Consider the following 72,089-nt stretch of genomic DNA (forward strand, 5'->3'; position numbering starts at 1 on the left):
CAGAAATGTATTCTTGTGTTCCTAGTGATTTAAGTACCAAAAGGGTGTCTTCCGTCACTGTTGTGAATACTCTCCAGTATGACATTTTACCATTCTCTGACAAAATACTTGTGCGTTCAGAACCAGACAAGGTGTAAAATAAAGATAATGCCAAAGCCTTCAAGGAGCCTAATGATTGGAATATCTCTGCAATTGAAATAGTGTGTTCCAAAGGAAGACTCAGTGAGCAACTATTGATACCTGGTAATAATACAAATTCATTTAATTTCTTTTAATTACATTTATAGAGTGCTTTTCACCAAAAGCGCTGAACAAAGTGTTTAAAAAAGAACCGGTACAATCACATGATAATGTAAAAATGAGTAGGAACGGAAGAGGGAAAAGGCAGCAAATTTAGGAGGAAAGGAAACATAACAGATGAGCTTTCAGTTTCAATTGGATGATACGAAGAGATGTAGCAGAATCCAGAGAAAGAGGAAGAGAGTTCCAATGTTTAGGAGCTAGAAGAACAAAGGAACGTAAATGAGAAGAGGCACAGGGGGGTTAGGGGACAGAAGAAGAAATAGATTCTGTGATCTAAGAGAGCAATACGGAACACAGAATGAGACTAGGGAAAAAAGATAATAGGGAGGTAAACCATGGGTACTTTTAAGACCAGTGAATGAAAATGATAAAGAAGATGTGATTCAAAGGAAAGCAGCAAAATGAAGAGTAGGGAAGATGTAATAGAAGAACGAGAAGATAAAGAAAAAAGAAGATGAATCGAGGAGTTATAGATGGGAACGAAGAGGGAAAAGATGGGAGGCAGGAAGACCAAGCAGAAGAAATTAACAGTTGTCAATGCGGGAAAAACACGGGAGATGAGAAGAAGTTTCAAAGCAATAAATTGAAAGCTAGGGGCGAGCATGACAGACATTGAAGAGTGCATAGCAGCAAGAATGAGCAACGGATGATATGTGAATTGAAAAGGAAATCAAAGGATAATAAAGTACACCCAAGTTGCATGCAGATGAAGAAAAAGGTAGAATTGAACATAGGGGCCCTATGCAAATATATAGAGTTTTGTAGCTCCTTTTTTAGCTGCATTGATGGTAAAGCCTTTTCTTTGTGTCTGCCTCTTCTTGTGTACTAAGACAGTATAAAACCTTTCTTGGTCAATTGAACATGCTGAAGTTTTTTTTGACTGAGGTAAGCAGTCAATTCAACTTTGATGTTAACATGTGAATGTACCTTCTTTATAGCAACATTATCTCAGTATGCCAAGTTTACTTCTCAGAAGGATTTCAAAACCTTAGCTCTGCTGTTAACATCAGATTCCTTAAAAAAGGTACTCAGTTGAGGGGCATCTGTTACAACAACCTAGTCCGTGGGATTTTGAAGGAAGGGAAGGTATGCCTACTGGGGTTGCATTCATAATGAAGCATACAATCATGTAGTACCAGGTGTTTTGTCTGAATTTGTGGCAGAGGGCCAGTGTGATGTCATTAATCCAAGATGGCCACAGATACTAATTTCGTTTTTTAGCTGTAACTGCTTTTAGGGTTTTCCTATGAAAAATGTGCTAAGTGTTTTTGTTTGTTAAACATGATTAAAGGAATAGAAAAGTTAATACATGGCATTTTTTAAATATCTTTTACGGTTTCCGATATACAGCCTAGTAAATTATTGCTACTTCATCGCAAACATTCGACTGTATGCAATATGCAACTTTCTTGCTGAAATATACTATTTATTTAAACTACAATAGCTATTTACATTTGAAGAGAGAAATTAAGGTTTTACATGTCATCTTCTGAGTCCCAGAGTTCATTTTCATCCTCTCCAAAATCGTTGTTATCACAGAGCTCTCTGCCGCCACCACACTTACACAGTTTTGTGCACCTTGGTGAATAAGCTCACCATTTGCAATGCACGGAAAAACATTTCTCCATGAGAACCCTCCTATTGCATTCCAAAACTAAAGATGAGTTAACACCTCACCGCTCAAATAAAGCAATTCTGCATGCACAAAGCATAAAAGAGGCCTGGGAGCCAGCTGGAGAAATGAAGCTCCATCTTCATTTCTCCAATCGCCATACAACAATACAAAATGACTGAACTGGCTGCATTGAAATGCCAGTCTAGCTACATAATAACGCTTATGCTTGCTTTACCAAAGAAGCCCAATACAAAATGTCATGCCTCAGTAAGAAATGGCTAGACTGGTTGCATAACAAATGGCAGTCTTGCTTTATGTTAACCCTTATCATGCTTGCTTCACCAAAGATGCCCAATACAAAATGTCCTGCCACAATAAGAAATGTCTAGACTGGCTGAATTTAAATGCATGTCTAGCTACATAATCACACTTATCATGCTTGCTTTATCAACCATGCGCAGTAAAACATGCCATGCCTGCTCCAGATGTGCCATCGCCTTGCAGTCAGACATAATCACAATAATGATGAATGTGATTATGTGTGATTGCAAGGCGCTGGGGGGCAATGGGGTAATGCATGTTGTTTCTACTGCCCATCTATCATAGATGCCAGTATAAAAATGATACGCATGTCCCCTGTGTCCCGAGCTCCTCACACATGCACACAATCCATGTGGTTATATGTGTATGCCAGACACTGGCAGACCAGGCGGCAGGTATGGTATTTTTACTGGACATGCATGTCCAGTAAAAAAATACCATGCCTGTCCCCTGAGCCTCACAGTGCCAAACACACACACACAGTCAAAGTGATTATGTGTGAATGCAAGGTGCTCGGGGGCCAGAGGGGAGGGTATGGTATTTTTTACTAGACATCTATCAAAGATGTCCAGTAAAAATATACCATGCCTGTCCACTGGGCCTCACAGCGCCAAACACACACATACAAAGTGAATATGTATGTATGCAAGATGCTGGGGGTCAGGGAGCAGGCATGGTATTTCTAACTAGAAATCTATCATAGATGTCTGGTAAAAATAAAATAGCATCCCTGTCCCCTGGGCCCCACAGCACCTCAGACGGAGAGCTGATTTTGGCCAGTGGGGAGGGGGTTTGTGCAGCAAATGTATTTTTGAAATGCCTTTGTTGTACAAACCTCCTAACCCCCACTCGCCAAAATCCTCCCGGACCAGCACAAACACACACACATACTTAAACACATACACAAGATACACACAGCAAGCACTTGCTGTCTCATTCACAGTAATGAGCACCCATCATGCACTCACCCATAACTCAAGCATACACACATCCATAAACATATTTAAATAATAAAGAAACATACAAACAGACACATTTACACAACATACACATACAGGACACACAGCAAGCAATCTTTCATTCACACAAACACCCATCATGCACTCACTCATAACACAAGCATACAGGCATCCATACACATATTTAAATAATAAATAAACATACAAACAAACACATTTGCACAACATACACACACAAGATACACACAACAAGCACTCTTTCATTCACACGAGCATCCATCATGCACTTACTCATCATAACACAAGCATACACGCATCCATACACATATTTAAATGCTAAATAAACAAACATACAAACACACACATTTACACAACAAATACACAGAAATTACTCTCTCATTTACACTAGCATCCATCATCATACATTCACCTAACAACACAAGCATGCACGCATCCATACACATAATTTAAATGAAAAAAAAGAACATAAACCAATATACCTTCTGCCGCAGGTCCAGAGGTTCCAGTGCTTCAGCCCTTTGCAAGCATTGAGAGCAATGAGGAAGTTTCCTGGTTCCTGCTCATGTGTGCAAGGGGCCTGAGCATGTGTACATAGGTGCCCCACTCCAGCCTGCTCTGTCTGTATTTGCAAGGATGCGCAGGAGCTCCTCCTTGCACATACAGATGTGCAGTTCCCCAGCCATCATTTCCTATGAGCCATGCGAGGCAGGGGAAGCAAACCCCACAGCATTGCATGGCCGATTGAGCTTGCATGTCTTGGGAAATGTAACTGTGAAAGGGAAACAAAGTTTCCCTTTCACAGTTAAGAGCACTCGCTCAGCTAAAAAAAAAACAGCTGAGGGAGTGCTCGCATTTTACTGGGCTGGTTCCCCCATAATGGGGGACACAGGGACAAGACCCAGTGGGTCGACGCCCCGTTGCCCATTATGGATGAGCCGCCCCTGAACATTACCCACAGCACCAAGTACTTTCATTGCTTTGATTTGATGTCCCAGATCATCATCTGAACCTAAGCACAAAAGGTACTTTTGTTTTGCTTACTACCCAAATGCCTTTCTGAAACCAACTCCACAAATCTGTGTGTTCGCTTTTAAGCTGTTTCATTTCTGCTAAGTACCATGCAGTCATACTTCTGTAGTTTATCAAATTGAGGGCAAAAAAAGAATTTAACAAACTCTTCAAGTGACGCAAGTTGTAAATCCCAGTTGTCAGTTTGGACGGATATGATACATAAAAGTATTGTGTCCACCATATGAATTCACTGAGATTCTTTAGCCTCAAATTCTTCCATGTTGGCCTTCACATTCAAATTTGTCAAAACTGTCACAAAGTAATTATGAACTAATTTTGTTTCTTTGGAATCATCCACTTGTAAACCTGTAAGTAACTTCTTAAGCTCAGGTCCATCCTTTCCATGATTTCAACATGCTCTTCGGAGACTTAATTGATGGCGCATTTGAAAAGTACAAGCCTTAGTGATGTTTATGCTTCAAATGCTTTCCTTGCGCACTTCCCTGATAGAATCATTGACCCAACATTTGCATTATAAAAGCTCAATGCTTGTACCACCCAAGAAAGAACCAATTGCTTGAAGCATCGCCATTATTATATGTAGCTCATTTGGCCTAAGCATCCATTTCTTTGGCAAGTCTTTTTTAGCCATAGCTAATTTTAAAACAGGCTTATAAAGGTCAAGATTCAATGTTGCAACTGTTTTTTATTCTTGGGTGACAACATGTTATTTTCTAAAACTTCTTGATGAATGTGAGCTATGCTTGTGTTCTAGTTGGGGTGGCATCTAAGAGTGGGAGTACACGGCTGACCAAGTCGGAACTGTAATGAGTGGTTCTGAGTCTCAGATTCATCAGTTTCGGGTTCTTCTGTGAGATTACAATGTTCATCCAGCAACTCTTCATTGAAACATTCTTGGAAATCACTAAATGGCAGGACTTCCTGCATTATCCAAAATAGGTTTGTTTGTTTGTTTGTTTGTTTATTTGATATAGCGCGGAACCAAACCCGCAAGGGTAGCTGGGCATCAAGCCTGTTAGAATCTAAAATAACCTTATTCCTCTCTGTATAATCTGTGATTTGACTGCTTGCAGAATTCTATTGTCTACACAATTTGGGAATGTTGAAAGACATGACCTCAGGCAGGGACTGAGGAATCCACTGCAGGGATCGAAGTAATGATGGTCCTGATATTTCAATTGGGCTTAGGACATCTGACTCCTCCTTCTCCTGAAAGACCACCATAACTGTACGGTGCAAAATTCCTTTACCATACAGAGTATCCGCATGAAAGTCAATTTTTATCAGCCGAAAAATAGACAAATCTGCCTCTGACCAACTCTGAGGGAACGTAAGCTCCTCCACACTATCTGTATCTCAAACTGAAGGACTCTGGTGTTATCTGTAGAATCTCCCATGCTATGCCAAAATTGAATGATGAATTGCCTGGGAGTAGCTGTGTCCATTGTCAGCCCAACTGGCACTGGCGAGTGCATTTCATGGGTATGCCATGTGGTAGAAGTGTTTGCGCAGGAAGCTTCTCGTGGTGATAGCATTTCATACATAAACCTCTGTGACAACCTATGAGCCCTGTTCATTATAGTGGTAGCCCTCTTTTATGAACTAATTTTCATATCTATCTGTCCTTGACACCACCATTTGTAGAAAAGAACAACTTCCTTTGGAACAACATCTGCCAAATTCACTTCTTCAAAACGTCCAGTGAATTTCCATTTTTCACAAGTTCTTACTGCTCTCTGTAAAATCTTAACTGCTTCAAGAAGTCTTCTCATATTTTTCTCAATATCCTCAAATTCTTCTTATGCATGAGAGTGAGACTTGTTATGGTTTATTTACCCTTTTAGGATTATGAAAAATAATGCCAATACATTTACAGGCCGATTCATGGAATTAATGTGCGCCGAAAAAACAGCGCACGCGTGCGAAAACGTGCGATTCGCAGTGAAATAGCGAAAATCGCAGTGCAAGTGCGATTATCGCACAGAAAACATTGCACATCAATTCATGGAAGTCCGTGCACGCGCAAAATGTGGGATGTGCGCTGAAAAAGTGTGCGGCGCACGCTGGCGCACGCTGGCGCACAGGTCATCGAACGCCGTGCGATAAGGCCACAGCGAATTCGCACATAGCGCGGCGCACATAACAAAAGTAGGCGTAACACGGGGCGTCACACGCAGAATGGGGAACAACTCGTGAAAATGTGGGCGTCATGGGGGAAGTACAGGAGGCAAGTGCGCAGAACGCCCACACGCTCGTCTGCAACACGTATTCATGGAATCGAATAGGGAAAAACAGCACACGGCCAAAGACGCGCACAGGCCTATACATGTCTGCCACACGAAAGCAGGCAGTAGCGTCCCTGCGCAGGAAAAAAATGTGCGCCAGAGAAGGCCCACATGCGATCGGGCCTGAGGGAGCGTGTGCGTGTATTTCAGAGGTGCGTGAGAAGTTTCACACGCGATCGGGCCTGGGGGAGTGTGTGCGTGTATTCCAGAGGTGCGCGAGAAGTTTCTCACACGTGATTGGCCTGGGCGCATGTATTTCAGAGGTGCGCGAGAAGTTCCACACGCGATTGGCCTGGGCGCGTGTATTTCAGGGGTGCGCGAGAAGTATCACATGCGATTGGCCTGGGCGCGTGTATTCCAGGGGCTCGCTGGTGTTTACACACGCGATCGTGCCTGGGGGAGCGTGTGCGTGTATCTCAGAGGTGCGCAAGAAGTTTCACACGCGATTTGCCTTGGCACGTGTATTTCAGGGGTGCGCGAGAAGTTTCACACGCGATTGGACTGGGCGCGTGTATTTCAGAGGTGCGTGAGAAGTTCCACACGCGATTGGCCTGGGCGCGTGTATTTCAGGGGTGCGCGAGAAGTTTCACACGCGATTGGCCTGGGCGCGTGTATTTCAGGGGTGCGCGAGAAGTATCACACGCGATTGGCCTGGGCGTGTGTATTCCAGGGGCTCGCGGGTGTTTACACACGCGATCGTGCCTGGGGGAGCGTGTGCGTGTATCTCAGAGGTGCGCGAGAAGTTTCACACGCGATTTGCCTGGGCATGTGTATTTCAGGGGTGCGCGAGAAGTTTCACACGCGATTGGCCTGGGCGCGTGTATTTCAGAGGTGCGTGAGAAGTTCCACACTCGATTGGCCTGGGCGCGTGTATTTCAGGGGTGCGCGAGAAGTTCCACACGCGATTGACCTGGGCGCGTGTATTTCAGGGGTGCGCGAGAAGTTTCACACGTGATTGGCCTGGGCGCGTGTATTTCAGAGGTGCGGGAGAAGTTCCACACGCGATGGGCCTGGGCGCGTGTATTTCAGGGGCACGCGAGAAGTTTCACACGCGAATGGCCTGGGCTCGTGTATTTCAGGGGCTCGCGGGTGTTTACACACGCGATCGTGCCTGGGGGAGCGTGTGCGTGTATCTCAGAGGTGCGCAAGAAGTTTCCCACGCGATCAGGCCTGGGGGAGCGTGTGCGTGTATTCCAGAGGTGCGCGAGAAGTTTCTCACACACGATTGGCCTGGGCGCGTGTATTTCAGGGGTGCGTGAGAAGTACCACACACGATTTGCCTTGGCGCGTGTATTTCAGGGGTGCGCGAGAAGTTGCACACGCGATTGGCCTGGGCGCGTGTATTTCAGAGGTGCGCGAGAAGTTCCACACGCGATTGGTCTGGGCGCGTGTATTTCAGGGGTGCGCGAGAAGTTTCACACGCGATTGACCTGGGCACGTGTATTCCAGGGGTGCGCGAGAAGTTCCACACGCGATTGGCCTGGGCGCGTGTATTTCAGAGGTGCGCGAGAAGTTTCACACGCGAATGGCCTGGGCGCGTGTATTTCAGGGGCTCGGGGGTGTTTACACACGCGATCATGCCTGGGGGAGCGTGTGCGTGTATCTCAGAGTTGCGCGAGAAGTTTCACACGCGATCGGGCCTGGGGGGAGCGTGTGCGTGTATTCCAGAGGTGCGCGAGAAGTTCCACACGCGATTGGCCTGTGTATGCGATTCCATTGGACCAAAGGCCCTGACAGCGCAGGCGCGTCTGTGACGTGACACGCGCGGGCGTGTCCCTGTACCCAGGGGAATGTTACAAGACCAAAAACTGCACGTCCGAGTGTCAGCCCGCGTAATTGGAGGATAGTGCCTCAGTGCGTATACGCGGAAGTGACGTTGGACGTGTGGTGCGGTTTAAAAGGTGCGTGTAGTACGTCATTTCCTTGTAAGTGCTTATCGTGGAGAGCGAGTGGGTGAAATCTGTACTTCTTGTCGGTTCACACGCGATTTACTTCACAGCATTTCTAGTCCGTACTCCCTGTTACCTCTGTCAGTATTTTTCTGATTTTCTCTTCGACCTGTTTCCTCAAACAGCGTTGACTTCTCCTTTTGTCCTGTCTCCTCAGACAGTGTACAATTCTTCTTTTGGCGGGGGTGTTGCCACCGCGCACATGCACGTATTTTTCACGCTCATTTCCCAAGCAGACGGTGAGTCGCGCACGTATTTACCAACTGTGCTAGCCCCGTGTGTAGCGTACCCCTTCAGAGGTCATTGTAGGCTGCGTGTGACACGCATACGTTCATTTTTGTGTTTTTGGGTGCCACAGCGTAGTGCAGGTTCCTTTTCCCACGCACGTGGTCTACGAGGGGTCGCGTGCACGTCATTTTCTGTTTTAGGGGTGCCTGTGCGTTGCGTGACCCGTCATCTTTCCCCAGGGGTTCCATACAGCCTTGCTAGAGCACTTCCATCTAGTACCCTACCCCTTTGACCCCCAATTGCCCAGGACAATTGTCCACTGCAACTCCCATACGCACAACTCCATCAGTGCCATGGCTGGGAGGCGAGCAAGTGGTAAGGGTGGCAAAGGTGGCCGAGCCTCAAGAGGCGGGCGTGGTGGGCGCGGTAGGGGACGTGGCCAGGATTTGCAGACTTCCCCTAGCCCCCCACGTGTGGAGGACCAGTCAGGGACACACACCCCCCCCCCATGGTTGAGGGAAACGTGGCTGACACCATCCCTGCTCAGCCCTTGTTGGACCGGCCCGTTGTGGCACCTGACCTAGCACAGGGTGACTCCCAGGCTGACTTCCAGGTCGCCAAGCCTAGGCCACGGGTGGCGGCGCAAGCCAGTGTCACCAGGCCACGTGGTATAGGGGCAGCCATGTCATCTGCTGCCCCGAGTAGGCGGGGTGGGGAGGCTGCAGGGGCAGCTGCAGCTCCGTCCACCCCAGCTCTGACTCTCCCAGCAAGGACAGTGTTGGTCCCGGTACATCAGACTGAGGTTCCCCCTGCCATCATCACACTTCAGCTAATGCCTGCAGAAAGTCATGTGGTCAGTGTGTCATCGCACACTACTACTACACAGTCCACCGGTGCTCCTGCCTCTAGTGTCCAGAGCGGCGTAGGGCACTCCGGATCCCCACCACCCACAAAAAGAAAGAGGAAGAGTGCTCGTCCAGTACAGGCTGAAGACCCCGACACGGCTACACGGTCCGGCACGCCAAGGAAGCCTAGCTTCAATGATGCCGAACTGGATGCACTTGTGCAGTATGTGTCCGAACATGACGCCGAAATGTTGGTCACTTCAGGGTGTAGGATTACACCTGCTCGATGTCAGGCACACTGGCAGTCCATCGCGGACAGCATAAGTGCCCTTGGGTTTATGAGGCGCACAGCTGTTGAGTGCTACAAGCGCTGGAACGACCTTAAGCGTAGGGCAAAGAAAAAGCTGGCCTCAAGTCATGCCGCAACTCTGGTGACTGGAGGTGGGTCTCCACAAGAGGACATAGAACTCACTCTACATGAGCATGTTGCTGGGACCTACGTCACAGAGGAGCAGATCCAAGGTGTGGGAGAACTGCCAGATTATGAGGCATTGTCCGGTGAGTGCACATGCATGTGTGTGTGATCCATGTGTATGTTGTTTGTGGGAGGGGTTCTGGTTGTGTGCCAGGTCAGGGTGTGTGTGCCTGAGTGTTTTGGCCCACCCATGTGCTTCATCCAAAGCATTCGGCGCCTCGGGATTTGTGTATTACAGTATCCCTTCTGGCCACAGTAGGCGTTTTGCACTACATCGCGCCAGTTGCCCTTGAAGTGGCATCTTGCTACAACATTGTTCCGTATTTAGCAGTGTTCATTCAGGCTGATTGTAGGAATTCACCTGGTTCTACTGCGCATCACTCTGCCCTATTGTCACATATATGACATGCCTATGGTACATGCCATCTGTGTGATGGCATGTGTCATGTATGTGTATTGGACATGCCACTCACAGGCCAATGTGTGATGGCACTGCTAGCCAGCATGCAGCTGATGTGTTGCTCTCCCATCTTGGTGTCATCAGTGTCTGACATTTTCCTCCCCTTCCAACTCATGGACAGTGCATGCATGGGAGGGTTATAGTCATGTGGGGCATGTGTAAATCAAGTACTGGTACTGTAGCTTGTCTGGCCTAATAGCGTGCCATGGTGCTAATGCCTGTTTCCATTTTTTGTCTTTCATGTTTTTGCAGAGGATGACGCACCTGATGCTGTTGAGGGAGAGGAGATGGTGCAGGCCCAGGAGGGATCTGGAGCACGACCAGGCACCAGTGGGGGACGTGGTTTGGTGGTGGGGATGAACCCTCTCTTGCTGCAGGCCATACTGTCCAGGGGTGTCCCTGGCTGCACCTCCCCAGAACTCTTTTCAGGTGTTGATTCGGATGAGGCCTATGTGGATTCCCAGGTATGTGTTCATGGAAGGGATACTGTTCTGTCCGACCCACCTGCACCAGGGGTAGAGCCCACTATGGGGATGTCAGTGTTGGTAGGTGCGCCTGTGGTGGTTACGGATGCAGGGCCACACTCCGCAACATCTGATCCTGTTCCTGGGCCAGCAGTTCAGAGGGGAAATGCAGTCCTGCAGCCTCAGGCAGTGCCGACACAGTAAGGCGCAGTTCGCCTTGCCCCAGACAGGTGTGGTGCCCGCCAACGCGGTGGTCGTCCACCACCAGGCAATACCGCATGGGAGCAATCCATTTACGGTATGGCCAACCAACAGGCAGCATCATCACAAATGATTGCTCAAGCCATGGAGAGGGTGGCCACTTCCATTGTCCCCCCAGAAAGGCAGATGGAGCTACTACAGCAGGCAACAGACTCCATTTGCCAATCAGTCAGGGAGGACATGTTGGCGTCCAACAGGGACAGACAGGCGGCCCTGGACAATCTGAGGGAATCAATTTCTATAGATGCCCAGGGACAGAGGGAAGTCCTGAGGGGAGAGGTCCGGCACCTCAGGCAGACTCTTGTGGACCTTGAGGCTTCCACTGTCACCATGACGGAACAGCTGCTGGAGCGCGTCACCCGTACGCTCTCAGCAGAGATGCAGGCAACTCAGGCGGAGGTCCGGGCAACACGTCGGGTGTTGCATGGGGATCTCCGCACCATATCCCTCCAGAACGAGGCCTTCCAGACCCGCATGCTTGCTGCCATGGAGGATCAAACTAGGGCTTTGCGTGGGCTGCCTCCCATAGCACCACCACCTCCTGTGGCAGCAGCAGCAGAGGTTGAGGAGAGCGAATCCAGCAGTGAATCTCCCACTATTTAGCAGCCGTGAAGGCCATGAGCCCATGGAGGTGTTTTTTTTTCGCAACATTCACGCAGGTGGCTGTTGGTGGGCACCCTGTCCTCGGACCTCCTGGGTGGCCTCCCCCACCCCCCCGGCCCACACATGGCCATTTTTGATTTTTGATTTTTGATTTTTTGTTGCAGTGTGTTGCCTTGTGTGGCTCCCGTGGGCATCCACTGTATTCCGGCTGGGCACATGCAGGCTTGTCCTGAATTTGGGTTAGATGCTTGGGTTCGTGAGACACACACCCCTCCTGCTTCCCATTTCCATGGGCTTGCAAAGGGTGTGCCCAAGTGACAGTGAATTACACAGTGACGTTGGACTCCCATGAGCTGTGTGGGCAGTCTGTAGTCAATACTGTGTATACATTCCTAGTGCATATTGTTGTTGTATTGTGCACTGCATGGTGTATTGATGTGTGCTTGTGCATCCATGTCTCCCTCCTAATTTGCAGGTTCATTCCTCATGTATTCACAAGGCCGTCCACTTTGGAGATGGAGCTCATGTTGTGAGCAGTGGACTTCCAGATGTGCGTGGCAACAACACTGTACAGTTGGAGGTGGTGGATGTGCTGGCATTCTCATGTTGTAAGACTACGTATCCTTTGCCTTAGTACTGTCATGTTTATGCTATGTCGATTGTATTGTGGTAAGTATTTGGTCATGTGTGTTGTTGTTTCTACATTTATGTGGGCATATTGTGTGTGGCCAGTTTCCATTAGGGACACTGTACTTTGTGACACGTGTCATGTTTGGGGGATGACTTTGTTTGCTCTCACATGGCATGTCATGCCATGGTGTGTTGGGTGGCGGTGCTGGGGAGGGGTTGGGTGACATCGCACTGTTGTCATGTTGTGTCTTGCAAGGGGGTAATGATTTTAGCAGCATAGAAGTGTGTCTTTTGAACACAGCATTGGTGGTGTTTGTGTAGGTAGGGAAGCACACAATGGAAAACTTCCAGATGTATAATCTCAGGCTGGTATGGTTGTGACAGTTGATTGTCCATTGACACATCATAATTGTCAGTTACAATCATCATTGATTGTCAGCTGGTATGTGCCAGGGCTGTGTGCACTCCACAGGGGTGTGATTTTATGTGAAGTAATTAGCCACGAGCTGCGTACGGGCTGCCTCACCCCGTGCCCTTTCCCCTCCCATGCACAGTGGGCATGCATGTGGTTGGGGATGTGGGGGCACCACCATGTCCACGGCCAGGCCCCGGCGTGTTGCAACGTTGTGCAGGACACATGCTGCCACTATGATCCTGCAGACTACTGGGGGAGCGTATAACAGCAACCCGCCAGAACGGTCAAGGGAGCGGAAGCGTGACTTGAGCACTCCGAATGTGCACTCCACGATGCCCCAGGTTGCAATGTGGGCTGTGTTGTATCTTACCTGGGGTGGTGTGGTGGGGTTCCGAATTGGCGTCATCATGTGGGTGCTGAGAGGGTAGGCACTGTCCCCTGGGGAGGTGGTGATGGGTATCATCAGTGGGGTTGTGACATTACTCAGTATCTGACATGCATCCATGCGCAGTGGCATTTATACTCACCGAGCAGCCATGTATCGCCATGCCGCCCAGCTTCTATGTCCCGGTTTAGGGTAGACATTCTGTAGATGAAACTGTCGTGGGTGGAGCCTGGATAGTTGGCGTATACTGAGGTGATGATTCCCTTGGCATCACATACTACCTGGGCGTTGTTGGAATGCCAGTGCTTGCGGTTTCTATAGATGTGCTCTGTTGCCCTGGGGGGACGTAGAGCCACATGGGTGCAATCAATGGCACCTAGCACTTTGGGGAATTGTGCCACCCTGTAGAAATCCTGGGCAACAGCCTGCCTTTCTGCAGGTGTTCTGGGCAGGTATATGTGCCTGCGGACTGATGGGCGTGCAGTGATGATGGCCAAGACCTGGTGTAGGCAGCGTGACTGCGTGGCCTGTGACACCCCCACCACTATGGCACTTGTCCGCTGAAATGATCCAGTGGCCAGGAAGTGCAGTAAATTGAGGACCTTCTCCAGGGGGCTGAGTGCTTGGGAGCACAGGGTGGTTGATGTGAGGTCATCCTCCCACTCACTGACCAGGTCGAGTATTATGTGAGGTGGAAACCTGTACCTCCCATACACATGGTCATCAGGCATCCCAAAAAGGCTGGTTCTGGGTGTAAAAATTCTGGCCCGGACTATCCTCCTCCTCCTCCTGCGGTATCCCACGGCCACTGCTGCTAGGAACGGGATGTTCATCCTGGCGTCTGAGCTTGTTTGTTGTTTGCGTGCACTTTTATGCTGTGCGGGTGGACGTACGCCTACTTCCTGCTGGCGTACGTGTTTCCGGATTGGCCACGTTTTTTCCATGAATATGTGTTGTAGGCGAGCGTGTAAAACTTCCCGCGCAGCCCTGGAATACCCGCACCCAGCCCAATCGCGTGTGGAACTTCTCATCCACCCCTGAAATACACGTACCCCGCTCCCCCAGGCCCGATCGCGTGTAAAACCACCCGCGAGCCCCTGAAATACACGCACACGCTCCCCCAGGCCCGATCGCGTGTGGAACTTCTCGCGCACCCCTGAAATACACGTACCCCGCTCCCCCAGGCCCGATCGCGTGTAAAACCACCCGCGAGCCCCTGAAATACACGTACCCCGCTCCCCCAGGCCCGATCGCGTGTGGAACTTCTCACGCCCCCCTGAAATACACGTACCCCGCTCCCCCAGGCCCGATCGCGTGTAAAACCACCCGCGAGCCCCTGAAATATACGCACACGCTCCCCCAGGCCCGATCGTGTGTGGAACTTCTCGCGCACCCCTGAAATACACGTACCCCGCTCCCCCAGGCCCGATCGCGTGTAAAACCACCCGCGAGCCCCTGAAATACACGCACCCAGGCCATTCGCGTGTAGAACTTCTCGCGCACCCCTGAAATACACGCGCCCAGGCCAATCGCGTGTGGAACTTCTCGCTCACCCCTGAAATACACGCACCCAGGCCATTCACGTGTAGAACTTCTCGCGCACCCCTGAAATACACGCACACGCTCCCCCAGGCCCGATTGCGTGTGAATCTTCTCACGCACGCGTGTTCCCGACACCCGTAATACGCGTTCCCCACTTTGCGTTTGCTGTTTACCAGTCCGGTAAACTGGTACAGTGTTGGCGCAGCCCTTTGCGATGGTTTTGCGATCTTGATGGCTTTTCCTTGCGCGAGGGCGTTCTTGGGCGCGTAACTGGCGCTGCTGCAGGGTCACTGCACCACTCTGCGCCACGTCTGCTTTTGGAGGTGAGAATCCATGAATACGCTGTGCGCGGAAATTGATTTTATCGCACGCGGCTGGCGCAGACATTCGTACGGGCACGCTGTGCGCCAGCCGCGTGCGACACTTTTGTGAGGAATTACATGAATCGGCGTGTTAAGCTCTTCTTCTATGAAACATTTGATGTGTTTTCCTGTTTACATCTGTCCTTCTTCTAAACCATTGTTATCTGAAATTTTCCTGAAAACCTTTTCAATTTCTCCCATTGTTGGTAGGTTGCCTTTAAGGAGAAAATTACTGAATGAAAATACAAATTCAACATGTGTTGCTTCTTGAGTCAGTGAATTTGGCTGCATCTTTCCGCTTAGTGTAGGCTTGAGTTGTAAGACATTCACTACATGTATGTTCCAACATGGCTTGTGATATTTATTTATTTTATTTATTTATTTATTTTAATTTAATTTTTATAGAGCACTGCATGCCCATGGGCCTCAGAGCGCACAAAAAAACATGACAAGATTAGACAACAAAAAGCATAAGAAAAGTGTCATACCAGATTAGTCAACAAAGAGAATGGCAAGAATTTAGTCTGGACTAAGGATGAAGAGATATATTTTTAATTGCTTTCTTAAATGAAATGAAATTCCTAGCAAGACGCATGGAAGCAGGAAGAGAATTCCAAAGAAGAGGTGCCTGAACGACAAAGCGGGTTCCACCAAAGCAAGGTAGTTTGAATCTTGGTTGGGCAAATGTGGGTATCATAGATGATCAGAGGCTCCTAGTATGGATGTTAAACTTAGCACGATCAGACAGATAAGCTGGACATGAATGAGAGAGACATTTAAAAGCCAATGTCAAGATTTTGTGTGTAATCCTTTGCTTAATGGGAAGCCAATGCAGAGCTTTCCTTGATACAGAAACATGTGCGTGACGAGAGAGACCTAGGTGGTCATTACGACCTTGGCGGTAAGATGTTAACGGCGCTGGTAATGGTGCCGTTAACCCTTTACCCGCGCATTATGAGGTCCTTTAGCGGGGCCCGCTACGGGCGGCTGGTTTTACCAGGCACCCTTAGCGGGAGCTGCTGAAGGACCAGCATGCTAACAACGGGCCCGTTTTTAATGGGCCCGTTGTTAGCATGGTCCCCGTTCCCATTGAGCCCTATGGGGCCTCAAATGGGAATGGGAAAGGGTTCCCTGAATGGGGAAATACTGGGTCCTCCAAGGTTGGAGTGGCCCGGTAATTCCCCATTCAGGGAACCCGGACCCGGTATGCGGTAAGGGGGTAGCCATGACGCTAATAGCGCCATGGCTACCTCCAACCTCGTAATGACCCCCCCAGAGTCGCTCCGACCGTGTTGTTTTGGGTAACTTGCAGAGCTCCAATGTTCAAAGCAGTAGTGCCTGCTAATAACCTGTTACAATAATCAAGTCTTGAGTTGATGAGCTGTGGACAGCAATGCACAGTTTTCAGCAGTAATGGGGCCGAATGTAGAGTATACATTTGGTGATGAGACCACATGTGGAGCGGATTTAAGAAACATGAGGCCTCATAGATAGTTCTTCCTCCAGAACTACTCTTAAGGTTTTAACCTTCTTAGAGACGAAAATAGTGTTGCCCGCATTTTGAAAGTTTGAGTATTCGGGCGCTGGCTTGCTCAGACCTGCTTTAGAAGCAACAATCAAAAGTTCAGTCTTTTTGCAGTTGAGTGCTAAAGAGTTACAAGCCATCCAATCCTGGATGGCATTGTAGATGGTATTTAGAGTACAAAGATGTTGCTCATAATGCCCACTAAGTTGAAGAGCAACCTGGGTGTCCTCGGCGTAGTTGGTAGACCGGACAACCAGGATGTTTAACAGGTCAAGCAGGGGCCGGATGTACATATTAAATAAGAGCGGAGGCAAGCAGGAGCCCTGTGGGACACCACACGTTTGGATGACAGGTGAGGAGTGATCATCTCCAGCAAAAACCTGAACAGTCCAAGGTCCCAAAAAGGAAGCTATCCAATTAGATGCTGAGGACAGTGGGCAACCTCGCCAAACCTGGTCACTAGCAGAGCATGATCTAATAGATCAAAGGCCGTGGAGAGGTACTGCAGCATCAGCAGGGCAGGATGACCTCTGTCCACTATGCCGGCCAAGGTGTCCATGAGGTCAAGCATGGCGGTGTCTGTTCCGTGCTGTGCCCTGTAGCCAGACTGCCACAGGCCCAAGATGTTCCTCAATTTGTTTTTTCATTTGAAGATATACTAGTTTATCTAAGATTTTAAGGATAAATGGCACATTTGTTATGAGCCTGTAGTTGTCAGCTTTCGATGGATATAGATTGGAATTCTTCAGCAAAGGTGTGACTCAGGCGACCTTAAGAGAAGATGAAACTACACCCTCATCGAATGAGAGGTTAATGTGTTTTGTGAGCCAAGGCACCAGACATATGCAGAGTGTTTTCCAGGAGAACAGGTTCTCAGGAGGAATTTTGAATGTTCTTAATGGTTTCTTCATGAGATGCTATTTTTGACATGAAGCCATTGTGGATCTCTTGACACCAGACAGAGTTTTTGACAAGGTCCCTGTTGGTGGGAGGAGAGTCCTGGAATTCAGCAAGAATTTTAAAGAGTTCCCCTACATTAGACTGGGCATATATAATCCTCTTATTATGGTAGGTAGCTTTAACAGAAATTATCAAAGCTTTACAGTTCTGAACAGATTGTTTGTATGCCACAAGGCTTGATTCCTTGGGATTTTTTCACCAAGCTTTCTCTAAGGCTCTTTTGACCTGTTAGCCGTAATGATATCCTCAGAAAACCAAGATATGCAATTTCCCTTGCGGAAGGTTCTCCAGGATCTGTACAATTGTTAAGACTAATCTTCAATGTGTCATTGGTAGACAGTTCTACTGCTCTGCTCAAACGGATGCTTGCTGAATCAGTTGCTATCAAATATAATTGATTTCTTCATTTTCCTTCTTTATTGCAAAAGAAGCATTTCATTCTATCATACATAGGTAGTGTAGCTTCGTTCTACATCTTCCTCTTCCTCATGGCTCTCCATACTGCTCTCCATACAATCTTTAGCTTCAATGCATGTTTTTCTTATGAGTACATTGCTTGTAGCATTCTGAACGCCATAATGCTTTTTCATTTTTCAGTTCTTCAGGTGTTAAGTTACCTAATAGTAGACTTGTGATCAAGTATTAATTATTGTTCCACTCGGCTCCCTTCTTAATACACTCTAAAACCTTTTCAAAGCATTTTGGATTAACCTGGGGAGATTTGTTTCTTTTTTGACATAAGATACGCAAGGAAAAGTGTGTTATGTGTTTTCTTTTTTTGGCTGATAGTGGAAGTTATTTTGGATGACTTTTGATATCTGGAGATATTGACATTTTGCAAGAAATGTTTTTACTGGAAGAAATAATCAAACTTCATGCTTCAACTAATCTTAAATCATTTTCTAATTTTATTGCCAATTACCATGACCTGTAACAAAATAGGAGGAAAAACCTGTTAGAAATTATGAAAATCGAACTGCCAACAGAGACTTTTAAACAATAAGAGATGTCAAATTATTTTAAGTGCCTGCTTTATTTAGTTTTTATGGTGAACGAAAAAGGTCCTGATAGGATCACTCTAAAAGCAGTTATAAATCCAATTCTGATTCATAAATTATAATGGTGGTCACCATGGATTAACAACGTCACACAGGCGCTCTGCCACAAATTCAGACAAAACACATGGTAATAAATGATGATACGCTTAATTTGCAATGCACTCCTGGTATTCATAACTTCCCTTCATTCAAAATCCCACGGAATTACATGTGCCCCTGAACTAACATTTTGACTATCGGAGCTTTGGGCCATTATAGGAGATAATGGGCCTCATTACGACCCAGGCGGTAAGGGTTTTACGGCGGCGTAAACAGCGCCGACCCTTACCGCCTGAGTACGAGGTCCCTTAGCGCCATGGCGGACTTAACACCTGCTTTTAGCAGGTGTTAAAAACCATGGCGCTAAGGGACCATGGAGTTAATTATGCCACCGTAATTTACGGTGGCGTAATTAACGCCTTTCCCACTCCCATTATGCCCTATGGGGCAAAAATGGGAATGGGGAAGGGTAAATGGGGATTGGGGACTTACCGCCCCGCCAAGGTCGGAATGGGGCGGTAAGTCCGCCAACCACCATGGCGTAAACTTAGTTTACGCCATGGTGGTAAAGTCACGGCCCAGGCGGTAACTTACCGCCTGGGTCGTAATGAGGCCCAATGTCTGTCATGTAGCTGGGTAGTTTCTGTAGTGGATGATTCAGTATGGTACCATATACTCCTTATGTTCCATGTTGCACAGAACATCATTAGCTAAAGCTGTTCCATGCCAGAGAACATTATTATAGTTGATCTTCATACACAAGTCGAGTATTGTTAGGCCAACAGCAACCAGAAGTAGAAGTGCATGTATATGTGTGCCTTAACTTTGCTGAAATTAAGGCACCACATGAGGGCTGCAATTTTTTGGGTGCTCATAAATAAGAGTTTGTGATAAAAGTAGCCTTCTGGTTTAAATGTGTATTTCAGCATCCCACTTATACACCATTTGAAAAAATACACTTCTTATGGTATAACTTTCTCCTATGCCAGGGTGGTGTTCATTAGTAATTTAGCAGCTGATACAGAGCCTTCATATTTGAACTGATGTTGGGATTTGCTTCTCCATGTGAAATCACAGCATTGTTAACTGGTTTCAAAGAAACATGCTGTGATTGGTTCTTGGAGACAAGATTGCTGAATGCTACGTCCATGTGAAAAAATGTATTTTCAATAAGTGTTTTCAGGGATGTTCTTGATTTCATATATTTCTCTTTAACACTGTTTGAGTAACAGATTTCGTTCAAGTGTCGTTCAGCATCTATTAGGTTGTGACAATCGTACCTTCCAGAAGGGCCTCTTACAAACAGTTAATACTTTCTATTTGACACAACATTGTGCATATTTGGTGGTGTTTCAAGAGATTTTTCTGCACAAAACATTGTGTGTATTATTATTTGTGATTTACTCTCTCATATGAATGAGCATCTGTTGGATTGATGCGCTCACTCAGGTTCAGTTTCCAATGGCTATTTTCACACAACTGAGCAGAATTATACAGCTTCTAACTTGTATCTTCAATGCAAACAGTGTGCAATGAATGCCTCCCTACAGCAAAAGAAGCAGACATTTTGGTTGTATACTGTTACTTTGGGATCTTTTACAAGGAACCTCAGTTTTGCTCCCTGAGCTCTCACCAGCATCTTCATGTTCTGACAGCTCTTTTTTGTATCTGGATGTAGTCTATCAAGATGACCTCTACACGTGCACTTCTTGGAACAGGACAGATGCCACTGTGCATTAAATTGGTTTATTTCTTCTGCAATTGTTTTTTCAAAGTGTTCTGCAAGGTGTTTATAATCATTGCCTTTGCACTCATTTCGAATTGTAGCAGCATCAAGTAGTTTTTTAGTAGATTTTGTATTTTCAGCTAAAATGAATAAATGAACATCTATAAAACTCAAGCGCTTGCATTTGGATGATGATGATTAATCTACCTGCATTTCCCCTTCCATAACTTCACTCAAATTGTTGTACCTGAAACAGATAATTATAATTAATCATTTATAATAAAAAAAGGAATAACTGAACACTGTACCTGCATATCTACACTAAAAGTATTTTTGAGACACCATTGACTTAAGAGTAAATGTTGTTAGAACAATTTATTTAGGTTTGAAAATATCTTTCAAATGAAACCATTAAAATTAAAATCGGTCCATAAATAACAAATATTGAAGATTTCATGTACTTCATTAATGGCCATCTTGATGAAGTAAATTATTAATCTATAGCTATTTTCTGATAACACAAAACCAGTCCACATTTTCCTCACTAAGACTGCCACAGGGCAGGTTTTTCTTTATATGTTCCTGTACTATATAATGAAAACAGACAATAAGCACATCTAAATCTCATTGCAGCTCTGTTTTCAGAAAGGAGTTCTTGGTCTGACGTAATGACCACATGCATGATAAATATAGTCTCAGTTATCCACTCAAAACTGCTGTTCCCTTCTTATTTTCTTGCATTTATATTTGGGATGAAGCACCCTCTACAGGTTCGTTATAAGGCTATTGCTAGTCACCCAAACGTTTCCTTATTATATCACTGAAACCTTAGGTGACTTATTCTTTCTACGTACAGTAGGAGACATTGTAATCCTTATAATACATGGCCATACACTGGCATCCCGTTTAATACCTCGCCTCTTGCTGAATGTATTGAAAGAGATCTTCTAGATGGTGATACATATAATTAATGTAGTATTGCTTTTAATTAAAAAAAATGAATAATATGCAGCTATTAATGTGTTGCAGTAAAATAGCCAGTGCAGTTTAATACAATGCATCTTAAAAACATGTTCATTCTGTTCTTTGAAATAACCATTACAGTTTCTTGCTCTCATGGGTTAAACTGCAGAAACGCACAAAATAAACATACTACTACAAAGAAAGGAATTTGTAAAATGTGTAACAACTTTAATTAAATGATGCATTGGCAGCTGGAATTCTGCTCTGTTTTGGCTCAAGCAGTAGATGTTGTGATGTCACAACTGATGCATAATAACTGCTTACAGAACTGTATGGATGTCATTTTATTACTGGTGATGTCACAACTAGCCTGTGATGGACAATGTATGTGCAGGCTTTTACACTGGGATTACAGACTGCCATGCAATGGATTTTCACATCTTCATAATGACAGGCTTTAGGTGCTGGTCTTACACAAGGACCTCAGGGAAACATCTTACATATAGCTCATGTATCTCATAGAGTCCTGTGAACAAACATTAGAGTGTCATTGAAATGTCTGCCAACAGAATTGAACAGGACCAATGCAATAAATAGTTGTTTCAAAATGTTTTAAGATGTTATATCACTATTGCTCTTGTAAAATACAAGTACATCATTCGCTCTCACAGATGACCCACAAACTGAATCACGCAATGCTCTTTTCTCACTACCTTACCTTTGTTTTCTGAGGTTGCCAGTCTGCAACCTGAACTACCATCTTCCCCCTGTACTACAGTCAGCTAGTTTAACTGTCCAGAGATCAAAGAACATCAGCTGTCTAGTCTGTCATTGTGAGTGAAAGGCTGGCAATATGCAATTCAGGATATCAACCCTAGTACAAAAATAATAAAGCTTCTGCCATAAGAAGATCTGAAACACCAAAGTGGTGTTCTAGAAGAAGCTCATTTAAACCTTCAAGGACACATCCCGCTTGAACCTACAGTAACTTCGGAAGTTTGGTTTCACAAATAATTGTACCCCATTGAAGCATTTCATTGTAAATGATATGTTTGTGTTGTCTTACCTTCTATGCTGTGTAGTAATTGCGTAGCACATGTCAAAAGGACAAACAGAGCAGTAGTCTTTTGTCAAATAAGAACAATAATACATTGTACATTCCTTTAGTAGAAACCACCGAATTAAATCATCTGAACTCTGTGAATGTCAGTCTGAAATCATCTGGAATTAAGAAAAACATAACAATATCATTCCGTTGGATATCTATAGTAGGCACACACCTGGTGTAATGAAAAACAATGCAGGCCCTGCAAAATAAAGGAATGGTTCCCTGAGATTGCTCACGCACATCAAAAAGTACGCATACGAAAAAGGGACCAACTTGTTTTCGGCCACCAGCTTCCAGACCCTAATTTGTGCTGCTACTTCAGTTGCCAATTTGTATGGTTTCAGTATTGAAAGTTAATGAGCAAAATGTAAAGTAGTTGTTGGACAGTGCATGAGAGTTGTAACATAAAGATTTTTTCCTGACGGCTACCACCGCATGGAACTTTCTTTTAGGCAAACAGGCACTGTAAAGCACATGAGCCCAATTAAATTATCTGACTTTTTGGGGGATGGAACGAGCGATTTACAAGGGGTTAGATGTAGTCCATGAAGGTATATGGTGAAAACTTTTCATTTTAATGCACATCAGGTGGACATTGGTTAAGACTCTATGGGCCAAAACACAAGTTAGGCGGTAAGCCCTAAAGGATGCCTTAAGAGAATTAGCGAGTAACGCTGCCTGCAAAACAGCCCGTGCTATTACAGCCCGCGCAATTACAGCCGGCACAATTACAGCCAGCACAGTTACAGCCAGCGTAATCTGCACCGATACCATTAAACGCAAACACTGCTGCATCGCAAGTCCCTGCACGGCGGTATTAGTGCCAGAAACAGTGCCAATACCGCAGAAAACACAGCACAGTTAGCCCCAGCCTCCAGGAGGAGATAAATGAACACATGTGGCAGCAGTTAAACCACAGGTGCTCCCAATGCACTCCAGATAGCTACATAAGGCACACACCTACCCCAAACACAGTTATCAACACCATGCTGTCACTAGCTATTTCGGGATGGGACATGCAACTGCTAATGCTGTACCTAGAAGTACAGAGCCAGGACAACCAGCACAGGGCACATGGAGTACATGGAAGGAGGGAGAGGAGGAGAGGCCAGGCAAGGTATGCGCCAATCCATAGTGTCAGGACCTCACCCTCGGCCCTCACTGACAGCCAGTTGGCCACTCTGTACTGCCGTAAGTGAGCTGCTCACAACAATCCAAGGAGCAATAGGGAGGAGGATCAACATCCGGACAATAGTGCCCCCACTAAAGCTAGTGTCCTATGTGGTGGGTAAAGTGCTGGGAGATCGCCGCAGCTGAGAAAATCACGTTCCTCCTCCGCTTTAGCAACAGAAACAAGTTTTACAGCATTTGGTCCCCATTCTTAGACTATGTGCAGAAATTTCCCGTAGTACACAGGCAGCCACCATGTCTCCGCTGGCTGACAGTAATGGACTAGTGCCCCCGCAGACGGTGATAACAGCTATCTAATCCACCGTTACCATTCAACCCGTGCCCTGTAACACGGACCCGAGACAGCTGCGACCCCTTCCCTGTTCTACCCCGATGTACTCCCCCCATGAACCTGTTTACCTCAGTTGAAGTCATGTTTATTTTTGTTTATGTTATACTATATCACTATGCCAAAAAGAATGATGAAGCTATTGTTATTTACAAATGCCAATAAAAAGTCTTATTGAAAATTAAAAAAAGCTAGTGTCCGTCCTACAATTCCTAGGAACCAGCACCTTCCAGCACTCTGTGGCCGTGATGCACGGCATGGCACAGCCAACAATTTTTGTCTTGTTGGCACAGGTGCTATATGCCCTCATGCCGCATGTTACACGCCACATTTCACTTCCCACCACCCCAGAACAGGTGCACACCATGAAGGCACAGTTCTGTGCATTTGCTTAAATGCTCAAATACAATAATGTCATTGCTGCCTTGCACTTTACCCATGCTGTGTTGATGTTCTCCCAAGCCCACGAAGCAGTGTACCACAACAGGAAGCTCTACCTCTCATTGAATGTGCAGGTGACCTGTGATCCCAACCTGTACATCACCCACTAGAAAAAAGGTTTTAGTTGGGGCTAACCCTAAGTAGGTCACTGTGCGCTTGGTACTAAGTTTGTACATGTCAGGATGTAAGTTATGAAAGCTGCAAAGAATCTATACGCAATTGGTTGCGCTTATCCCGTATATCTTCTAATACGGATAAACCTCACAAATTAGATCACATGTAAGATAAAATCATATCCACCGTCGTTTAATTCCACTTTGATCAAATGATATGGAGAAGTCCTCCAAAGATAAGCAGTAATTCTTGACACAGCCGACACGTGTTTCGGCCACTGGTCCTTGGCAAGGCTAACAAATGGCATTACACCCACATCTATCATGTGCACCACATTGAATACAGTAAATGATGTGTACCATGATTACATAATTTGTGGTGAAGGAAAAATGAACAAGTAGGTAGGGACATAAATCCAACATACGTTTAGGCAGTGCTCTCAAAACAAAGTAATATGTCCATATTTCTGTATCTCATGCATCCCATATTGTGGACATCCTTCCCCATGCATTATGCGAATGTTCCTAATTGATGCTAATTATCAGATCCTATTTAACATTCCCAAATGATTAAAGAAAAGCTGTGCATTGTACTGTACAGTGTTTAGTTTAGTTTAGTTCGTTTAGTTTCATTATAGAGCGCACCTAACCCTGAGGTATCTGGGCGCTTGCACTTGAACAAAGCTTACAGATAGTGGTTACAAAAACGATAGACAAGGTAAGTGCAGGACATACAGATAACACATCTGGTCAGCTAGCAGGCGACAAAGTGCCCCTAGGTACCATAGAGGCAATACAAGGGGAACAGACAAAACAGCATGTTGAAGTAAGTGTGCATCTAGATATGAAGCCGGGCCATGGTTCGATATACAAAACAACGACTGACTGGGATTCATTAATGTTGGTGCAGAATGTGTAATATACAGTGCAAAATAGCTGTTATCCCATTTAAACAATGTATTATCTTGCTCACCCATTGGTGTTAGCTCACCCAATTGGTATATTGCAAAACACTTGCCAGAATCTTGGAATTTGTTCCATATGTCTTTCTTATCTGAAATTATAGTATAAGGAATTGTTTTGTTCATGAATACATGTGTGCATTATGCATGCATTATTCAATCAGTTTAAATGATTGGTTTGTCAGAAATTTAAAGTGATGTTGTGCTTACCCTCTTCTATATCAGTTACAATACGTTGTTGTCCCGCTCTTGCAATTCCATCAGATAGTGATTACTCTCAAGGTTAGAATTGTGTGCTATAGAAAGAACATTATCTATGTAAGTCTCATGTGTTCAAGGACAAGGCTCAAATATCAGGCCCAAATTAACTGAAAGTACAATAGTCATCATGCCCCTGTTGGGTTACTTGGGTCTTGTAAAGTTGATCTATCCAGGGATGTCCTGTAAGGAATCATCCGCAATCTTTCTGGCGGTCCGCGTAGAATGGCACCCACCATTTTGAACTATGTATATATAAGTGCGTCATGACATCAGATGTTGCCTACATGCAGTGTCATCACGTGTTGTTGTGTATCCCGGTGAATCAACGTCACATGACCTTAAATTAGTAGCAGGCGGTCACGTAACCTAGCCACACGTTAGCCACACAGTTGTTATCACTTAATTGGTAAATGTTAAAGTTACACTAATAACTATTAAGCCGTTATTAGTTGATCATGAAAACAGATATATAACATACATTTTCAATCAGTGAAGATACAATGCTAGACGGTCAACTTCTATTGGGTAATTTATTGGTACAGAGTGAATACAAATTATGCTTGGAGTCATAATAAGTCCTTGGCTGTACATCACCCACTGCTGTACCCACTACGCTGGTTCAACCCACTATGCCATGGTCCTATGGAAACAGCACACTGCCTGGATACAGGGAGAGGCACAGAGGACAATGGATGTGGATAGTGGGTGAGTAAAACTGTCAGTGTGCAGGCACTGCGATGCACCTGACCACTTGGGGGGGCATGTCAAAAGCTCCACAAAGCATGGCAAGCCAAGGGAATGTAAAAGTCAGACCTGCCCACCTCCCTCACTAGTTTTACAGTACAGCCCAGGGAACATGTACATGTCAGACATACTCGGGCAGAGAACTTGATGAACACACATAGAAGCACCTCCAAACACACACATGACTACAGGTACCACAATGCAACATGCATAATCCAAACCAATGACAGACAAAGTGCCACATCATATCACACAACATCAAACCTGCTAGCACCACAGCCAAGTACCCTTGTAATCTTGCCCCACAATGCAGACCAGCTGACCCCAGAAGCCAAGGGAGGGCCTAAACCGCTGCAAGGGAACATGTTTTATGTTAAGCAAATACAATGCATGATGCAAGTGACACGACATGCACAAACATTGAAAAGACACATGCCACACAATGAAACTCCATATGCATGCACATGATGCCCATTGCACTGATACCATGAAGGGCCACCTACACACAATTCACTGTGACGCATGGCTGTGCCTCTCTCCATGCAGATGACTCTGGATACCCACAGCTGCCCTGGCTCATGGCTCCTGGGCGTGATCCAAAAACACCACAGGATTTTTCCTACAACCATACTCATAGCAGAACCTGTGTGTGCATAGAGTGTACCCTTGGCCTCCCGAAGGACCATTTCTGCTGCCTGGACCGTACAAGAGGAGCCCGGATTTCATTATGTGTATCATACATTTTGTGAAAATGAATGCAAATATCAACATTTTTGGAGTGTTTAAATTTAATACAATTTAGTTTGAGTTCTTTATTTGAGGAGGGGATTTGTGGTGTGTTTCTCGATTCGTAAAGGCTGATTTGTAAGTTTGTGTTGATAGTTTGAAGTTAGGAAATAGAAATGTTCATGTTTATGATAATGTGTTATGTGTGCTGGGCATTTAACAATTTTTGTAGTATTTCTTATATCATCGACCGTTGGATGTTAATGTTCAGATTCTGATTTCACCTGCAATCAAAATTGGAATGACTTCGCTCAAGGTAACATTTTTGATATTTTACAGGAAATAATCGTATTGCTATGATATAAAGTTTGTAAAAAATAAATAAAGGAGGTAGTTTTTTTCAGATGTATGTTTGAATGCTAAATCATTTGTATGGTGATAAGAAGTGTTCCAGTTGTCAATGGTTCTCATTAAAGGTTCAGTATGGGTTATTGTGTGTGGGGTATATGGAGATATGTTTACTCTGCATAGGCCATTACTTGGATGTGGTCATACTTCTCAACCTTTTGAGCCCCAGACTCCCTACTTAAGGAGCTCTCCAGCCTCTTTTCCTTTGCAGATGGGGAGCAGGTGCAAGTGGATCTAGGTCATCTGGCCTAAGCCCCGCCCACCTGGTCCCTTCCTGATTGCGGCTCTTTTTCCCCCACTTAGCAAGCCCTGCCCAGCGGGTGCCCTCATGGTTGCCGCTCTTTTTCCCTACTTAAGGAGCCCTCCAGCCTCTTTTCCTTTGCAGATGGGGATCAGGTGCAAGTGGATCTTGGTCACCTGGCCTTAGACCCACCCAACTAGTGCCTTCCTGGTTCCTGCTGTTTTTCCCCACTTATCTTCATCTTGTATCCAGGCTTGGCACATTATGTGTTACTACTAACTCTGCAATTGTATTCGCTCTCCCCTCTTGCTTCCCCACTCTTTTTGACTGCTTACTCTCTGTTCTCCCTTCCTCTCCCTTTCTCCCTTTTCCTATCTCCTCCCCTCCTCCCCTTACTTTCTTCTATGCACTTACTCTATCAGAATTGTCCCTGAACCTAGTATGATAGCAATCTCATCTTTCTCCTACCCCATCCCTTTACTTGTTCCGCCCCCCACTTCCAGCACTATCTGAAATGTCTTCAGACCTAGTACGATAGTCGGTTGTTTTGTTCCTCACCTCCCTTTCTGCATCCCTCTCCCTCAACTTTTCTTTTCTCTGGGTCTACCAGAAATGTCGTCAGGCCTATTACGGTAGTCACCTGTCTGTTTCCATTTCCTTCCCACTCTCCCCCTCCCTTCCTTATCCATGTCTTAGCTCTTGCACTATCTGAAATGTCAGCAGGCTGAGTACGATAGTTAATTTCATTTCCTTACTGTTCATGGCCTGTAATAATGTCATTGTATTTTCCCTTGTTCCCTCCCTTGCCTTGAAGCGCTTTGAAACACATTGTGTATAGGCGCCATATAAATAAACTATCATATCATATGTTGAACTTTTGAAAAGACTTAAACAAGTATAAGTGGCAGAGTTAAAGTCTTACAGATGGGAACCCTGGGACCTCAGGAACTGCATGTGTTGTCTTGAGAGAGAACCCTCAAGACACTTTTCTTTTTAACTGTGTTGCTTGGAACCTGGGAAGGGGTGTGAGAAAGGTCATTTTGAGACTTTTTGGGAACTTTCTTGAAGTTCGGGAAGGAGGGCCGAAAGAAAGCTGAGAGCTGGAAGAAGCTCAGAACTTTGAGTTGAGCAACATTTCTTTTATTATTGACTTCCCTACACACTGGTTAGCTTTAGTTGTGAGGGCAAGAATAATTTTGGACACAGCTGGACTTTTAAGTTGAATTCTTTGACTCAGACGTTCCTTAGTTTCGTTCCGGTAGGGAAATCCCACCGTAGCATAGGGCAAATTGATATGATATGATATGATATGGTATTTGTAACGCGCCTATACACAAATTAGGCCTTCAACCATCCTGACATTTGATTTAATAAAGTATCTTTTGTTTGAACTTTAAGTCTGTTGTCTATGTCTTGCATCCTGTTGACTTTACAGGGGTATGGGTTGGCAGATTGTGTTCTTAGTTTAAAGTTAGGAAATATAAATGTTCATGGGTATGATAGATGATGTGTACTGTGTGGTGGGTATTTTAACAATTTGGAATTACTTTTTTATTCTGAATTTAGATCTTTGACTGTTGGATGTGGATGTTCAAATTCTATTTTTACCTGCAATCAAAAGTACATTTGAAAGAGTTCTTCCAAGGTAACATTTTTTTATATTTTAAAAGGTAGAAATGTATACTTGAGGCACCATGAGGCGAGGCATTACCAGACCATGCACACACACGTGTTGTTTTCTTGCCCGTCTGCACATCTGACATTGCCCCTGTGACATGAGGCACTGTGCGCACACACATATATCATCCTCTTACTCATCTGCACATCTGACACTGCCCTCCGTACAATGAGACAAGGCATTACCAGACTGTGCACACACACACAGATGTTGTTCTCTTGCTCATCTGATTTTGTCCCCGTACCATGAGGTGAGGCATTGCTGGACTGTGCCTCCACAATCTACCTGTATGATGTAATTTCAATGTATGGTCCTGAAGTTGCCCCCTCGACCATGTGGGAAGGCGTCCGAAGGCTGTTCTTTTTCACAATCTCACACTTGTACTGTAACTAGCGCCTACATGCCTCAGGGCTTTGTGTGCTGCCATGAATGTAAAAATAAATAAATAAATACATAAATAAATAAATTAATTGTAGTGAACTTTACAAAAATTAAGTGAAGGGGTAGTTGTATTCAAATGTTGTATGTTTGAAAGCTGCCTTTAACTGCAGGCTGTGGTGTGCATTGGTAGGTTTTCTGCTTGTTTTTGGAAAGGAAGACTCAAAGGGTTGTGGTCACAAAGCTCTTGGTATTTTCAAACCTTACCTGGTTGTTTTATCCACAGTCCAATAAAAGAAAAAACATACCTGAATCCGCGTCAGAGGACGATGGCAGCCTCCATCCGTGTGGCGGCTGGCAGCTGGGATGGCCCTGCTTCGAGCCTCCTCATTGGCTGAGGGGCTGCCACACCCCCTCCGCCCCCACCGTGGACAGAGCAGCTGGAATCCCGGCCAAGAATACATTCTGCTTGACTGTCACCGGGCACTAATAGTAGATACATTGGTTCTTTGCTCTAGTCCTTTTCAATTGTTCGCTTAGGGTCAGCAAAGTGGGCATATCATAGTTACGCTTGTGCAGCTACAGCATTTGTCGAATTTCAGGGGTTTTGTGGTGTTAAATCAGAGCCTTAAAGTCACTTCAACGAAAGGTTTTTCACCGAATTTCAAGGTTTTAATTGCATCAGATTGTTTCACCTTAATTTCACTTCAACTAAAGTTGTTTTACTGAATATTGTTAGAGTATAAAAGAGAAGACTGACACAAAGGTGCCATGATTTTGACTATAGACTTTCATTTTGGAAATGGGAAAGTGGTCCTCACTATCCCTAACTTCTTAGAAAGATTTGCCTGCCTCAAAACTAATACTAAACGGGTCTGTCAGAATGTCTGTCAAAGTGAATTCCACTTTCCTGTGCCAAAACTTACTCCTATCCCTCACACTATATAACTAAAGAGTAAACTAACATGAAGTTCATTCTTCAAGGAGAGTGGCTCCTTTCTCCTGCTTCTTGAATGGCGTTTAACAAAATGTTCCTACAAAAACAGAAATACCTAGGGGGAATGACTCCCTTCCCCTGGTTTGCAGTTTTCAAAACAGTCTTTACACAATGTTCTCTCCAGGAGTATGGCTCCCTTCTCTTAGTGTGGTTTTGCACAACTTTGAATAAAGCCAGGGGGAATGTCTCCCTTCCCCTGGTATGTCTTGGTACAATGCACAACACGGCCAGGGGGTAGGACTCCCTTCCCCTGGTATGTCTTCGTACAATGCATAACACGGCCAGGGGGAATGACCTTCCCCTGGCTGCTTCACATTCACTCTTAGTTCAGGGCTAAGAGAAGGCCTCCCTTCTCTTGGTAGATTCTTGCAGAGTTCCACAGAAAGCTAGGGGAATGATTTCTTGATAGCATCTTTTCTCAGTGCCTCTAGGTTGATACACACTTTGTCTTTATGACTTGCTTTCAACAATGTCCCAAATCTTTTCAGGATCCCAGATCCTTCTATATCATTCTCTTATTAATAGTGGACTTATCTCTGCCACTATAGTGAGGAAGATTTCCTCTGGCTTCTCTTTCCCATTGCTGTTGTGGACAGGGTCCCAGACCCTTCCCTCGTGACCATTGGACTTGTCTTCCCCACTGCGGTTGTGAACATGTATAAGTAAGAGGTATATAATATCACAACCGCAAGAACTGGGTGCTAAGATCAGCCCCATTGTTGGATATAGATTGTACGCCCCAGAGAGGAAGTTCTGACACAGAGTATTATGCATTGCCATGGTGACCACCAGTCTCTGGCTGTATTCTTTGGCAATTTATTTTTCAAGGAATAGATACATTATTTCTCTGTGTCTCGTGCTGGAGAAAATATAAAAACCTAGATTTTCGTGGTGAAAAAGCTTCCGTGGTGTAAATGGAGATTACGTCCTTCATGTTTACATGAAGGACGTAATCTCCATTATTACAGGATGACATCATTACGCATTCACAGCACGCCACGTTAAAAGGTGGCCATTTTGGTTTAGTGAATTCTCGGCTTAATTGTGAGGACGTTATAGCCAGGGACATCTCTATGGGGGGGAAGGGGCACGTGCCCCGGGCCCCCCATCCTGGTGGCCCTGGAGGGCCCCCCCATGGGCGTAGAACATGGGGTAATCGGGGGACAAATCCCCCCTACAATCTTAAGTGGGGGGATACAATGCCCTTTATCCTCCCCAGTTTGTGTGTCCTGTGTCCATCATGTCTGTGCACTGATGCTTGAAAACTTCAGACTCTGGGCCTCATCACGAGTTGGGCGGTAACGCCGACGCTAATAGTGCTGGCGCTATCTGCCCTACTGCCAAACCCCCTGGTGCTATTAGCGCCGGATCACAGGTTTGGCGGTAATGGAATTCCCCATTCCCCACTGAGCCCATTCGGGAATGCCCCGTTCCCCATTGGGCTCAATGGGGAATTTTCGTGCTCATACCGGCGGCAAATTTTCTGCGGATTTCCCCCCAGCTCAGAGCTGGGTAGAAATCCGCCGAAGCCCTGATTTGGCAGACCCTTAAATCCAGCAGTAATAGCGCTACCACCGGATTTAAGGGTTACCGTCAGACTCGTGATGAGGCCCTCTGTCTGAAGTTTTCACGCAGCAGGCGCGGGCCGACACTGTGGTTTCGATTCCCCATGCCATGGCATGATTGATTCACTGTACAACAACAGTGGGGGAAGGGGAGGAGGACGACGCAGGACCACAAGCAAAAGTTGTTGACAACAACTCTTGCTCGTGCGTTCCCCTCCTCCCCCACCCCCAGGGAATACGGCACGTGCCAGTGCAGGCTGGGCTGGAGTGTGCAGTGCACTTCTGCGCAGCTTGCCAGCTTCCCTCATCTTCCGAAGCCAAGCAAGCAGGCAGCAACGCGTGCTGTGGAGGCTCGTGACGGTGACGAAGGACGGTGAGAAGAAGACTGATTGTCTTCTGCTCAGCTCTCTCTGTCTCAGGTAGGTTGGCAATGGTGCAGTGTTTAACAGGACTCTGCCATTAAACTGTGACATGTCCTCATAGAAGATGATGTTATCAGCCGTTTCTGTGGCGCAATGTTGGTGGTTCAAGCCCACCCAGGAACGCATTTGTTTTCTTCATCTTCCATTTTGTTTGATGCTGTCTCTAGTCTTCACCCCATTATACAGCCACCTCAGATGCCGAGAACAGAGATGGCCCACAAAGGCGGTGGGCGCAGTCCCCAGTATTAATAGCAGCAGGTTCCTCTGCTTCCCAAACACATTTAACAGCTAAAAGCATTTTAGTTGTACAGTGCATTTCTGTACACCCAGCGCTCGCCCTAAAGGTATACAGGTGAACATGCCCCTGTTGGCATGAGTGGGGTGGGGCTGTTTTCTGTGCGGGCCACAATGTGCCCTGACATCACAGCAAGTTCCCTCAACATTTAACGGGCCTGTTAGAGGCGCTGTGAACACCCTCCTTTCCGCCGCCACTGTGTGCAGCAGGATTGCCCCAAGTGAACAACAAAAAGCATCAACCACAGGACACTGGGAGGTCCTAGGTGAACACGTAGGTTTATCAAACAGTTAAGGATTAACTCTGTGTCTTCTCTGCGCAGTATTTGACAAAACGACCACAGGATTTAAAATAATGTTACTTTTAATCGCTCAAAAAATCAAGACTCACTTGACCCTGACGTGATTTAAACACGCAACCTTCTGATCTGGAGTCAGACGCGCTACCATTGCACCACGAGGTCCTGTGTATGGGACCTCTTGAGGATCTCATCTGTGGTCAGCTGTGGCAGTGAGGCAGGAGCCTCTTCATGCACTGACACTGAAAACGTACCTCTTATTTCATACATGCAAAACCTACCTTTTGAACAGGGGAAAGGCAGAGTAAAGCATCAGGGGATGCAGCAAATGCAGGCAGTTGTGAAACGCATCTGCTCCACAGAAGGTTTCTCACACGCGGCTTATCGGGGAAAATAACCCATGTTATGGTCAATTTGTCTTTATCCATCCCACACTCGTGTACATGCCCGGAAACAGGGGCTCACACCTTTCAGTTGCTTTGAAGAAGATGCATTTGTTCTTCCGTTCATTTCGAATCGTGTGTACATTTCCAATCGCCTTTCTAATTGATAAATGAACACATAGTAGCCAATATTCTTCCAAAGTTAATCCTTTATTCTGTCCCTGACACAGCCATAGGTTACAGAAAGGGGCGAGGGGACTTTTCATGGGAGTCTCTGAAGTATCAGAAAAGCTGTTTGTTTTCTAATTGGTTAGACAAAATCTCCCAAATCACAACCCAGAACAGTTAATGTGTAGGTTCATGGGAGTTGTAGTCTGAACTCTGAAAAATATTGTGTGCCGCCGGATGCAAACCATGCCCTCATTTCTGTTGGTATGGTTACGTCAGCATAAACTAGCAACTCACTCCCTGAAGATTAGCAGTGTTCATTGATGTGACTTTTATTTTATGTTCTGCAGGTTTGTCCCCCCCTGTAAAGACCAGCTTGTTTTTGGCATCTTTGTTTGCAGATATTAATTCAACAGGAAAGCATAGTTAAATAAGTATATAAAGAAATATAAAGGAATGCATGAATAATTTAATCTGTATTCATCAGGGGTGTTTCTAAATAAGGTGGGTAGTCTTGTGGTTTGTAGGGTAGCGTCATTAGGTTTGGCTTGATGAGGATGTGAGAGATACTTATTTTATTAAATAAATAAAAGCAGGGCAGTGGGGCCATTCATTTTGGTGGTGCATCGGCAAGAATGAGTTTGGCTTGTGATCCCCAGTAGATCCACCGCAGCCTACCAACACTACACCGCAGGACCCCTAGTCCAGCCACACTGCAACACTGCAGCACACCAACACTACCACTCAGGACCCCTGGTCCAGCCAAACTGCTCCACCGCAGCTGACCAACACTACACCGCAGGACCCCTAGTCCAGCCAAACTGCAACATCGCAGCACACCAACACTACCACTCGACCCCTGGTCCAGACAAACTGCTCCACCGCTGCCTACCAACACAGCAACGCTACCACTATGGACCTCAGGTCCTGGCCGACACATTAGCCGCATCACAATTTCACCTCCCCGCTATCACACTATAATGCGGGCCCATTACGCACACAGAACCTAGAATAGTTAACCTCACGCACCACACACACCCATGCCATGCACGAGACAGGTGGAGATATTAAACCACTTATTTTGGCACAAATATGCTAAGACACTTGGAGATCAAATTCACAACAAAAATCACGTTGAAAGATAAACATTAGTTCAGTAAAGTCATTTCAGTGAAGTCATTTTAGCAGTACTGCCATAAATGCAGCATAAAAACCCACAAGTTCCCCCACCCACGAGTCCGTCCAACCCAACATTGTACAGCCAGGTCATATCTCTACTTGTTGCATTAAAACACTTAAACATTGCTGCATTAAAAGAGCACTATAATATCAGGGTTCCCACCCACAAGTCCGAGCAAACCCAAAATGCCAACCCGACCTGAAAGCAAATAAGGTTAAAAAAAAACTTGCAATCAGATTTTGACACGTAACCATTTGGCAATGTACATTTTAAAAACATAGAGCCAACTCTAAATTACACACACAAATCCACACAAGCCCATGGTACTCACATTACATACACACACCACAACCAACCAACATACATGAGGCCACAACATGTACACAAAACAACACACGCACCGGCCTCACACCCAAATATGCTCAGTAGAGTTCTGCTAAAACGCCAACATTCCTCCATCTGCCAGGGCGTAGCTGCTAAAAATGAAACTCTGCTCCTCCAAAGTTCCATACTCGATACCGCATCGCCCATCTGACAATCCAACGGAAATGCCCAGTCCTCAGATTTCTCCTTGTCAATGTTCCAAATGTATTACAACTCGGCTGGATGCCATTCCCAATTTGGTCAGTCTTATAAAAACTGAGATCCATTTCTTCCCACTTCATTCGCCACCGACCGCAACTCTCTACGCAGTCCAAACCGGTGTCACTTTCACTCTCTTCCGACCTCAATTTTTCCACACGGATCATACCGGAATTGGATACATTATTGACGTGCTTCTTGTGGCACGCCATACACGCAACATGTTCTGATTCCATATAGAATTTTCTTCCGTGTTCCAGCCGCTCACGCTGGAAGGCAACGCAATGACAGGCATATGTCATCATTGTGCCTGTGTTACTGCCAAAACCGCATCTCTACAGCTCCATGACACCGACCCTTACAGAGTCCATGGCGCCGGGGAACTCCCACCCCGATGCCATCCACTGCTGCAAACCGTCTCACGGCTTCAACACAGACACCTACACTCCTCGGCTCTGACGGCGCAGCCCCACATAGCAACGATCCCAATCCGCCGAACGAATATGGGCCACTGACCACCTCTGGCCCACTTGCTCACTGCACCCGCGCTGCCCCACCGGCCGGCACATGAATCCTCCGGCACCGGCTCAGCGCCAGGTACAAATGTCAGCTTCTGCAGTCCTGCATCCCGAACGCCAACTGCGTGGCTCTGGGGATCGCGTTGGGACAGGGACCGCTTCTTCCAACACCACACGGCCTGCAGGAGAACAGAGCCGGATCCCTATCCTTGACACTGGGCCAATAATTATGGAATGCCCCACAACCGGGGCACCTCCCAAGGGCACACTCCAAGTACGCACACCGAACTGTGTGTTGTGGACCCTTCTCGTTGAGAGCACAATCAATCAAAGGCCCTAAGCACTGTGCCAATCAACTTTGCTCCTGGGAACACGGAAATTCTTGCCTTCAGCACCACCCGGTCTGCTGAAACTACTCTCCAGACTAGGAAAACCAGGAGCTGACATGGATGGCATCACCCATGGGACGTGGGTACTCTAGAGGATGATGTTCCTAGACTTCAACTCCTGCCTCCTCCTCGACAGGATCCCATCCTCGTCGCCAGTGTAATATCTAGGTACCTTAAGAACACCCGGAGCAGCAGGTAAGTTACTTGTAGGTTTATTGTATGCAAGTTGCCAGGAAGAAACATCGGCACGTCCCTCTAGATCTCAACTGTCAAGTATGGAACCTGCATTCACAGCATAACAAGTCAACACTCCATACATGCTGACATCACCACGTTCCACACATACTGACATCACCACATTCTACCCTTAGTGAGGTCAGCATTTCAGATGCACATTACAACACACTGATCTTCACTCCCTGCTTTCACGTCTCCAAGTCCCTCAATGCCTGCCTTATCGATGACATTAATGGGTTTCCTTCCCATGGCCACAGCTCCAGTGGTCGTGGTGGAGAGCCACCTCCTGTGGTTAGACAAGCCTTCTAATAGTCAGTGAACAGACGGTTTATCCGCCTCTCCAGGTCTCACCAGCACTTCTTATGTTGTCAATGCCACCGGGTGGTGGGTTGGGGGGGCCTGCTTGCCGCTGTATTGAAGTGGATGAGGAAGGACTCTTGCTGCTTTCCTTGGATATGTGGAAGGGTTTGTGACACCTTGAAGCCGAACACAGGGTTTGCTGCTTTATGATGCTGTCAGGGGTGGACTGGGAGCCAAAGAGGCCTTGGAAATAATGTTTAAATGCTTGCTTAAAATCCTTTTCCTTTATTTTCTTACAAAATGTATTATTCGAAACAAAAACAAAGGGAAATGTCCTTAATATAGCATCCTCTTGGGGAAACAGATCACAGATGTATAATGTTTACATTTTATTAACAACTAGATAATCCATTGAAAGCTTAGAGGAGTATCTGTTGAATTAGACTCGAGATATTGAGGGGGCATGGGTGTTGTGTCGTGGGGGGGCGACATGGATTTGGAGGGGTTGGGAGTAGGACATGGGTTTCGGGGGCAAAATGGGTTTCGGGGGGGGCCAAGGCTGTCTGTGCCCTGGGCCCCCAAAACTGTTAAGGTGGCCCTGGTTATAGCATGCTGGAGGTCAGCTCTTCATAACTTTTTGGTAAATATGGGCTAGGTTTTCACTCATATATTGCAGATAAAATTCTATTTTCATATTTTCTTTTCAAATAAGTCAGTAGGTGGGTTTAACTGATTCATACCTCTATCCTCTTATAGGGAAAGACTGTTGCAGGATATTTTATATAACTACAGTGAAGCGTATTACTTGTTGACTACAGACTTCACAAGAAAGGGGTGAGTACAGTAAGGTCTCATCCCGTGTACATTTTATCAGCCTGTTTTTCAAAATTATTGTTGCATACCTAATTTTCACAGTTACCCCTCATCCAACAGTTCTCTTGTGTATTGATCTTCAAGACTTAAGTTTTGATCAGTCTGGAGTACTATACTAATCTTCATCTTCAGACATATTGAATTAGGTGAGTATTATGATTTTATGTGCAGTGAAATTTAGAATGTTTGTGCAGTTCTAAAGGACATACAGGTAGAAGTTCAATTAGTATTTATGGACATACTCTATCTATAGGATGAGGACATGGGAATACACCAATATGAGACAATGGTGATGCATAACCTTGATACCCTTGATTGGGAAGCAACTGTGTGAGCTTGAGGATTTACAGAGAGGTGAGACTTATGGTTTTCTCCACACTGATAGAACTGCTGTTTCTTGTATTTCTGTTTACAAACTTTGAGCGCATAAGAGTTGGTTACCCTGTAATCTTTCGTTATCAGGGACGGATCGGCCCATGTTTGAATTTCTACATCATAGAACAATGGTAGCACTTGCACCATGGAATTTAAAAGGTACAATTCTTATAACAATGTTGCTAAGCCTTTTGAACACAATGGCCCTCATTCCGAGGTCACCAGCGGGAAGCAGCCGACCTGGTAACACTGAATCCGCTGCCTGACTTCCCGGTGCCACCGGGATATTACAAGTACCAGCGGTGCGTGAAGTCTGGCGGCGGGTTTGGTTACTCCCTATTCCCGTGAAGTCCCATAGGACTCCATATGAGTGGGGAGACGGAAGCACAGGCACTGTTTCTAATGGTGCTGGTGCTTCCATGAAATGCCTGCCTGCAGGGGCCGTTATGCCCAGCAGGTCTGACCCTGTGGGGCGCAATGGCCCCTGCAGCGAGACTTGCAGTATGGCGGTCCAGAAACAAGGGTGCAGATAAGCTTACCGGCACCCTTGTTTCCAGACCGCCACACTTGGAATGAGGCCCAAAATGTCTTTCTATAATATATTTTGGCAAATTTGTAACACAAGTCGATTTTCCCCAATTATTTTTTAAGTATTTGGTTGAATACATCTACATAAGATTATTTTTTTTATTTATAGAAAAATGAACCAGTAAAGACCCCTGGTGAAGAGTGGAATGCTCAAAACGTGTTGGGTCACATCAATAAATACTTTTTGTTGAACCATTCGTTTTTGTGAGCATATGACATTGTTTACATAAATATGATATACTTGAATTGTTGCTAGGATTAAATAATCAGATTATTCTTCCAAATTACTGTATTGCTTAACTTAGTGTTAAATTCTTGGCTGTTTACAGCTAGTGATAGTGTTCCGGGGTGACGGGAGTTCCCTAACTTGGGAACTCTAGCTTGTTTCACATAATTGTTAGCCCATGTGCCAGGGCTGTTTTCTCTCCCCTGCACCTTCAACAATTGAATACTAGACCTCTACACTTATTGAAGAGTTTCCTAAATAATCATACTTAGGAGTGCATTGTGCATTTTCTGGATTGGATGTTACAACAGAACCTGCATGTATAGGTCAGATGGGCGTGTGAAGGGGTAATAGAGGTTTCTGGCTGGTTTGGATTTGGGTGTTGTGCTGCCTATCACCCAAATGGTCGTCCTTATCCCCAGTAGGGGAGTCCCTCCAATGGAGTTCTACCACATTAAACCACCTGTAGGGTGAATATTGCGTAACAGCCTAACCTCGCTAGCCGCATGACAAGGCGCTCCCCTTTGGGGAAACGTGACGACACCTAGTCAATCCTCACAATATATATAGATAGATATATTTGCAGCCTTATATTTCTTTGTTCTTTTTATTGAACTCTATAGTATGTCTGGTTGCTAGTAGAAAATAAGTGGAAAGAGATGAAAGAGAGAGGGCACAAACAGAGCCTATTCTTAAGTAAGCGTATGACAAAAGCAAACTCAAGTTTTTGACCCTACTCCATAACCTCACCTTTTATGTTCCTCTATAGTTTTCCTTTTCCTTACTATTATTATTTGCCTTATATTTTTAATTGTAAGATGCTTCTTTTTGACATTTTTCTTTCAAACAAATTCTTGCGAGGTTTACTGTTAACTATACACACCTACTGTTCATCTTGATGACAAATAGGTATTTCAATTTAGCTGTACTTGGCTCAGACTAAAGACATGTTCTGCCCTTCAGATAAAGTAAAAGCAGGTCATCTTTTTACACAAGCGACATTTATAATACAGAAGCACAGCGATTAAATTCTTTCATTTAGAGTTGTGAAAATTTGGCAAAATAGCTTCTTGGATTGAGATTTGCAGGAAACATCTGTAAAAGACTTGTGGGATGCAGACTCAATTCCAGTGATTCCAGAGTAATCTGTGATGCTTCAGATTGTGCCATTGTGATGGGAAATAATATTGCCTTATAGACTGAGGGAGGGGCCCTTATCATGGGATAATGACTCGCCACCAAGTTATAGGCATAAAACAGTGAAGGGTCATTTTCCCAAGCAATAGTGACCCCTCTCAATATCTTTAAGGCTATTAGCACATAGTGGTAGAAGCAAAACATGTGTTGGAGTTTTGGTGGTGAAGTAAACATTTTGTTATTTAGTACTGGGTAAAGTAAATAGGCAACAGAGATAGTAAAATAAATGTAGTTCCATTTTTTCTAATATTGAAATAACATAGTTGTTCTTATAAATTAAGCATTTTAATTGTAAACTTGGTTGAACTGAAACAGGTTACATTGTTAAAATTCAGCTACTTTATTAAAATTCTCAAGATCAGACTATATTGACCAAAACCTTTGTGATTCATTTCACAATATGTTGTTGATATATTTGAATTTACATGTTTGAAAGGACACAATACACTTTATGTGCCTAAAAGAAATGTGGTTATCTGTGACCCCAAAAAATGTCACCATGTATTTTTAAACAAAGGCACACCTGGAAACCACATATCTGTTTTTTTTAAACTGGTTTAAAATGAGAATACATTCGGTGTCATGTAAAAGTAAATGGTTTCTCTATAAGAAAGAGAAAGCATTTTCCCTTGTTTTAGCGTTCTCTTTCGTGTGCTTAACACACGAAAGAGAAAAGCACTCTCAGAGATGAAGTGTCTTGTTGAATGAAATCTTGCCTAGAAATTGCACTGTGGTTTGCCTATCTGCCTTTAAAGACAGAATGTTCAGAGCGCAGTCAATAAACATAGTTATTGACCGCACTCTAAACATTCTGATTGGCTGAGTCGAGGTCAATAAGGCCTCATTTTGCGTTCGAAAGAATTCATAAACAATACGGAAACTGTAGCACCACAACTTAAACGACATTTCCCCATCATTAATTGATAAGCAAATGCGGGTGAAATGAATGACATTTCTATCTAACTCCAAATGACGACCATATGATTAAAGTGGCAAAAGACAATTCTGATTGTGGAGTGCGCTACACATTGGTTAGTTTATATTTTTATTTTTATGTTTTTACATTGTATTTTATCGTTTGGATGTGTCCTGATGAAGAATACTTGGATATCCGAAATGCATTAGCCTTGATAGCTGCTGTTTGCACAATATGTATGTGTTTGTGCAATTATAAATATTTATTTCATAAACAACTGTTGGAATTGTGTATCCCTACTTACATTGGAACACTTATGTTTGTGATATTGGGAGGTGATTCTGGTATTCTGGTGAACCTATATTGTGAGCATGGAGTATGGGAGCTAATCTGCTTGAGTCTATTCTTATAGTTGTAAACGGGATGTTTAACACCCGAAAGAGAAAGGTCCCTTCTCAGAGGAAGTGTCTTGTTGAAAGAAATATTGCCTGGAAATTGCATTGTTGTTTCGCTGTCTGCTGATTAAGACAGAATGTTCAGAGTGCAGTCAATATCAGTAGTTATTAACTGGGTTCTAAACATTCTGATTGGGTGAGAGGCGGTCAATAACCATCTCCATGTGTTAATTACATATAAGGCCTGAATTTGAATTAGAAAGAATGCATTAAAACAATACGACACAGTAGCGCCCCAACTTAAACGTCATCTCACCCATTATTAATTGATATGGAAATGCAAGACAACATAAGTGCGCTTTATATATTCTGCTAGTTTATAATCGAGCACTGTACGTTGCTTTTTTTTCCCTTGCACAATTTCTAAAGCTCCATTGTGACCCAACCAATTGAAAATTCACGACGGAAGCACAGCATTGGCATATGACTTTAATCAAATCCATGTGTTATTTATGACCACGTCTAGTAGCAGACCATCAGACCATCAGAGCTCAGCTGTGCATTCTTGGGAGAAGCAGAAATATGGAGGGCAGTAAAGGAATTGTTTCTATCTTGTTTTCGCTGAATGCTGGCAATGCCCTTTGCTCTGCGCAATCGCTTTGCTATTGACCTGAATGCAACAGTAAGAGCTTCCCCTACTTTTAACCAGCAGGCACCTGCAGCAATTGAGGTAAATTCATAGGTACAACATATCTTTCTCTTCACCTGTCCACAGCTGCTCATGACATGGACATATTATCTTGTCAATAACGTTTTAACTCCAATATCAAAAACCACTGAACTAAAGGAAAGTTCTAAACACCAGCAGGGTCACATTTTCCTCATGCTGGAAAGCAATGTCTGTTATCTTCCTTCTCCGCCCTTGCATGCATTCAGGAACTCGGGTCCTGGCACGTCCACCACGCAAACATTAGCACGTGCGCTTACTGATATGCTGCATTCACTGTCGCTGTTCTTTAGTTTTCGCCATATATGTTTTGTCATGTTTTTTGTTATTACAGATATACGAAATCACTTACTTTTATGATGTAACCCCACCCACCCCGTCTCATTTTTTACAATTGTTTTGCCCTACACGAACTTTTTTTTTTTTTTAGAAAAATGTAGTTTAAAAAGATGTTTGAAGGTGCTTTAGTCCTGTTACTGCACAAAGCGTAACACCTCTTTTGATGTAGCATGACATAAAAAAGCACAGTACCACAGTCTAAGGACGTATAATGGTTTGGCACAATAGCCAAACCAAACAAAGCTGTACGTGTTTTTATTCACACACTGACATACAGGGTACATACGTCACTGAGAGTTCCAAACCCTTGCCCAAATCTGTGCAGATTATTGGAGAAACAGGGCTCCTGAGCTGGTAATGATTGTCAAGTACTGTGACAGCTTGCAGGCAGGAATTTCACAGGATTGCTCACAGACCTAGAAAGAGGCCCTGTGATTGATTTCCATCTGCTAGGGGAATCCCCTAGATCTTTTTAAAATGTTATGAGCTCTAGTAAATGGATTCTGCCATGAAAGTCAGGTCTGCGGAACAGTCTCACCTTCAGATCGTGCTTTATGTTTTAAAAACTGGTGTTGGTAGGTTTGTACTCAAATGTTGCCTGTCAGGCTTTGGTTGCATATCTGACCTTACCAACATCCATGTGTAGAACATGACATGTATACTTTCTGCTGTCCACCAGTGCTTGGCATGTCAGCCGCTATTAGGCCACACAGTGTCTAACATAAAAGCAGGCACAGTCTAACCTGTGAGCATGCAGTAACTTTCAAAAGTGCCCCATCCGATTTTACGCTTCCAAATTGTAAGCCTGCTTTTGGTTGCCAAATCTGCTTCTAAGGTGTTAGCAATTTACTACTGATGGGAGGATACATGACTAATCCAGAAAAATAGCCATGCAATGATTTCTTGCTGGCATTTCAGGAATAAATGTTGTTCCAAATCTTGCGTTGGCCTTTATTGGAAATAACTCTATATCTGGTTTGAAATTGTGACCTATGGGGAGATCCAGCTTTAAATTGCCTAAGCCCATATGATGTCATTTTATTTTTAAACTGGATTATACTGGTTTCTACTGACTCGTATAACTGTCAGAGTTCTTGTGTATCACAGTCTGCGGTTGGCTTTCACCCACAACAAACTGTTGGGTCTGTCCCTTGAAGTTCCATTTGCTCCCTGCTGAGATGGATTGAGGCCTTCCCAAGAGGACAGGCGATAACCACAGGCTGTAGGGTCCAGTGCTTCAAAGAAATTCCTGCCAGCACAATGGGGAAAACACACCAGGGAAGTAATGACTGTGGTAGTTATGACCATGAGAGGAGTTTCAATATCATTAAAATGACTAAACCAGACACGGTTCCTGTTCCCCTGCCCACTTCCTGCTGACAAGGAACTCTGGGAGTTGACGTTAGAAGGCAAAACTCTTTTTATAACAACTGAAATTGGCCCCGTACGTCAGGCATGAAATGGGTCATCCACTGAAGTAGAATGAGAACATAATGTGATGAGATTCCTCTCCTTAGTGAAATCATCTTTGGTCTCAAGAAGAACTGGAACTTTATTGGGATACAGTCTGCCGTAGGCCCTCAGCCATTGAGTGAAGATTAATATTTCCAAGAAGGGGGAGCCCCAACATACAAATATAGTCTCAGAAAATACCATAATCGCATGGCTTACTGCAAATTAGCATCCGGGGAGAGACACCAACCATTCGGTTGGCTGTAAACACAGGCTGAATCCCACACTCTGCACCTGCATTCTCTCGACCCTTATATGCTAGCGCTTCCCCTCGGCTGTCCACTATTCTTTTAAGCCTATCCTCCACCTGCCTGGCCCCTTCCTATCAGCTCTATCCTCTGGCCTCCACTCATTTATCCTGCACAACTGTAACCCCACTTACCTGCTCCTATCCTCCAGTCCTAGTCTGCAACATTTCTGCCTCCCACCATGAAAATACAAAAGGGACCTTTTCCTTTTTATTTACATGTTGGAGGCAATCTTTGTTATTCATTTTCCTATGGGACATTGGGAGCACACAATATGTGTGGCACCCATTTCCTTTGGGGAAATAAGAGAGAAGCCCTGGCATGCTAACAACGATAAAACCTGCAATGGGAGGATGACAAGGCCATTGCAGGGTTTGTAATTATATGCGGATCCTATCAAGAGGAGAATACATTGAGACTAGCCTGGGTGTAGCCCCTGGTGATTATGGGTATCTATTAGCAGTGAGTGACCAACTAAATGGCTGATAGATGACTGGATATGAGTTAGTTTAGAGGTAGGAGTGATGGTCTAGATCCTCCAATGCTGTACAGTCAGAGAAGGAAAAACATGTTTCTATTGCAAGGTGTCGGTGTCAATAAACACTGTGAGAAACCAAAGGGTGTCTCAGCCACTAGTCCCTGGGAATCTCGCTCTCAGGTGGCCAGGGCACAGCCATTGCCTTTGGATCCAAACCCTGGGGGTGGACCAGTGTGGGAGGATCACCTGGGTGAGGGGTCATCAGTGAGTGGGGGTGAGGCACCCAATGGTGAGACGCAGTATTCCCCCTTTCCCGTACCCATGTCCGATCCTATTTTATAGGATTCTCCAAAGTCCCAACTCCCTCCCCGCCCCTTTCTGCACAAACACTAGGCCGAGTAAGAGCGTGACTGAGAGCAAAGGGGTTATCACATTGGACATGTCCCGCTAATCAGGTCAGGTAGAGTCAGGCACTTGACTTTGATTACATGCATCTGATACCCATTAGCTCTCCCCACACGGATAAAAGGTGGAACATAGAGACACACTCTGATCAAGGTGGAACACCAGAAGGAGCAGGTCTTCCTGAGCGAAGGCAAAACTACTGGAGCAGGACAACCGATCGAGGGCTAGAGCAAAGGATAGAGAAAACCTGAAGTTCCCTGCAGGAGGTCGTTGCCACCGGGCAGCCATGAAGGAGACGTGGAGAAAGCCAAATCGCAGACAAGAAGAAACCTGCATTGTGTTTCAAGGATTCCAATGAACCTCCCGGGTAAATGACAGAGTTGGGGAGGCAAGGCCAAGCCTGTGGTAGTAACGTTGACTCGTGCATCAAAACCGCACAGACAAGAGAGGAACGTGTACAACCAGTGAGTTAGTGAAAGACATGAAAGGCCGGTTTGAGTCAAGGAAAGATTGAAGCCACAACAGTGTATCTCAGAAGTGAAGGTTGCGCACATGCTGATGAGACGCAAAAGCTAACCAGTGATGAACTTTTAAGTGGATGATAACTGTGAAGCCAGTGATACAGAGTAGCGGAGTGGTCCGGCAAAAGGAAGTAGCCCACTCAAAAGTCTCTGCAAAATGTGAAATGCTTTGTTATACAGCAGCAAAGTGAATGAACTCTTAAATGCATAATGGTCAAGATTAACCCTGGTAAACGGGGAAGTTAAAAGGGGAAGGTTTAAAGAAAAAGATTTCTTTGAACTTTTGTGCTTATGGTACTGAACTACCAAGACCAAGAGACACTGGGGCAAATAACATAAGAGTGTGAGCAGAAGAGAGAGTTGAAGTGGTCCTGCAGAGGTCTATGGTAAAAGTCTTGCACGTGCGAATCTCATCGACATCAGTAGAAGGTCAGAGCCTGACTGAGGGGGACCGGAAGTGTGATAAGTTAGGGGAAGGGAAACTTTAACATATTGTGAATTAAGCTTCGGGAAGGGACCCTCTTCAAATGATGTGGTTGCAAGGTCCGAGCCAGGATGAGGAAGATCTGCGTTGAATCAGGCACTTATTGTTTGAGAGATCCAAGCCCAGCTGAGGGAGACCTATGTGAACTGTCAAAGCTTTGAGAGGTCTGATCCTTTTTGTTGAACTCTGAAAGAACTTTTGGAACACTGGAATAAGTGACTTAAATGTGGAAGGCCAGGCAGGCCTCGATCCACGTTTTGAACTGCTTTTGTTTTGAGGACCTGAGCAGGAGTGTGTCATCCTATCTGCAGGGGACGCCTTACTCTGTGCTGTCCAGCGTGGGTAGGAGAGCTGACTCAGTCACTTTGATCCTTTATGTTATAACACTGATTTTCCTTTGCATACAGGTTCCCCTTTACACATGTTTTGTATAAGAGATAGGGCAGGCATGAGGCTTTGTTAATATAGGCCATTTTGATTTGACAGAGACTGTCTAGGACTGTGTTTTCTTTATTATTTGATGGTAGAGACTAATCCCATCCTAGCTAGAGGGCAAAGCAGGAGTTTTTCCAAACCCCTAAATTGAATAAAGGTTTTAAAACTTGCACCGCTTGTGTCAGTGTCATACTTGTGATACCATGCCTCCCTTGCAACACCCAAATCATACTGCAATGTATTGTGTCCTTGCCCATTGGCAATGTGGTTTTCAGCAGAGTAAACCACATTGCACCATGTGGCTGTGTTTGCCTTATTCATACAGGGAGCATAAGAGCTATGACTTTCTGTCTAGGACAGTCAGCACCTTTTCATTCTGGAGTGTGCCTACGGGTGCTAATGACTAGATATCCTGCAGCCATCTTAATTTGGCCGAACCTCCAGTGAATGGCCACAAGAGCCTCTTCTGTGAACACCAAACAAGAAGAAATAGCCTCATCCCTGCACGCAAGGAGCAAAATCAGAGAGACCAACCACGGATTAACCACATGATCAGGTGAAGATAGCCTTTGCATTTGCCTTCCTACCTGCTACACCACTCCAAGCTTGCTAATTACTGTGCTGTCTCGCCACACTGCAAAACTCACTTATAAGTATTCACTCCTGCTGCTCCTCCTACTCACCTCTCCATACATTTCTCCATGCATGCTACAACCTCCTCCTTTCCTAAACCTATCATAAAACTCACATCTCAAAACTCCCACTACTCCATCTCACTTGCACCTCCTACTTCCAACAAACAAAGCCGACAATCAAACTGCACCTACCCTAACAACTATCCACTTTGCCTCTCTTCCTTTGAGACTTAACCTCTCTACTCGTCATTACCACATCAACTGAACATTGCACTCTGGAATGCTCAGACTGTGTGCAACAAAACATCCTTTAATACTGACTACTTTCATGCTAGCTCTTCTCCCCTAAATCTCCTTACTATCACTGAAACCTGGAATTTTCCATCTGACACTGCCACCCTGGTATGATATGATATGGTGACCCTATATGACTCTGAATTGTCCTTCATTCACTCTCATCGTCTAACTGGCAGAGGAGAAGGCATCGGAAACCTATGCTCTTCCAGCCTCATCGCCTCAAAAATCTCCCATGCCAAGTCCTCTTCTACCTCTTTTGAATTCACCATCTCTACTACTACTCGACTTCAATCATTTCATCTCATCCCCATCTGTCCACTGGCCCATTCTTTGATGAACGTGGGTAACCCCTTGATTCCTTTTCCACTAAGCATCACATCATTCTCTTAGGTGACTTTAACCTTCCTTCTCCAACCACCAGTCTTTGTGACCATACTCTCCACTCTATCTATAACCTAACAACCCACACCACAGGTAACACGTTGGCTCTCTTATTCATTTCCTATTCTCTAGGAATACTGCCACACCATCCCTATGTGATCCATTTCCACCACCATCTCATTTTTGCCCTCTGACCTCTCTGCACCTATTACAAAAGGGAAATGGCCTTTTCTCTTGGACCTGAAGTTCTCACTCTCCTCTTTCACACCTGATGCCTCTTCTGCTATCACTACCTTGTCCAGCTTCTCTTACTTATTTTCCTTTCAATACGCACTGCTAACTTTCATCCCTATATCTCAGCATACTCAACCATGAGTCACCCCATTCATATGCTGTTTTTGCATAGACATGGGTCAGCTGCAGCGCAAATGGAAGCATACCCACGTGCATGAGGACCTGCAACTTTACCTCTCTAACCTGAACTCTCTCAGGTCCTCTCTTGAAAGAGAAAAAAAGGAATTCTACCTCACCCTCATCGACTCTCACTCCAACTGTCTTCGCCAGTAACAGGGTACTCTAAACACACTTCTCCGAAACCTATGCCTACCAACTCTCCTCTCACAGCTAATGACCTAGCTGAATACTGCGCTTCAAACATTTCTAAAATTAGAGACTCTCTCTTGACCTTCCTCACACTGCCTCCTCCTACAATTTACACTTTGCCTACTCTACTACCATCCTCTGCCTCTATCTCCCACATCAGTCAACACAAATGCTGAAGAAGTGCCATCACTACTGATGAAGGCTAACCCCTCTTATGCCCTAACAGATTATCTTGCTACTCTGCTAGTCAAGCCTATTGCACCTTTGGTGGCCACTCACCTGTATGAACTCTTCAACCTATCCTTCGACTCTGCTTCCTTCCCTCTGGCTTAAAAAAACAGCCACGGTCATCCCTCTCCTAAAAAAGCAAGTGACTGACACAAATCTGCCGGCAAACCTTAGCCCTGTGTCTTTCTTTCTACAGTACTCTAAAGTGTTCTCTGTGCTAATTTCTGTTTGTGTGAACATTTAAGTTAAGACTAGACTCACACTCGCTGCACATTTTGCATGATATCACATTAGACAATAGTGTGTCATGAATACACTATGGTCCAGATGAGTCTACACTTGCATGAGCCAAGGATTCTTTTTTCAACTTGTTATAATTCTATTAGAGCAATATGCATTCAAGTGCACAAAGTACTGTCAGTTTTACATTGTAATTCTTCTTCATAAATGCATTGGGTTTTGAGGAAATTACATCGAACTTTGTACTCAATGTAATGGGAGACAAAGTGCACCATATTTTACACTGTGTCTGTATCTTTGTCACATTGGCATTCCCCTTGGCTCCCAGCCCTCTACTCCTTAGATTTACCATGGACAGTATATATTGACAATTTGGAGTTATATTGGGGTTTCTACTTAAATATTAAATGTGGCTGCTCATTTTGCAAACACAGCTTTGACCTCAAGAAGGTCCTTTTCAGATGGCTGTCTGGATCCCAGTTCCCAATATGGGCTGATCACCTCTCTCTTTGGAAGGGCTTCTGTCTCCTGCCTGCCTAGAAATTAGTCATCTAAATAGTTTTAGCTCTGCTCCGCAAACCACCTCTTTCCAGTTGTATCCAGAAATATTATTCAGTATTCATCTCCCAATATTCATAATATTAATAATCTCAATTCTATGTGCAAGCTATTTTATAATCCTCAGATCCTAACCACATCTTGTGACATGAGTCCCATGACTGCAAAGTTGAGATGGAATTCCACTCCTCATGTTATGGAGAGGCATTTTGTTTAATGGCAACACATTTGATTGACATGTACTAGTTTAATAAAATACAGATAAATTAAATTTACACATCAGGAGGAATAATTCAAAATCTGGAATTTCACTGTGCGTTAAGTATTTCCAGAGATATAAATTTGTCCTATTTATCTTAATTTTTTCTATTGCGCCACATGTGAATTTTAGGTTGGGTGAAAGACATATGTTGTATCTAAAATTTGCAATTAGTCTTATGTTTCTAAAAGCTTGCCTTATAAAGTTAGCATTTTTCATGTATACATTGTGGGATTACAATGGAGCATACGTGACTTTCCTATTAATTAAAGGAAGAAATGCTCTTTTTGTTCACCGTTGATACATCCAATATTAATTTTCCTTCCTGATATCAATCCATGTCAAGGCAAGCTTTCTTTGACGTGTTCACTGTAAGGGATTTCAATCATGCACACACCCAGGTCTCGCCTAGCATGTAGTGTGCAATGAAACCCTTATTTATTTTTGTTTATAAGTTCAATGTTCTGAATGATATACCACTCATATCAAACCCGTCTCCAAATACCCCCAGGTCACGCTGAACCAGGAATCAGGCTAGTTTGTAAAGATACAGATTTATTTGTTTATTTAGTATTCAAATCACATACGTTTAATATATATATATATATATATTTGTTTTTTTTTTTACCACATTTGCAAGTTTTCTGAAGGGTGGAATCTTCAGAAATCTTATAGGATGCTGCACCGGGGTGACATATGCCCTACTTTGGAGTGCCTCACTGTAGACTACTCCCCCCTTTCCCCACTTAAGGGATTGGGTGTGACTTTGTTCCTTGCAAACCTGATGACTACAGCTACCAGAAGTCCTTGCAGCAGAATCATCACTGATTGTTAACACCTGCACTTGCTGTGAGCTGCAAGTTAAGACTGCCTCCCTGACGATGTGAAGAGCACAGAAACCGGTAGGAGGAGAACACCAGTGGCTGAGAAGGTTTACTGTGCAGGGAATTGGAGTGCGCCCATCTCCTCTTTTTCACCATATATATATATATATATATATATATATATATATATATATATATATATATATATATATGAGACAGCAATCACCTAGCGGTGATAATACAATTCAGAAAATAAGCAAAGCAATTGAATTCACTTATAATGATGCAGAATAGGACAAAGGAAAAAGAACAGTTTTGATTTGTGAACAGATAGCGTTTAAGTTAATATTCCACCTGCAAAGTTTTGTTTAAATACAAATGAGCAGTCCTACACAAATGTGAGTAATCAGCAGGTATTCAGGAATGAAAGACAAGGTCTAGAGTTTAGATACAATCTTCCCTCCCCAAACAAGAGAGAAAACCGTTTTTGGAAAGGGCCACTTTTAAACTGACAGGCGACAATTGCTTTGTAAAATAATGCAATAGGATGCTAAAATGCTAAAATGGAGAAAGATTCTAAGGAAAGCATCATTAAACAGGTCCTAACACATGTGAGCTATACTATAAACAACAGTACATACTTTAGATCAGGATGGGATTGAAGAAGCACTTTCAAATGGGGAAAAGACACGTGTAAACATTTTAACTTTACAAATTGGCGGCAAAAATGTACTACGCGATATTGGAGAAAAAAGGGTCAAATACACTGTTCCGATGCGGTTCTTAGTTGTGGATGTAGCTACGGGTCTTAAGTATCAGTGAGAGATGAAATTTCGTTTCTATCTTCAAAATTGAAGTTATGGAGGTTTTAGTGAGAGGCGTTTTTGCAAAATAGTCCCAAAAATGGAACAGGAATTCAGTTTTAAAAATGACAGAAAAGTTTTATTACGCTATATTAATGACTACGAAAAAGGAGGCCACACATGAATCTTCACAGCTACGTGGCCAGCACAACCATTCATGTGGTGGATACTCAATTTCATTCTGGGATTTACCTTAGTTACTCAAAATCACTAAGGAGGTATGGTTTGTAACATAGAAGAAGAAAATCAGCACAAGAAGGATTCTAACAATACTAGGGTTCTGAATTGAAAGATGGGATGGGTTGAGATTGGGATAATACAATACAGATATACTATGGGTCACTGTTAATACTTACAGAAGAAGTTATAAATTGGACCGTCAGCTGTGGTCATTGGTTCGGGTCAGGTTTACCGGCAGCAGGGCACCTCTGGAGGGATTGGATCAGTGGCACGGTTCTGGTCAATTTTGGACTACACCTCAGACTGGATTTTGGATGGGCCCTTCTTGTTACTGGACACGGCAGATTACAGAATGCAAGTTTCAGCGGGCAAGTCTTAATGATAGCAAGCCAAGCAGAATCAGAATTATATCCCCTCAAGTTTGGGAGGTTTCAAATTGGGTCTAGCTGGCAAGAGTTTAGCAATGCTAAAGTCTGGATTCTGCAAATAAATCTGGTTCTTCAAGAAAGTCTGGAGTCAGCTACAAGATGAAGAGTTCTGTAACAAGGTGCTGCGCTGAAATCTGGATGTGTTCTGGAAGCAGTGTGTTATGTGTTGTGAAGTTCCTATATTTATACTGTCAAATGCCATCCCCCAGTTTATGGTGTGGGCAGAATTTCAAAGCACACCCCCACGGCTTTGAGTGGCCACAGGCACATGCGTTGTCCTTGTTGGCGGTCTGAACAGAGCAGTCATCTTTATGGTGCGATTTAGGAACTCCCCAGATTTTTACCACAATTTAGGTTTCCCATAAATACATAGTTTTACAATTATGCCCTCTACTAAAATCAGACACATGCATTACACTTTTTATGGTTTATCCTGGCGTCCAATTCCCATCTCGGTGAGAACTGTCTTTCTCATTCTATGGGATTTCATCAATTTTAATCATAACAGTTTGGATTAATAATTTCTAATTCGGTACACCTCTGGGCGCTTATCAGTGAATCATGTACATAGAATCTTAGGCTTGCAACATTAATAGTTCTGCTACCATCAGCATTATTTCGTAACTTTGGTTCCTTAAGTGGTACAGATTTCATCAATGTCTTAATAGCATTGGCCTAAAATTAGGTTAACATCTACCAATTTTTAGATGTATGCTTCTTCCGGTTATACAGCTTAAGTGTTTTAAACTTTAATAACAAATAAGGATTTAATATCAAAGTTCTCCTTTGTAACCTCCCCTTCCCAGGCAGCAGCTGTCCAGTCCTTTGACCGGGGTGGGGTGTAGAGGGAAGCATCCTGTCCCTCCCCTGCAGAGGCTTTCCTTTGTTCTTGGCTCAGCCAAAGACAAATGTCTGATGCGGTCTCATTGTGCTCCTTGTTGTTATTATGCGGTAACCATTAGCAGCCATTAGCTTTCCTGTAGCAATTGAGTGTCAAGCTGAAATGTGAATCTTTCCCAGGCTGGGCTGTCAGATCAGAAATAAATAGTTGATTAGCTCCAGACTGGGTTCCTTTAAATTAAAGTCTTTTCATTTCACACATTTAAAATATAAGCACAGTGTATAAGGGATTTGACATTTAAAAGAATTAGCCCTTCACAAACATGCTATAAAAAGGTGGATTTTGTAATTTCTTGTAGGAAAAGAACACCTTTAAACAGGGTTTGACAGCTAATTTCCCTGAGCAGCTGTCAGGCAGGGAGGCCTGGTTTTCTCTGAGCCACTTGTAGAATCTGTGATTTCAGCAACTTTTCATTTCAATAGCTCACTGGGAAAATTACTGAATTTAGTGCCAAAACAGCACTTTGAAGGTCACCATTGATTAGGAAGCCATATTTAAGGCATTTTCGGATTTTAACCCACTTCTGTGGCATTGATTCATGTGACAGGTAACAGCACCCACTTGCATTCTCCTGTAGGTAGTTTGTGTATTGACATCATCTTTGCCTGTGTGTGGCAAGGTGGTGCAGCCTCTTTGTGATTTCTGAACCATGCGCAGTTTTTGCAGATTTAGGGCCTCATTACACGGTATGCGGTAAGGGTTTACCGGTACCGGTAAGGGCACCGGTACCGGTAAACCTCTACCACCTTACCAGCTGTTAAGGAACGGGCCCGCAAAGGGACCTTGGTGCTAATTACGGTACCGCAATTTGCGGTACCATAATGACCTCCTTCCCCATTCCCATTGAGCCCTATGGGGGCAGAAATGGTAATGGGGAAGTGCCTTGGTGAATGGGGAATTACCGGCCCCGCTCACCTTGGAGTAGGCCGGTAATTCCGCCATCCACCAAAGCGGACACAGTAAAATACCGGCAGCAACCATGGCGCTAATAGCGCCATGGTTACCGCATACTGTGTAATGAGGCCCTTAGTGTGCACAGGGGTTAGCGCCTCCATTTTTGTCATATTCTTTCCCCCATTGGCAAAGGGGATGTAGTGTGGTGCATTGGCATGGGTTGAAATATCCCAAATCACAGAGATCAGACAAGTTATTGAATGACTTCAGCAAAATGGATTTTATGAGTGGCCTGTACTTGATGGATGTGACAGATCTCTTTGAAGTTATACATTAGGCTTTCATGTGGCAGTGCTTTAGAGGCAAAAGCAGTTTGAGCATGATGAGTCATGGCCTTGCTGGGGCCTTTTGTCTTGAGATGTGGCTTGTGCTGTTGGAAGAGCGGTGAATTCTACGTCAGCTACATGTAACAGTGACTAGAGAATTGAATACACAGATTTCCATCTTACAAGAGTGTGAACCAATTCAGTATTTTTTACATGTCTCATTTCAAGTCGCACTGTTTCAGTTAACCAAACTATACAGCAAAATAAAATCATGCAGACATTTAATGTTAAAATATATGCATCTATACGCATGTCCTTAGCATTGACAAGCCAGTCTCTGGATTCAATTAATTTAAAAGGCCTCTCAGGTGCTCGAACAGTTGTTTAGTGCGCTCGTTTTACAGGGACACCCTTTTCATTGTGGCAATGAGTAAGGTGCACAATCTAACAGAAGACATACATTTTTTAATGGCGCCTATCTCGCTCTATAGCTCATTTTTCTGTTGTCACTTCACTTTAGACACATATCCTTTAGGTCCAATGTTTCTTACACTATGGGTCGCATCAACGGGTGCTACTTTCCAAGAGTCGTGCAGTACTGACTCACTAAACTAGTGATGCTCTAGTCACAAACACTAACATCAGGGCTCAGAAGGGAAGCAAATAGACTGCCCTTCATGTGTCACAGAATAATAAATGGCAGAGTGATAGGAGAGGAAGCGCTGTGAGAGAGTGAGTGCTGATAGAAAGTGATGCCAATGTATCATTTTCTCCAAGCTCCCCACCTTCATTCCTTCATATCCAGTGATAATGTTGCTGGGAAAATGGCCAACAGGTGGTGACATTTCCCTAAAAATGCACCCTCCACACAATCAAACACTTTCCCCGAACATTGTAGGATTGGAGGTAATAATATATAATTATACCGCTCCTAGAATATTTGGGGAAAGAATTGTAGGGGTCAGGAAAAAAAGGTTTTCACTGCAACATTATCACATGGAACCCATCCCTTCACATCCCTGTCCTCTTATTTGTTCCAGGGCCTGGAGAGGGGGTTACAGAAAATACTTCTCATTGCCACATTGTTTAAATAATACATGATTCAGAGGTAGGTCTGGAAGGTGGTCACTGGAAGAAAGTGGTGCCAAAGTATCACTTTCACCAAGGCTGTTTGTGCTCCCATAAGCCTGATATATTTGGCAGGTTAAGGATGGATTACGTATCAGAGAGGATGGGGGCAGCCACTCCCATCGTTCCTGCTCCACACTACATCTTCATACTTAAATAAAGGATTGAGAGGGGTGGAGTCTGGAAGAGGAAAGACTGAGAAAAGTCATTACTCTTTCCACACTGCTCATTTGTTTTTTTAGCAGAGGAAGGTGAGGGGAAGGATGGGTGGCACTTAGTTGTCCCTATTATTCGCCTTTCAAACTTCCCCATCCTTTTCAAACAACAAAGGGCAGATTAAGAGCAGGAGGTGAGTAGGTGGCGGCTGATCATTTACCACAGCACTCCCCTTCAATGTCCTACCTTCTGAGATACATTTTATGCAGGGGCAAGAGCGACATGGAACCAAGGTCCCCACCAGGGGAGGGGCGCCACATGGCTGCCTATTTCAAAGAAGTCAGTGCCCATTTTCCTTATAAAACATAGATAACAAGTCAGTAAATTGTAAAGTGCACTGCTGGAGATCTCAGCTCTGTGCCTGCTGCCTGGCTGTTGTTGATAAGTGTGTTCTAGATCTGATCAATTCATTCTGTATGTTGTTCTGTGATCGGTGTAGCCCATAAGGTTTTTGCATTCATTATAGCACAAGCCATTCAGCATTTTAACCTTCCAGGGGGTAATATATCGATCATGTGCAATATCCAAAGTTGAAAAACATATAAAAAATCTGAGTGCCACAAAGGTTCATAAGATGCCTCAGTGCGTTAAGCACTTGTTGCAGAGAAGTGTGTTCATTTTCGCAATCACAGTACCAAATTCCAGCTATGCCAACAGCCTTTGGGGGTATTACTGGAATACTAAGTAGGAATAGGAAGTTATATAGATGGCATTTTTTTAAAAAAAATGGGTAGAGGGGAGGTACCCTGCCGTGAGTCCCGGGATGGTGTGATGGTTTGCCTAAAGCCGCCTAGCATGTTGGTACCACCCACAAAGACCACCCTCTGGCCTCACGCTTTATGTGGGTGGTACCTGAGGTTAGGTAAGGAGTCTGTTGTGGCAGACTAACCCTAAGGATCCATGAGACACCTCTAAGGCAGGATGAGCTGTCATAGCAGCCCCCGTTCAGCTGGAGCTTGTATGTGATTTCAATCCGGCACACACCCAAGTCAACACCTAGAATGTTATGCACAACTGAAATCCTTATTTATTTTTGTCTAAAAGTTCTTTATTCTGAACAATATAACACTCATATCATGCCCCTCTCCTGGAACCCCCTAACCCCCCGGTCACACTGAACCAGGAATCAGGCTGGTTTGCAAAATTAAAATATGTATTTATGTATTTACAATTTAATCACACTGTGGGCCTCATTACGAGTAGGGCGGTAAGGGATACCGGGCATCGTTAAGGAGACCGGTGCCAGTAATCCCTTACTGCCCTACTACGAGTTCCCTTAGCGGGTCCCTCCTTTAACACCTGGTCTGACCAGGTGTTATGGACGGGACCCGTTAAGGGAAATCAGAGCCAATAACGGTACCGCAATTTGCAGTACCATTATTAGCGCGTTCCCCATTCCCATTGAGCCCTATGGAGGCTCAAATGGGAATGGGGAATGGCTTTTTCAATGGGGACTTACCGGTCCCGCAAAGGTCGGACTACACCGGTAAGTCCCCATTGAACGAGTCCAGTGCTAGACACGTTATTGGTTGCAGTCATGGCGCAAATAGTGCCATGACTACCACCAATCTCATAATGAGGCCCTATGTCTTAATGGGTACACAATAATCACCAATGGGGTGATGTAACACTGAATAATCTCTTTAATACACAAGGAGTAATAGTGAGAAAACAATTCAGCACAGAAATAATACTTTTGTGTGTGTGTTCAGATCAGATAGCACTGTGGTTAAAGGTTCCCCCTACACACTCCTTAACCCCCCAATAGGCAATGTAAAGAGATAGGAGGAGAGAACAGGTTTTCAGGAATGTCAGAATGCAAACAGAATATCAATCCCACTTTCCCCCAGCAAACATAAGAGAAAAACGTAATTGACTGTCAGCTGTCAGAATGGCTTTTAAAATTATCTTAAAATGGACGGGGTAAAAATACCAAATATGGTCAAAATTGCTGAAATTGCTATAAATTGGAAACCCAAACACAAGCAATGATTTAATACCAAGAAACAATTTGAAATCTTAAAATTCAAGTTGGAAGCAATCAAAAGCTGTTTTACACGTGTCAGAATTTCCCAAAACTGAAATTCACAGCAAACTTTTCACTGTGTGATAATCATGATAACGGAAGAACCATATAGATTCGGAATGCATGTGGATGTTAGCTATAAGCAGAAGTTGAAATTCTGTTTCTAGCACAAAAACTGAGGGAGTTATAGACGTTTTAGTGGAGGTCGTTTTTTCGGGATAGGCGCGAGAATGGAAAACAGGAATGCACTTTTAAAATGACAAATGGGTTTCTCACACTAGAGGATGACTATGAACAAAATGAATACCCCACAGGAACACAGCCGCTTGATCAGAATGACTGCCTTCTAAGGATTCGCCTTCTTCAGATGAGAAAAGATCAGTGCAAAGATAGTTTTAGTAATACTAGTACAGAGGAAGATAGGACGGTTTGGATAGAGTTCAGACAATTCAAAAATACTCCTAACAATGCAGGTTCTGGATGCAAGATAGGATGGGTTTAAGATAGGGATTGACCATGGACAGTACATATGCTAGTGACACAGTTCTTTCTATAGATACTCACTAGATATGCTTTTAAACGGAACCGTCAGGATTCTGGTCCGTCAAGATTCTGGTCAGGGAATTGGATCTGGTTCTATGACAGATGGCTGGGCACATCAGATTGGATCTGCAATCAGCAAGGCGCTCTGGTCACAGCACGGCACAGGACTGGACAGGATCTGCAAAGCACTCTGGTCACAGCACGGCACAGGACTGGATTGGATCGGCCCTTCTTGGTTCTGATGATAATTATTTCAGCAGGCAAGCAGTACAGCGCAGCCCGGCTGTATTTTGATGCTTCCCCTTAGGTTTGTGGGGTTCTGGTTCTGGAATTTGAGGCCTAGCTGAAAATGGTTCAGCTATGCAATGGGTTTCTGCTTTGCCAAGTTTCTGGAGTCTGGAGCAGGGAAAATGTAAAGTTCAGCAGCAGGGTGCTCTGCCAGTATCTGTCATGCCGCCGTCTTTTGGTGGCCACTGGCGGCTATGGAAGCCTTGGCGTTGGCGGCGCCATTAGGATGTCTCATGTTTCTCTTTCACTTCCTGGTGTGGGGGTCTAGTCTTTTTCCTTTGGTTTCCCTTTTCCATATTTAGCCACGCCCATCTCTCGGCTCTGTGCGTTGCAACTTTGTTTTCTTTCGCTCTGTTGCCATGCTACTCCATACCTTTGCTCCGAGGATACCTTCTGCTCCTGCTGTCTTACCTGCAAGTCCGGATGTCATTTACCATCGCGTTCTGAACGGAATCAGCTACAGCTACATCTACAGAGAGGTTTTTTTAAGCGGCTGCCTTTTCCTCTCGTTTTGGTTCCTCCGGGAAGGGGGCCGGCTGCTTTCCTGTTTATCAGGGAATCAGGGTGGCTTCTTCCCGTGTACAGCCGTATCTCTTCACAAAGAAGAAAAGACCCAAGAAGAAGATTTCCAGACGAGAACCCTCCTCTGAAGAGACAGGTGAGGAGGACATTGATATCTCAGACATAGCGGATAATCCACTTGCCTCTACCGAATCTGACAGTATCAGGATAGTGAGTGAATCTGTCTGTCTTTCTGAGTGGTGAGCTGTCTCTATTTATGCTATGATAAAGGGGGTGTGTGGGCTGGTTTCACCTAAGCTTGCCCCTTTTGACAGATTATTGGGTCACAGTCTCCTCTCTGGCTTGATAGGAGGAGAGATAGTGTGTCACCTTTATGGCATGATTTTATGAGGCTTAGAATCCACCCCTTACCCCTTGAACACAAAATCTACTTTTGGCATCATACATATTTACACATGTGCAACCTCTATAACAATCACATATACAGATTACATATTTTATATAGCAGCTATCCCTCAAAACCCCGTAGCTGTGGTATCTTGTCTCGGCTTTTCACAGAATTTTGCCCTTTTCATTAGGAACACAATGTCCAATTCTTAAGCAAATTTCTACAAGTGTGCGCATTTAACATGGGCATAAGTGTATACAGTTTCATACTTCTAGCAGAAATACATTTTGTGTAAAATCACATTTCCTTCCATTTCTTTCCAGAACATGTCAGACGATTTTGCAGCCTCTTGAAATGTGCAGCCAAAATTTAGATTCACAAATCTGTTATTTTCATATTTTTCACAATTTTAAACAGTAAGTTATACGTCTTTTTAAAATGTGCTCTTTGTCCTTGTTAAGCAACAAATGGTTGTTTTAGCTCCACCCCTTGGTCTCTCCCTGGAAGCCCAGGAGCCATCCCCCATGTTTGCTCCTTGCAGAGGCCATTTACAACTGTCCTCACACCTCGCATTTCCTGAGCAGCAGCTGTTCATTGTTCCCTTTTGCCTCTGTAGATCAGGTTCTTTCCAGACCCTATAATTACTGCGTGGGTGTGATTTCCTGGTGGGAGGAAAGGCCATCCTTCTGTGGAGAAATCTGATATTCCAGTTTGGTAGCTTTTAGCCAGGCTTGATTTAATTGTTAATTCTGTTGCATTTTCCCTTAGCTTAAAACAAACTTGTGATTTCAAAATGGCAGCTAGAATTCTGATTCAAGATTTTAAATTATGGTATCAAAACAATTACAGATATGTTACTCTCAGTAACAGGCCTCTTAGTTTGCAAACAGTTGATTTCAGTTTATACATGTTTAAACTTTAATCAGGCAGGCTCCGGACAGCTGTCATCTCTGCAGTCCACTGCTGCACAGAGATTTTTGGCATCCACAGACAGGCCATGATTGGTTGGGTATTATATGCGGAATACTTAGTCCTGCTCGACCAAACACAAATTGGCCTACAGAGGCAACTTGATATGCTTCATATTTATGCTACAAATAATGATTTGTCTGCTAATGTGTCCATGTTGACTGCGATGATTCTGCAGCCACCAAAGAAAAAGCAGAAACCTGTTTATAAATGGCATCTGAAAGCTATGCCATTGACGGGGGTGGACTATTTTACATATTTAGGTTTTTATGTAAATAGTAGCCCGTCAGACATCCCAAATACGAATACACTTAAGTGGAAGGCTTGAGCTGTTGCGGCTCAAGGAATTTTCCTAAATTGGCATTTTGGGCAATTTTCCTTGATTCCTATCCTTCAGCTTTATAATAAGGAAGGGTGGCCCCTCTTTAAATTACGGGACAAAAACCTCTGTCTGTACACTGTGTTAGGTGTGGAATTTGTTAGAGGGACTCTTTTAGAGAAAAATGTCAAGTCTGCCAAGGAGTGTCCCTATACAACTCATTTGTTATGAGTTGGGTTTGCTTTCCCTTCAAGTCATGAGACAGTGATAATGTATCACTTTTAATCGGAAATGTCTGATGGCAGACCGGAACTCCATGTTTCAGATATTGTAGAATGCATTTGTCTGCAGTAAGGATAAAAACCTAGAGCTATGGGAACTTGGTTGTCCACAGATTTTACATTCTTTAGGTGTTACGCTAGAACTCTTGCCCACTAAATTATTATTTTATTTTAATTATTGTTTTGGTTTATACAAACCTTTACAAAACTGTACAAAAGTTTCAATATAATCACAACTCAATACAATAAAATTATCTCAAGCAAAAGTAAAATATTCAGAAAACATTACATTACAAATATTACAAACATTACAAATACCTAAATAAAACTCCATCATAGCATTAATATCCTTGTAAATTCAACCAACTAGGTTAACACATCTAGTGACATTTTCTTTTTATTACTATTCTTCCATTTCTCACCCTTTTCTAGCAATCACCTTAAAAAATTAACATTTTCTAACAGTTTTCAGCCGCTTTTTCATCTTAATTTACGCGCTATATACTCTCATCATCATTCACAATATCATAAATTTCAATTGCCACCCTCTGGTAGTAGAATAGACATTTAAAAGGTAAGCACCCTCAAGTAACTGAACATATGTTTGTCAGACATTCATTGACCCTTATTTTTAATGAGACTGAGTTCCCGTGAAGCATTTCTCCCCATAGCTTTTCTCTGTCTACTTCAGATTGATCTTTAACAAATTTTGCAAAGTAATCTATTCCCTGTTGAAGGAGATTTGGGCCTACCAACATCAGGTGTAGTAAAGATTCAGTTGGGTCTTCCTCTTTGCAAAAAACGACAATGTTTTAATACCTTATAAACCCCATCACAAATACACATGATCTGATTTGTGTTTAAAACATTAAACCTGAAGCGCATAGTCTTGTTTCTATATGGTCTCGATGGATATTTTGTCAAATATGCTTCAGGCCTTGGAAACCATTTCCAAAACGATATAGCTTGGCTGTATAGGCTAGAATTCAGAATAACTATGTTGTTTTCTAGCCAATCATGCCATTTAATTGTTTCTTTCACCTTTATTGGGTTGCTAATCAAGGTTGTTAATGAGAGGACCATATCTGAAAGAATTTTCATACAATTATTCTTCAATACCTGCACAAAAGTCGCCTTTGTCACAAGATTTAAGTGATGATAGAGAATGTCCTTTTCGGCCATTAAACATTTTTTCAGCAGAGCTAATTTCTTCGCATACATTATGCTGAGACTAGAATGTAGTCCCAGTCCATATCTTATTACTTCTAAAGGGACGCATTTCGGAATAAAATGCAATATTTTCCGCCATATCAATGATTCAATTTTTCTCAGATATCGGCCAAACTGAATGGGAAAAAATTCGAAACCATACGTTAATCTGGTATGACCTTTAACCTATAGAATTGTATACAGGGTTCCAGAGTGAATTTACCATATTTTCTTTCTATTGCTCTTATTTGATTTGATGACTCTTTTGCTTTTAACATAATTACATTTTTCTGGACCATGTAAGAATTCGCACTGGTAAAGACATATCCCAAGTAACGCAATGTTGTTTGATTTCTGATTCTCTCACCACAACAAACCCATGACATGGAAGATGACCTTATTCTTTTACTAACTGCATAGAATGTTTTCATTTTACTTGGGTTAATTACCAGTTTTCTTTCTGCAATGAATCTCTCAAAAAGCTCTTATCATTCTCTGCAACCCAATTTTGGTACAATCAAGCAAAGAGAAAGTCATCTGCATATGCCACCCACTGTATTGCCTCACCACCAATTTTTGGCCCTTCTAAGCCTCGTTGATTTTTGGCCCTAGTGCCCTATGGGGCTGAATGGTGATGGGGACGTCGGATGCACCGGCACAACTCTGCATGTGCTGGTGCATCCAACGTGCTCTGCTTGCGGGTGCCGTTACACCCGCCAGGAAAAACCTGGCAGGTGAAACGGTTCCCGCGAGCAGAGCCCATAGTATGGTAGTCCGGGAAGTACGGTACTGGCATGCTTACCGGTACCGTACTTCCCAGACCGCCATGCTTGTAATGAGGGCCTATGTTTTAATTTGAACCCAATGATGGAGGTGCTTCGTGTTTGTGAGAAACTTGAATTGAAGGATTGAAGGATTGTTGCTGAAAATTCTTTAAGATCTCCACCGAATTGGAAACTTTGAAACAATGGTTATTATTTTGCACAGGGTTGACTAAATAAAGCACTTTGCACTTTGATCATGTGTTATCGCAAGTATAAAACGCTTAATGGGGAAGAATGGTAACAATGGTGCGTGATTATATGCAGTGGGGACCACACGTCTTTGGTCACAATCAGATTTTTAAATGCTTTACCTTTGTAAATAATCTGTGAAGTTTTATTGTATTTTTGAAGATCTACTTCTGCTTTTTCATTGAAATTATATGTTGTATTTTAATCCATTCTTGATGTAAAGTTAATATGTATGCACATTTATTTTAGCGTAAGGGTTTTTTTAAGCCAAACGCTCAAATATATATATATTTTTTTTCCCAGAATAATCCCTGCAGAGCAAAACACCAATAGAAGATGTTTTATACATGCACCCATCGCATTGCCATGTCGTCTCGTGGGTAAAACCCTGGCCTGGCAACCTGCTGACTGTGTTCGAGACCCAACCTCAACATAACGGAAAAATCTCATTTGATGTATTGTTCACGAAGATAAGGTTACATTTCTGAAAAGCAAATAGGCATTTGTTCCATGTTCTTTCTTAAGTTAGGAACGACCAGTTAAATGATATTTCCATATTTAACGTTGATGTCTTCACTTCTGCGACAGCCATTCCTTTTGCGTAGGTTAATGGGTCCCTCTCATTTTTTCTTATGGGCTTGTCCGTCCATGACTATATAATGAAGGAGAGTGTGCGTTTATAAAGCACTGAAACAAAAGCTTTCTTTGTAGGGCTGTATATAGCAATGTAAGAATCTGTGTGCTATGTGGGGTATTGAGGCCGCAAGTGACTTTATCGGGGTCATCATGAGTTTGGCGGTAACCCTTAAATGCGGCAGTAACGCTATTACTGTCACATTTAAGGGTCCATCAAATCACGGCTTTGGCACTAAACTGGGGGTAGATCCGCTGCAAATTTGTCAATTTTTGGGGCAATTACCGTGTGGTAATTCCACTGACAGTAGTCTTGCCGAAAATTCCCCATTGGGTCCAATAGGGAATGAGGAATTCCCGAATGGGCCCAATGTAGTTTGGGGAATTCTTGTTCCACCAAACCTGTGATCTGGCGCTAACAGCGCCGGGGGGTTTGGCGGTAACGCTATTAGCCCCGGCAGTATCCCAGCAGTAATACCGCTGGGATACCGCCCAACTGATGAGGCCCTATGTCTGGCTGGTAGCAAGACACTTAAAATGTGGTACCCCCGTGGAATTAGGTAGCCAAAACACTAGCACTTCCTTCTGGCCCCTATTGCAAGTGTTGCTGTGTTTGACGACTCAAAATCCAAGGATTGTCTTTTCCATTCCATGCACGATGTCCAGTATACACATCTTTTAAGCCATAGTGTAAAGTGAGTGTGAGTGAAGTGTGTGCATCTTGAATGCTTTACCTACTACTGCCTTGGGAATGTTACCAATACGTTTTTATGAATGAAAGAATTGTCCAGGAAATTATCAAAATGCAAAATATGTACCACAGAATGCCCATTATAAAATAACAATCAAGAAATGGACAAGACAAGATCTGATGCGCCTCCCACCCACGGCAGTTATGCCCACTGCAAGCAGCTTGAAAGGTATATTCAAACCTGAAGCAAAACCAGTTTGCACTCCTGGCATAACCCAGGAGTGCCAAGAGCACCCTGTCAATGGCAGAACAGACAACAATCTCCTCAGGGTTCACTAGTGTAGCAGCTTGTGGCAAGCAGAACATCCTTTCCTAGAGGATGCTTCCATGAATAGATTCTTCCTTCACATTTCCCCAAATTGCTACCACACCCCCACACACAATGCCTTCCATATTTGCAAAAAACACTTTACTCAGATACACTGGGATACATTGCTCCCATCTAACCGGCAATATCATGAATACCACTTGCTGCTTTCCCTGCCTTCTCTAGGACTTGGCATCGTTATTTCAATATATTTTAGTTCATGTCTTTGCATAACTGTGTGTTTTAAAAGCACTTTCTAAGCCCCTACGATTCTTGTTTTCATCACGCCTCCATCTGCATATAACAAAAGTAAAAAAGACTTATCTTCGGGAATGTTCTTTCTGATGGAATCTCCTACAGATTCCTCCTCATATATAGATATTCATCGGCAGCAGTCAATCTGAAAAGCATTTGCTCAGCAGGGGTGCAGTATGGCTCTGTGTCATCGATTTGCCTCAGTGCTCAGACTCCTCGGCTCTAGAAGTGATGCCAAAGCAGTACACATGGAGTGCCATGTGATCTAAGTTCTCCCTTCACCGTTCCCCCTTCATAGCCCTTCCCCTACCCCTGTGTTCAGCAGAGGAGGTAATCGCCAAAACAGAGAAGGTAGAAAACTCTCTACATGTGAGGAAGGATGGAAGGCCAATTAGATGAGAATCCATCATAAAGAACATTAACTAAGGTAAGTAATTTTTCTTTAATGTATTATATAGATTCCTCCCTTAGCTTCCCATAGCAGTACTAACCAGATGGAGGTGGGAGGTGAGGACCAGACGTTCCACCACAACATTTGCTATACTGCCCTGACATAGCATGCATCCTGGCCAAATTGAGAACCCAAGCAGTAATGTTTTACAAAGGTGTAGAGTGAAACCCAAGATGCTGCTTGGCATGTATCTAGTGGTGACGCTCCCCTCTACAGATCAGACGTGGACATCAGGCCTCTTGTAGAGTGAACCCTGAGGCCCTGTTGCACCTTCTTCCAGGCAAATTTATAATCCTGTGAAATACATAGAACTATCCATCCTGTTTAGAAGGAGCTCTTCCCATTCGGGGTCCAATGAAAGCAACAAACACCTTGTTATTCTTTTAACACTCTTGATCGTGAGATACAGAGGTTAAGAGCCCTCCAAGGTGCTAATCTATGAAATATCCTCCTCATTCGAGACATGGGGTGGTAGAAAACAAATTGAATTACCGTGTTTTCTGTTAAGTGAAATTCAGACAGCCTTAGGGAGGAAGGACAATCTATCAAAAGGGGTCATCCTCTCACTAGAAAACAGCAGATAGGAATGTTTCCAAGACAGTTTCCCCCTAGATATCCATACATACAGACGCTGTTCTAAGCCAGCTGACTGATCATACAAAGGAGCTTCACATGAAGGGATTGATGGCGAGCCAATTACACTAGCCCTAAAACTATCCAACTCTCAACAGTATCCCCACATTGGATGTGTAGTGGCCATGTCTGAGGGCAGACCCTGGTCTAAACAAACCCAAACAACTCAGAGCAAGTCAATGTGTGCACAACAGCCATTTTAGGCCTGCCTCCTGGTTTCCCCAAACAAAGGAATGCCAAAGAAATAAAATGGCAGGTAGCAGGATTTAAGAAAAACATTAGTACCCAATGGCTACCAAAAGGTTATATTGTCCTACTAATGCTGTAAATCTGCTTTCATCCTTATGAAGCAAAAACGAAATTACAAATGCCCCAGACTACTTGCTTAGACTAATTTAGGGTAATATAATCCCCCTTGGGCCATAACGGGTACTTAAAAAGCACCACTGTTCTAGGAGACTAATGGACTACCACAGGCTATAAACTTAAAAAGGGCTGAAGTGGCAGGGAGACTTCAATAGAAGGCCCTTTGACCAGATAAAGAGGTCAAAGATAAAAAAATAATATCAATTATTTGAAACAATTTTTTTACATACGAGTTAAAGTTAAATCAACAAAAACGTAATGCCTTTAAACATTAGGAATAATAATGGTAAATAAAATACTCAGCACATGTAGTTTCAATAAAAATATAACTTTAACAGCTAAATAAAAAAACACTACATATATGAACACACATATTAATAAATAATGTTTACTATATTGTAATTGTTTTTTGTTGTTTGGTGTAGGTGTTATGTTTATGGGTACTGTATGTTGTAATGTAAATTATGTTTATTGTAACTGAAATTTATATTTGTAATTTTAAAATGTTTATTTTTTATAATGCAAATTATAAAATTGAAATGTTTATGTATATATATATTGTTTTTTTATTTAGAGGTTAGAGTTACATTTTTTTATTTAAAGTATATGTGATGAGTACATTATTTTTAAATATAAATGTTGTATATGAATTATATGCATATGTTTTTTATTATGTAGTATTTTGTACTATAAAAATATGTTATGGTTTATCTTTTGATGCATTAATAGTATACATGTAATTAACGTTTTAATACTTTTACATCTTAAATAATGATTTATTTATATAAATATAATTTTGTTTATCATATAATAATATTTGGGGGGTGATTCATAGAAATCAGCGCACGTGTGGTGCACGCAGCTGGCGCACAGAGGGAACGTGTGCCAGTCTGCGCCAGCCGCGTACACCAAAACCCATTTCAGCACACAGCGTATTCATGAATACTCACGTCCATAACCAACCATGGCGCAGAGTGGCTCAGTGACCCTGCAGCAGCGCCAAAAACGCGTGTGAAAGTCCATGCGCACCCCCGGAATACACGTACTCCACTCGCGCCAGCGAAAACGCATGTGAAAGTCCACACGCACCCCTGGGAACATGCATACCCCGCTGCGTCAGGTAAAATACATGGAAAAAGTCCACCCTGTGGTGTGGCCTGCCTGCGGGGCATGCCCAGAGGTGATGGGCTGCCTGCGGGCCATGGACTGAGGTGATGGGCTGCCTGTGGGCCGTGGACTGGGGTGATGGGCTGCCTGCAGGCCATGCCGAGGGGTGATGGGCTGCCTGCGGGCTATGGACTGGGGTGATGGGCTGCCTGTGGGCCGTGGTCTGGGGTGATGGGCTGCCTGCGGGCCATGCCCAGGGGTGAAGGGCTGCCTGCGGGCCATGGACTGGGGTAATGGGCTGCCTGTGGGCCATGCCCAGGGGTGATGGGCTGCCTGCGGGCCATAGACTGGGGTGATGGGCTGCCTGCAGGCCATGGATAGGGGTGATGGGCTGCCTGCGGGCCATGGGGAGGGTGGATGGGCTGACTGCGCGTATTCCGGGGGTGCGCATGGACTTTCGCATGCAATTTTGCTGGCCTACATGTATTCCGGGAGTGCGTGTGGACTTTCATATGTGTTTTCGCTAGCGCGAGCGGGGTACGTGTATTCTGGGTTTGCGCATGGACTCTCGCACGCGATTTCGCTGGTGTACTTGTATTCCGGGGGTGCGTGTGGACTTTCACATGCATTTTCGCTAGTGCGATCGGGGTACGTGTGTTCCGGGGGTGCGCATGGACTTTTTAAATGCGTTTTCGCTAGCGCCAGCAGGGTACGGGTATTCCGGGGGAGCACGTGGACTTTCACACGCGTTTTTTCGCTAGTGCGAGCGGGGTACATGTATTCCGGGGGTGTGCGTGGACTTTCACATGCTTTTTTGCTAGCGCGAGCGGGGTATGTGTATTCCGGGGGTGCGCGTGGACTTTCACATGCGTTTTCACTGGCGTACTTGTATTCCGGGGGTGCACGTGGACTGGCAGTGTGTGCCCTCCCAGGTGTGCCCCCCCCATGCCCCGCAGGCATGGCCCACATCACCCCAGACCATGGCCCACAGACAGCCCATCACCCCAGACCATACACCACAGGCAGGCCACATGGCACCATGCACTTGGGAGCACCGACACATGTCCCCCACCCACCCCCATTGACGGGCACCTGCCAGCAGGCCCGACTCATGTCCCCCCACACCTCCCACCCACCCCCATTGATGGGCACCTACCAGCAGGCGCCTACGGGCCCCAACTCATGTCCCCCCACACCCCCACCCACCCCCATTGACTGGCAAGTCTCCCCACACCCCCACCCACTCCCATTGACGGGCACCTGCCAGCAGCCCCCAACTGATGTCCCTCCCACACCCCCCACCCACCCCCATTGACGGGCACCTGCCAGCAGGCCCCGACTCATGCCCCCTCAGACCTCCACCCACCCCCATTGACAGGCACCTGCCAGCAGGCCCTGACACATGGCCCACCAAACAACATGTCCTAACAAAACAGACCCATGGCCCTAATGCCAACCCAAATCCCCCTTGTCCCCCAGTGCAAGCATGCAACCATCCACTGTACCCACTCCCAAATTACCCATGCCATGACAGTCTTAAAAGAACCACCATGCCCATGCATAAATGCACAACAGAGCCACACAGTGGCAGCACATGACTGAGGCAATGTTCATTGAGACATGCACAAAACCAATGATAGTACACAACACCAATCATGAAGTTAGAATAAATGTATTAAAAACATAATGCAATAACATAAAGAAAATTGAACTTGAAAATTAATAAACAATGACAGCTATTACCAAAAAAAAAACAGAAAATCCAATGAAAGCCAAAAATCCATAGCATCAAAAAAGAAAAGTGGTCCATCGCTAATGTCAGTATGAAATAAATAATCCAAACAAAAGAAAACCATTGATCCATGGAAAATGTCTAAAAAGAAAGTATGTACAAGTCTTCAACTATATACAATCCAAGTCCAAAGGGTCCGTGATCCCCAAAACAAATGAAACCTACAAAATGTCCTATGAATAAAAATCTTTATACATGAAGTGGAGCAAAGTCCATTAACTCCAAAAAAAAAGAAAAAACAAAGGAAACCTAACACTAAAGAACTATGTACAAAGGCAGCGGGCAAGTCCAACGGCTCACTTGTTGATGTTCCGGCCCAGGGCATCATCGAACTCCATGTCGATGTCCTGGAGGCGGGCCTCTTCCCTGGCCTCGAGGTCTCGCAGGGATGCGGTCATGGCCTCCTCCAACTCCCTGCGAGTTGCCTCGAGGCACTCATCCCGCTTCAATGCCCTGTGCATGGAGTTCTCCGCCCTGACCATAGTGAGCCGTGCATCCTCCGCCCGCAGCCGCTCTGCATCTATCCGCTGGCCCAACCGCTGCCACACGGAAGACACTCCCAATCCAGGGTCCTCCTGCCCTCTGGCCGATTCCTGCACCTGTGATGTTGAAGGCCCCGAGCCATCATCACTCCCACCCTGAGCCTGCTGCTGCCGTGCACGTGCCCTGCTTGTCGATGCCTGCACGTCCTCCTCTTGCTGGGGTCCAGTTGGTGGAGTGGCCACCCCTGCTGGACCTCCGACTCCCGACTGTGGCAGGGCTGTGTCCTCCACCAGCCTGGCCGCTGGGTCAGGGGCAGCTCCACAGGGGGTCCAGGTGATACTTGGGCAGGAAGATGCCACGGAGGATGACTGGCGCATAGGGGGTTCAGTTGAGGAGGGGGTCACTAGAAGATGGAGCATACGGAGGAACCCAGTGCCGGCGACCTGTCCTAGTAGGCTGACGTGGTCAATGAGGTATTCGAATTGACGTGCATTGTCCACACGAGAACTCTGCACGTCATCCCGAATACCACGATGACGCATCACCACCCCAGCTAGGACAGGCTCAATCCGGTCACGGATTGCCATGTCCGCCGGGAGAGGAAGGCCAGTTGTTGTTCGCGCATCCCCTCCCTGAAAACGGGTCTGGACGAAGGCATCCCTGCTGGTGCAGGATGATGCAGTCACAGGATCGGGGACAGGATTACACACAGGCACCTCTGCGGCAGCCTGTGCTGCCTCCTGTCCCTGCCCCTGGACTGCACCACTAGCACCAGTGGAAAGCCCCCTCCAGGCCCCCTGCATGCACCTTCCACGGCCCACTCCTCAACCAAACCCCCCACCAACCTGGATGACTCTGTGCCATCTTCCTCCATAGGCCCCTGTGGGGGCTCAGCTGCCCCTACTGCTGCCGAGGAGTCTACCTCCAACCTCCGCCTCTTGGACCTTCCCTCGGCAGCTGCGGCCATGGATGCAGCACCAGACGCCTCACTCCCGGAAGAGATGACAACGTGGGAGGACAGCTGGGCCTTGCATCTCCGGCTGGCGTTGGGATCCCTGCCTCTGTGCTCCACAGCACCATGTCCACCCTCTTCATCAGTTGACGCTGCAGATAGGGAGAGATAGAACACAGGGATCAGGGCACTGTACAATGGTCGGATTCACATGTCACATTTGCACATGAGTGGCAGTGTCAAACTTCACAGATGGCATCACACTCCCCAACACTCATATCATTTGAACCCACACATATGCACATATTGACAGGAATTGTGCAGCAGGCAGCAGCATCCATACACACATACCAGCATGAACATCCGAAGGTTGGCATTACGTCACAAGCAACATGGGGAGTGTCGAACACATGCACACACGCCAACAGACAGACATGCATCTGTACATCTCCACTACCTGTCACAGTGCAATCATCAGCACCTGTGTCACATCTGACAATCGGGTTCCTACATGTCCGTGTCACATGCATTCATGTTGTATCACTGTCGCACACGTGCAATCTACACATGCACATGTATGCCGTGCACATACATGAAGGTGGAACCAGCATCAATGTATCACACCCCAACCATGCCATAGTACATACACAGAAATACCAACATGTGTGCATCTCCACATGCAGTTGTGCATCATGCTTTGGAACACATACACCATTGATGTGCATCACTCATGACAGGACTCATATGCAGCCTGGTCATGTCCAAATACATACACATCCATA

The sequence above is a fragment of the Ambystoma mexicanum genome, chromosome 2q (genome assembly GCF_040938575.1).
Source record: "Ambystoma mexicanum isolate Mex_15411 chromosome 2q, UKY_AmexF1_1, whole genome shotgun sequence".
Classification (NCBI taxonomy): Eukaryota; Metazoa; Chordata; class Amphibia; order Caudata; family Ambystomatidae; genus Ambystoma; species Ambystoma mexicanum.